Source organism: Sapajus apella, unplaced genomic scaffold, assembly GCF_009761245.1.
Source record: "Sapajus apella isolate SASKATOON/1434 unplaced genomic scaffold, GSC_monkey_1.0 scaffold1, whole genome shotgun sequence".
Classification (NCBI taxonomy): Eukaryota; Metazoa; Chordata; class Mammalia; order Primates; family Cebidae; genus Sapajus; species Sapajus apella.
Window position 1 is genome coordinate 60,101,868 of NW_022436941.1, and position 72,089 is coordinate 60,173,956.

Here is a 72,089-nt window from a genome sequence, read left to right on the forward strand (position 1 = left end):
TTAAACCACCTGGAGTTAATTTTAGTGTAAGGTGTGAGGAAGGAGTCCAGTTTCTGCTTTCTGCACATGGCTAGCCAGTTCTCCCAACACCATTTATTAAACAGGGACTCCTTTCCCCATTGCTTATTTTGTTCAGGTTTGTCAAAGATCGGATGGTTGTAGATATGTTGTGTTGCCTCTGAGGCCTCTGTTCTGTTCCATTGGTCTATATCTCTGTTTTGGTACCAGTACCATGCTGTTTTGATTACTGTAGGCTTGTAATATAGTTTGAAGTCTGGTAGTGTGATGCCTCCTGCTCTGTTCTTGCTTAGAATTGACTTGGCTATGCAGGTTCTCTTTTGGTTCCATATGAAGTTTAAGGTGGTTTTTTCCAGTTCTGTGAAGAAGGTCATTGGTAGCTTGATGGGGGTAGCGTTGAATCTGTAAATTACTTTGGGCAGTATGGTCATTTTCACAATATTGATTCTTCCTAACCATGAACATGGAATGTTTCTCCATCTGTTTGTGTCCTCTCATTTCGTTGAGCAGTGGCTTGTACTTCTCCTTGAAGAGGTCCTTTATGTTCCTTGTTAGTTGTATTCCCAGGTATTTTATTCTCTTTGTATCAATTGTGAATGGCAGTTCATTCTTGATTTGGCTTTCTTTAAGTCTGTTATTGGTGTATAGGAATGCTTGTGATTTTTGAACATTGATTTTGTATCCTGAGACTTTGCTGAAGTTGTAAGTTGTTTATCAGTTTCAGGAGACTTTGGGCTGAGACAATGGGGTCTTCTAGATATACAATCATGTCGTCTGCAAATAGAGACAGTTTGACTTCCTCCTTTCCTATTTGAATACCCTTTATTTCTTTTTATTGCCTGATTGCTCTGGCTAGAACTTCCAGTACTATATTGAATAGGAGTGGTGAGAGAGGGCATCCTTGTCTAGTGCCAGATTTCAAAGGGAATGCTTCCAGTTTTTGCCCATTCAGTATGATATTGGCTGTTGGTTTGTCATAAATAGCTTTTATTATTTTGACATATGTTCCGTTAATACCTAGTTTATTGAGGGTTTTTAGCATAAAGTGCTGTTGAATTTTGTCAAAGGCCTTCTCTGCATCAATTGAGATAATCATGTGGTTTTTGTCTTTGGTTCTGTTTATGTGGTGAATTACATTTATGGACTTGCGTATGTTGAACCAGCCTTGCATCCCTGGGATGAATCCTACTTGATCATGGTGGATAAGATTTTTGATGTGCTGTTGCAATTGGCTTGCCAGTATTTTATTGAAGATTTTTACATCTATGTTCATCATGGATATTGGCCTGAAGTTTTCTTTTCTTGTTGAGTCTGTGCCGGGTTTTGGTATCAGGATGATGTTGGTCTCATAAAATGATTTGGGAGGGATTTCCTCTTTTTGGATTATTTGGAATAGTTTCAGAAGGAATGGTACCAGCTCCTCTTTTTATGTCTGGTAGAATTCGGCTGTGAACCTGTCTGGACCTGGGCTCTTTTTGGGTGGTAGGCTCTTAATTGCTGCTTCAACTTCAGACCTTGTTATTGGTCTATTCAGGGTTTCGACTTCTTCCTGGTTTATGCTTGGGAGGAGGCAAGTGTCCAGGAATTTATCCATTTCTTCAAGGTTTACTAGTTTATGTGCATAGAGTTGTTTGTAATAATCTCTGATGATGGTTTGAATTTCTGTGAAATCTGTGGTGATATCCCCTTTATCGTTTTTTATTGCGTCAATTTGGTTATTTTCTCTTTTCTTTTTTATTAATCTGCTTGTGGTCTATTTTGTTGATCTTTTCGAAAAACCAGCTCCTGGAGAGGAAATTTAAACTCTTATGTCAGACTGACTTCCATGTTCTTTCCTCAGTCAGCTGCCCACTGCTATCACACCAGAGGAAGACAGGGCTGACTGCTGTTTTCAGGGCCAGTGATCCACATTCCCCCTTGTGTGGTTGGAATCTTCTGACTAAGTGATGTGCTCACAGGACAACCCTGCTCTGGCTTTAATGAACACACATTTCACTTTCAAAAGGTGGCTTTTTAGCCTTGGAAGAGGGGACCCTTCATTTACATTCACTTTTTTTTCAACATACACAAGTGACAGCATTTGCTCTAGAATCCAGCTGGACTTTAGTTGACACAGAATACAATGTGGCTGCGAGAACAGCAAATAGAAAAGACAAAGCAGAAAATACACAGTTCTATCTAATTCATAATTAAGTGACAGAAGGGCAAGTCATTAAATGAATCACAAAACATTTCAGCTTGATGGAAGAATTCTTTTTCTGGTGCCCATACTTTTTGAATTCCCACTCTCTGTTGTCCAACATACACAGCTGTTGTGTTTTGAGCCAGCGAGAGAGGCAGTGGAAGCGAAAACATGGTTACAGGCTCCCCGTGCAACCGTACACGCTTCTGAAGTGGCAGACGCTTGGTTAGCTTGACATTCTATGCAAAGTTCCATGCTGTGGTTCCTGCAGATGGCACAGTTATCAACTACAAATCCCAGGCCCAGAGCGCTACTGCATTCCTCTTTTTTACTTCAAAGCACTGCTGTTGGTATTGCTTGGGGTATCCACATCCATTGCCACTGCCATTTTGGACTGGTTTGTTTTGTTTGTCTGTTTGAAAATAAGCTATAAGCACAGGACACTTGACCCTTAAATACTTCTGCAGCCATCTCCTAGATGAAGGACATCTCTTGTATAACTGCAATATCCTTATCTCAACTAAGAAAAGTAACGATAATTCCATAATGCCATTTAATATACAGTCTGCATTCTAGTTTCTTAAGTGACTCCCAAATATCTTTTATGACTTAAAAAAATCCAGAAGTCAATGAAGGGCATGCCTTACATTTGATTGTGTGCCTCTATAGTTTCTTTTAATTTGTAAGTTACCTGCCGTGTGTGTGTGTGTGTGTGTGTGTGTGTGTGTGTGTGTGTGTATGACTTTTTTTGAAGAATCCAGGCTTTACAGAATGTTCTATATTCTGTTCTATAGCCTTGATTTGATCAGTTATTTCTCATGATTAGATTTAGGTTAAATATTTTTAGCAATAATACTTCACAGTTGATGTTGCTTCTTGTGGATTTGTAGTTCCAAATTCATGCTACTATATTTGAGCCAGTGAGAAATGGAAGTGGAAAGCATGACCAAAAAAAAAAAAAAAAAAAATCAGAGAGAACTGGTAGTGCTTCCAGGCAATTTAAGTAAAAGAAAATCCTTTCTGAAGGACACCAACTTTAACCAGTTCTCAAAAAATCCCACAGACAACATTCTAAAGAATATGAACTCCTCTCCTAACACACAAAGACAAAGCACACTAGGCTTTTAGCATAAAGGCACACCAAGTAAGAGCCAGAGGAAACTGCCGACAACCAACATCACACTTTCACAGTCTTGTAGATATTAGAAACGTCAGAAGTAAATTATACAGTATATTTAATATGCTTTAAGAAATAAAACAGACATCTGAAAATAAGGACAAGAAATAAAAACCATTAAAAAAATAAGTATATTTGGGCTGGACGTGGTGGCTCACACCTGCAATCCTAGCACTCTGAGAGGCCGAGATGGGCAGATCACCTAAGGTCAGGAGTTTGAGGCCTCCCTGACCAACATGGTGAAACCTCATCTCTACTAAAAATATAAAAATTATCCAGGCATGGTGGCAGGGGCCTCTAATCTTAGCTACTTGGGAGGCTGAGGCAGGAGAATCAATTGAATCTAGGAGGCAGAGGTTGCAGTGAGCCGAGATCATGCCATTGTACTCCAGCCTGGGTGACAAGAACAAAATTGCATCTAAAAAAAGAAAAAGAAAAGTGTATTTGAACTAGAACTTCTATAAATGGAAAATATAATTTAAATTAAAATCAATGTATGAATTAAACAGCAGACTGGACACAGAGATAATTAGTGAAGTATAAGATAAATCTAAAGAAATCATATAAAATACACTACAGAGAAATGAGATTTCAAAATACAGTAAGTTAAGAGAAAAGAGTTTTTGAAAAAGTCCATATATCTAACTGGAGCTCTGGAAAAACATAGCAGAAAGAATGGAAAAGAGACAACATTCCAAGGAAAAATGGCTGAGAGTTTTTCAGAATTGCTGGAATATGCTAAGCCAAATCACAAGCAGATAAATACAAATAAAATAATTCCTTGGCACATTATAGTGGAAGTTCAGAACACCAAGGACAAAGAGAGAATTTATCTTAAAAGTAACCAAAGATGAAAAAAAAATTACCTCAAAGGAATAAAAATTAGAGGTATATCGGTGTTTCCAACAGCATTAATGGAAGCCAGAATATTACTTTCAATATGTCAAAGAAAAAAAAGATCAATCCAAAATCTCAAAATTAGCAAAAAGACTGTTTAAGAATAAGGGTAAAATAAAAGACATTTAAGACAAACAAAATTGAGTATAGATCCTTACAAAAGAAAATTCTGAAGGATATACTTGAGGCTCTCAGAAAAGGAATCCAAATTGAAAGCATGAAACGCAAGAAGAAATGGGGAGCAAAGACATTTATAAATAAATACATTTAAACATTGCCATATAAAGCAATGATGATGATAATAATGTTTGACCTGTGGAACTGAAAAGCAAAATAGAACTAAAACACTTAACTAAATAACACAATAAAGTGGCATGGGAAGCAATTCCATATAGTCTTACAATCCTCTTGTATTTTTCAGGAACAGATAAAAAGACTTAAACTTAGATTTTATTAAATATTAAAATATTTAGATTAACCTCAAATGAATAGACAGAAAATGTATTATTAAAAATTAGTAGACGGAAGAAATTGAACAAAGAACAAAATTCCTTCAAAAAACACACATTTTGTTGGGTTGCATGTTGTTAAGACTATATTGTGGTATTGTGTCATCCATATGAGGTTTTCTTATATAAAGATATAAATAAAACATTGTTTTCAGATTTGAGTGCCAAGAAAAAGCTTTCTTCGAGAGATTTTCTTTATGGTATTATTTTGTACCTATTATAATTTCATTTATGCTTTTGCCACCAGGAAGCCCAGCTTGAACACCGGCCTCCATTTTAATAATTATGTAGGAACTAGCATTCTATATATGTTTCTAATTCCTCCTCCCATCTTTGTCATCAACATATATTCCTTATTTTTCTTGATCCTGATTTTTTAAATATTGTTTCTTATCATCTGTCTTACATGCTTTGGAAAAAATTAAGTAGGAATGCAAATACAATTGAATGGATCGATAAAAATAAAATGATTAAAGCAAATAGACTGAAATCTGGGAAGCAGAAACTCTTTTGCTCTTTTGTTTCTTCACTAGTGTTGGCACAGGGAGTGTGGTATAGGTTAATCTATCCCTTTAGAATCAGTTCATCCAAGGTTAGAATTATAAGCAGTTTGTCCATGCTTGAGGATTTTGGTAGCTGCAGGCAGTGCAAATCACTAACAGGACAAGCAAAATCTATTATGAAAAGTAGGAATAAAAATGTATTATCTTATACTCCATTACCTCACTAATCAATTTTTAGGGCCAGCAGTACTGTAATCCCAAACACAATAATATGTGTATATTATTTGTTCATCATTTTTGAAGAACTCAGTTTGGTCTCTCAAACAGAAACTGTCGTCAGTAAACAACCTGTCCTTTCATATAATGAAACAGTTGAATTTGTTACAAGATTTTGTCTCACTGGATTCATTTTGTGCTAAAAATAATATCCTTTTGCAGACCAATTCCACTCAAAAACATCAGTGAAACACATAAAAAGAACACAGAAAATAAAAATGAAATGAAATAAAACATGATGACATTTCAACACTACAGTGTAAGTGTTACATGGCAGGAAGGCAACAATGGGGTGACCCCAAGAATTAGGCTATGAAGGGACATAGCCCTTTGCCAGCTGAGCACATATAATGGGTCAAAACAGTATACAGTCACATCCTCTAGAGAAAAGAAACTTGACTTTAATGTCTTGATTAAAGACATCAGCACATTTAAGGCAAGACCATGTCAATCAAAAAGGGAACTGGTCACTGAGGTTTGGAAATGGGTGAGACAGGAAGAGTCAGGGAGGCAAAGTTTGGCAGTGGACGCATAATTACTGTCCAGGGAAGGGTCTTTCTGGTCCCAAAGACAGCCCTTCTGGTCCAAGAGGCAGATAGAACCACATGGTGGAAATGGATGCATCAGGTAATTACAGGCTGACCCCATTAAACATCACCTTGCTGCCTGCCAAGCAACTTTCTGTTAAACTGGCTTCCTTGCAGTTTGTCTAAGAATGTACTTGCCAGGCTGATGCTAATGCTCACCTCGTAAATGACACCTTGTCTTTTAATGACAACACTGGCAGTGTGCTTATTATTCTTCAGCCTCTTTCAGGCACTCACAAGAGTTTCTGCATCTCTGAGACTGAAGCCCTGACCCTGGTCTCTGGTGCCTTCATCAAGGAAAGGAACGCCCGCCTAGGGAGCCAGCATGTCAGTCTTCCCTGCGACAGCTGGCCTTCCCAGGGACCTTCTCCATGAATGCTGACAACCAACAATCATTTTACTAATGATGAGGATGATGTTGTTCTAGTGAAACAGTATTATCAGGAGGTTTCTTATCAGAGAGGGAAATGTTCCAGAAGGCACGGGGATGGGCTCCAGATCATGGACTTATCCCTCCTATTATACAGGTCATAGGGATACTGGCAATACTGGCAATCTCACCCCCTCAAAGGTGAGACAGGCTTCAGCACTTGAGAGGGTGTCCTCTTACCTCCCCAGGTACTTGTAGGCCTTTATAGAGGGTCTCCCACTGTGACCAGGCCACGCAAGCCCTGCAAGAGCATACTCACCTTGGCTAAACCTGATACCTGGATCATCTAGGGAAAGTCCACACCTGAGATGCTCAGCCCCTACTTAGCTCTTGCTGCCACCAACTCATACTAAAGAAACCAAAACTTTCCCATCCCCTAATTGGATATTTATTTCAATGCCAAAAGGAAAAGTATGATAGGGTTACACCTTTTTTTCCTGCTTCATCTCTTCTCATCTAAATTTGGAAAATGTTCTAAGGTTGAGTACTGAATGTTAATTATTTTAGAAGATGTAAAGTTTCCACTAAAAGATTTCTTACCAGAATGGTGACATTTCCAAGTTTTTGAGAGTCACCACATTTCAACTGGCAAAGAGTGTTAGTGAGACCTTGGCTTCATCTGAATCTGGTAGTGATGAAATAAAATTATCAAAGAAAAGGCCTCAGTTATTGAGTGCTACTCTTTTTTCTTCTTTCTACACATAATAAGGTTCAAAGAGATTGATAGACTCAGATTAACACCTGATTCTCCAGACCACTGGTCCAGTGCTCTTTCCACTTTCTCACTGAAATACAGGGCTGTAAATGAAGCTCTTAGTTTTATGCTTATGGTGACCCCAGATAACAGAAATGTACTCCATAGTTCCTTGGCTATTTTCCTCACTATTGTCCAATTCAAAGTCTCTTCTTCACATTTTTCATATGCTAAATGTCTGTATCTTGGGCTATAACCCACACATGGTCATAAATAAATACCAGCAGCTACTCCATGGTATCAGACATTTTCTCCTTCTCTCCCCGCAAGGACTGGCTAGTACCACATCCTTGGGCTCGAGTACCACTCTTGCTGGGCCTAAGAGACATCTGAACTCCCTAACACCTCAATAAGTCTGAGAATGTTAATGCTTCCAAGGGTCCTACTGTATCCACAGAGCATCATTCTGCTTGTTCCAGAGATCCCACCACATCTGCGAAGGACCACTGTCATGGCTGCTGGAATTATCAGCACCTCTGTCGGGAACCAGAGCTGTGTCTACTGCGTACCACTGGCATATCAGCATGGTCATATCTGTTGGAGGCCACTGTCACATCCATTGAGTACTACCCCTGATACTTTGGACACTGTGAGATTCCAAAGCTGGGCAGCATTTGAAGCAAAGTTTGAGACGTTGTCTCTTTCCTGGTTAGATGGGACATATGTATTGTAGGAAGTGGTGGTAGTGTCAAGACAACACTGTGTTGTACCCCAAAGCCTTAAGGAGTTTTTACTGAAACAGTTCTTTTCACAATTTACTTACAATCCCACCTCTATATGGGACTCGTTGATGAACTACAGGGAAGCTGGGCAAGGAGACGTAGCCTAGAACTGGGCTCCAAGCTGTGTTTGAAATCTCTCCTTCCGGGGTTTTGTTACTGGATCAGATTAACTTTCTTCTTACCTTAGGGTAAATTTCCTCCACAGAGGCTTACTTATGGGGTACCTACTATTAGAAGTCATTTATCAGTGCTTATTTCATTCTAGGCCTTATGCCAAGAACGAATTATACATCATTTAATTCTCACAACAGCCTTATGAAACTGTTATTGTGTCCCTATTTTACAAATGAGGAGATGAAGAGTTAGAGGGGATACAGACTCTGCCAGGACCACACAGCTAATAAATGGCAGATCTGGGGTTTAAACCCAGACCTGTGGAATACCGGAGCCTGCTTTCTCAACCCCATGCTACGTGGCTTGGTGCAAATATTGGCCCTTGGCCCTGCTGACATGCAGCTGGGAAGTCTCCTGCGTTCTAGCACTGAACTTCTGGGAGATGATGGGGATGAGAGCAGACGGGAGAGGAGAGAGGGTGTCTAGCAGAGTCAAGTGCTGCATAGGAGAGTCCCAAGACGGGGCCCAGTGGGACCTCGTGCGACAGCCCCTGTCAGTAGGGGTAGAGATTTTCAAACATACTTTGAAGATAGAACGCCACTACTTAAGTAGAGTGAAATTTCCTGAGTTGTGAATCTGGATCTTAGTTCCAGCATACTTTGCAGATGGTATGAGCCTTTCTCATTAGGCATATTTCAGGTGTTCGCTGTGGGGACACAGTGGGGACATTCACTGTCTCAAGTGATGGACACTCGTGGCCAGGAAGCCAAGGCAAAGAGAGCCCAGGTAATCACAGTCTTGGAGGGACCTGTGGAAGTAAGAAGCCCTGAGGCTTGATAAGCTTCTTAACTTCAGCCTGTAGCTGAAATTTATCTCTGGGGAAGAGACCCAGGACACCTCTAGGAGCTCATCAGTCATTCCAGAAGTCAGATATTTTATGGTCCCTACTACTCCCTCTGCTTGGGTTTCCAGAATTTTAATATGTTTTTCCTGTTGCACAGTACACACCATATACCCCTCTCTCTGTCCACAAGAGGAGGATCACATTGGTTGGTTCAATAAACTGCACTATCTCATACAGTGTCACTACCAGTCAGAGTTTTCTTATAGGCTACTGATATCCTAATGTTCATCCTACAGATGGTGGCTGCTTTATGTTAGTTTCCAATCCCTGGTTCAATCAGTGACAGAGGCTGGTCTGGCTGTTTTGTTCAGAAAGAGGGTAGCAAGCCCTTAAGCATTTCTTGGTCTTCTTCATTTTTATTTTTAAATTGTATTTATTAACTTTTATTTTAGGTTCAGGGGTACACATGCAGGTTTGTTATATACAGGTAAATAGCGTGTCATGGGGGTTTGGTGCACAGATTATTTCGTCATTCAGGTAATACGCATACTTTGGTCTCCTTCCTTTAGACAGAACATTATTATGTTGAAAATTCAAGAAACACTAACAGAAGGTGATACATTTAATAGTACTATCTTGGGTCAATACAATTACTATTTGAGTTTCTTTTTCTTTTTTTGGAAGAAATGGAATCATTTCTCAGTATATTTTATCCTTTACCTTAAGTGACTTTTTCCGATATGTAGCAGGTCTTAGGAAGAAAAGCATCTAAATGTCAGTTGTCCTTGTGACTTGGGGTATGGGGGTGCAGGTTGAAAGTGTGTTCTTAGGAGCCCCTTCCTGCAGAGCTCTGGGGAGTTATCCCTGGCTCATTCTGAAGCCTACCTAAGTTTGGTACAGCCCTCACTATTCAAAATATATTACTGGATATGAGCAGATTCTCAGTTGTTCTTACCCCATTTTTAGCTCTCTTTCTGCCTTTATGTTTGGTGGGTTGCTTCCCTCAATGGGAAGTGGTTTTTGATTTAAAACAGTCAATAAGCTGAACAACTTCAAACAATGATTTTCCTTCCCTCTTGTGATTGCTCTCCAGTATCCCTTCTCCTTTCTTCCTTTATTGCTAGCTAGGCACAGGGCTTCCTAGCTAGAGGCTATATTTCCCAGCCATGGTGGCCATTCTAGACATTCTAGATAATGAGGGGTGAATGGAAGTGGTTTACCCTTTTATTAGTCTGTTCTCATGCTGCTGATAAAGACATACCTGAGACTGGGCAATTTACAAAAGAAAGAGGTTTAATGGACTTGCAGTTCCATATGGCTGGGGAGGCCTCACAATCCTGGCAGAAGGCAGGAGCAGCAAGTCACATCTTACACAGATGGCAGTAGGCAAAAAGAAACCTTGTGCAGGGAAACTCCCCTTTTAAAACTGTCAGATCTCATGAGACTTATTCATTATCATGAGAACAGCATAGACCTGCCCCCATGATTTAATTACCTCCCACCAGATCCCTCCCACAACATGTGGGAATTCAAGACGAGATTTGGGTGGGGACACAGCCAGACCATATCAATGCTATTTCCAGGTCACATCCTGTCCCAGACATTCTACTGTGCTGCCATCTGTCCACCTGGAAGGCTATTGGCTGACAGTCCCCTTTGAGAATTACCTCAGCTAAGAAGAGTCATCTCATTCAAGGTCATATCCCTTTCCTGAAGCGGCTTGCAGCCAATAACTGGTCTCATCCCAGCTCTGAGGGACCAGCTCAGCTTCAATGCTCCATTATTAGTTGGGTCAAGACCTTGTTGTGACTGTACTGCAGCCTAACTTTTCCATCTTCCCAGTTCTGCATCCTTCCTTTCCTCTAGTGAGTGTTAACCCACAGAGCACCCCCTAATGAAATTCCTGTACACTAATCTTCATCTCAGAGTCTGTTTTCTGGGGGACCAGCCCTGAAACACAAATTTAAAAGAAAGCTATTTGCTGGTCTCTCTCTTCTGTGGAGAGAGGTTAGTGGTGAGTGAGCTTTGACCATGTGAATGAGGAGAATGCCTTAAAGAGTAACAAGATAGAAAGTACTTGGGTCAAAGTACCTTACTTAGATGGCCTCATGGATCAAACTTCCCACAAACTCTGGACCACTGACCACTGCATACTTCTACCTTGGTAGGTGAGAGAATTATCAACTTTGATCTCATTTGAGCCACTCCATTTTTTTGATCCCTAACTTAGAGCAGCTTAGCCTATACCCCAAGAGTTGGGGAAAGTGTAGTCTGCTCCAATCAGATAATTTAGGACCTTGTAGACTGCAGTAAGGATTCTGGACTTTGTTTTAAGGGTAACGGGTTTTTGCTGTATCTCTAGGCATTGTTTATTATGTTTATCCAAAGAATAAACTATAGGCCAGAACTGAGTTGCTTTATCAGTGCAGTGGTCCAATCATGGTTTATAGCAGTCTTAAACTTCTAGGCTCAAGCAATCCTCCTGCTTCAGCCTCTTGAGTAGCTGGGACTACAGGTACACCCAGCTAAATTTTTTGTATGTAGAGCAGGGACACGGGTAGAGACAGGGTCTCACTATGTTGCCTGGGGTGGTCTTGAACTCCTGGCTTCAAGCAATCCTCCTGCTTCCTCCTCCCAAAGTGCTGGGATTACAGGCTTGAGCCACTGACCACGGCTGCTTTAACAAAACTTAGGACATTTGGCTCCAAAATTTAGTTAGAATGACTCAAAAGAATTTTTTTGCATTATCCTGATAAAATATAAAATTGTAGATGTCAATTAATAAAGGCAGAATAAGAAGTTCATGTATTCTCTTTGGAAACTTGTTTGAATCACTGTTTTTTTGTTTTTCTTCATTGGAAGTAGATTTGATTTTTCATTCCAATCTGGCAATCAAGAAGAGTTTGAGTGGAAAATAGGATTATGCTGAAAATTCTTTGGAGGAAGGAATGCTTAGTGACTCTCACTATATAACCAAAGAGCAGTAATTAGAGCCACGAAGACTCTAAAGGCTAATTCCTTAAAAACTTCCCCATAATATGTGTAATCACGTTACTTTCTTGGTTTAGACAGCAAACTAAATTCATATGTTTTCTTGGGTAAAATAGAAAGAACAACACTTTAGCAAAATTCCCTGTCGAATTATTTTCTGAAAATCACACAGTAAACAGGTTTCCTATTCTGATTCTCAATGCAACTCCTGGCAATTTGTTTTTTGGACACACACATATAATTATTCAGCTAGGTGGTCTAGGTTGGAATTTCAGTTATTGCTATCCAAATAAAACACTCCTTTTCCAGAAATCAGCAGCCTCTGTACTAACTGTTCTTTCAAAGCCTTGGATGAAGTCTATATTGGGAGCCTGAGCCATGTCATGAGTGTTTTCTACTGCCTTTTCCTCTCAAAGCTGCTGGAGCAAACAGAGCTGCAGACATAGGGCCTCAGATTGCAAAATAATCCCACATCTACCAGATCTCTAGTTCCTCAACCATTTCCCATCAGTCCTCCACTGGTGCTTCTCCCAAGATACTTTAAAGACTGCATAAAATATGGCTTTCCTCTTCTTTCTTCAAGATCAGGACAAGCTGGTTTTCTACAAATATATTAATACATATACTGTACTTATAAATAAGCTTCTTCCCTCAGAAAAGGGGTCCTCATTCAGGGATGGTTTGTAACCCTCTCCCCACCAGACATCTTGCAATGTCTAGACATTTTTGGTTGTTACAACTAGGGTATGCTAGTGGCATCTGGTGGTAGAGGCCAGGGATGCTGTTAAAGATTGAACGACGTACAAGAGAGCCCCTCACAACAGAGAATTATCTGGCCCAAAATCAATAGTGTCAATGTTGAGGAACCCTGCCTCTATGACATTTCAAATTGTACTGAAGTATTTTCCAAATTAATTGGCTATCATATGTACTTTTGATCTTATTCAGGGGCAGTGTTTGGAAGCAAATTTTGTCCCTTAGATTATAGTTGCCATACTTAACAAATAAAAATATGGGAAGCCAGGTTACGTTTGAAATTTTTACTTAGAAGAAAAAATTATCTGTTATTCATATGAAATTCAAATGTAAGCGAGCATTCTCATATTTTATCTGGCAACCCTGCCTTAGAGGGAGACATTTACCTTAGTTTCTCACTGGTAGACCCATATTTATATGTTAATTTAAGCCACTAATTGTAGCTGAAAACTGCTTACTGTTTTTCAACATTAATATAGTGCATAAACAAACTAATTATCTTTCAGAAAGACAATGTTACCATGAACACAGCCCTAAAGTACCATAAGTTTCTTCTTTGAAAATTATACCAATTTGATTTTCACTGAAACAGATATGATGTGTTAATAAACTTTTTAATGCTTTTATGCTCTGCTAGAAGTTGTCCACATTTGTCCCAGATCCAGGCCCAGTTTGTTGTAAGATCTTACTCCAAATATACAAATCAGTGTCTTTCATTCTCTTTTCTTATAAGAGCATCTATTGCCTTATTTACTCTCAAAATAAAACCGACTAATTACTATTTGAGAAGAATCTGAATGATTGATATTGGCAATCTCAGACAAAATCCAACATGCCATCCACATCACTAGAAGAAAAGTGACAATATGCCCCAAACGATGATATTTCAGAGCACTGTGTGGTATGTGTATGGGCCCAGGGGTAGGGGTCAGAAGCCCTGCCTTCTGGTTGAGGTTCTGCCATTGGCTCACACCTAGCGTTTCACTGATTCTCTAGGGTTCAGTTTTATTCACAATTTCCATCCCTGAGGCAGGTGGACCCCAAGAAGTGCACCACTTGACAGAGCTTGAGCCTTGAGGTAGAACTTGAGTGAGAACTAGGATCTGAGCAGTAGCCACATCCTGCAGACAGGACATGAATGGTGGACAGTAGTGGGGATACCTGCTTCTTAGAGGACTGGCCATGAACACCAGCCACCTAGCTTCATGTGGCAGACGAATTCCAGGAGGCACAGGGATGCCCCTGCACGAAGCATCACTGTGCTGGCTTTGGGCAACACAAAGGCTGCCCTTTTAAGGCGTGCAGACCACAGACGGGCATGGCTGAGACACATAGGAGCTGACACAAAATAACAGAGAGTTGGAAAAAATTACTACCACAAAATTAATTTAGTTCTTTTAACCATACTATTGTACATGTCTGTGAAATTCATTATGAAAAAATAAACATAATTACTGTCTGTTAGCATTTAGTCACATTATGGCCAAGTCTGTGTCTACACATTTATGGGCTATAGAATTATGAATGAGGATGAACATTCCTAAGCTTTATCCTATTGTTCACTGGGCATCATCCACTCTTCCTTCTCTCTGATCCTTTTGAGACTTTATGTTCTTGGCCTCATATTCTTGAGTGTAAACTCTAGAAGGGAAGGAATTTTTGCCTAGTTTGTTCATTTATGCCCTCCGGGCATCTACAAGAGTGCCTGGCACATAGTTGGTGCTCAATAAATGTTTATTAAATGAATCAATAGTATATCCCTTTATTCTTTTTAAAAATTCCTTTTTATTTACATAAATATATGGGGTACAAGTGTAATTTTGTTACATGCATAAATTGCATATTGGTAAAGTCAGGGCTTTTAGAGTATCCATCACTGAAATAATATACATTGTACCCATTAAGTAATCGTTCATCATCCAGCCTGCCCCCTTTATTCTAAACCAGCTATTGAAATGGTTGAGACTCCCTCTCTGGGACATTCCCTCTTCAGACGTTTTCACTCCTGTGGGACTGCCAGCAGGGTGATGTTGAGACCCAGTGCAGGGAAGTGTCCAATCTGACAGTGAGTGGCAAGACAACCAAAGGGTAGAGGTCTAGTTCCAAAAAGAACTAGAGCAGAGATATATCAGTCCATTTTCATGCTGCTGCTAGACAAACCTGAGACTGGGTAATTTACAATAGAAAGAGGTTTAATTGGACTACTAGTTACATGTGGCTGGGGAAGCCTCACAGTCATGGTGGAAGCAAGGAGGAGGAAGTCCTATCTTACATGGATGGCAGCAGGCAAAGAGAGAATGAGGAAGACACAAAAGCGGAAACCCCTGACAAAACCATTAGATCTTGAGAGACTTATTTACGACCATGAGAACAGTATGAAGGAAACCGCCTCCGTGATTCAATGATCTCCTACCAGGTCCCTCCTACAGCATGTGGGAATTATGGGAGTACAATCCAAGATGAGATCTGGGTAGGGACACAAAGCCAAATCATATCAAGAGGGAAGCTGACCAACCTGGAGGAAGAAAACCTCCATATTTTATAACTATGAGAGTAAAATAATTTCCCAGTTCCTTTTCTGGAAATCATTACTTTTCAGGAAAACTATAATACATGCTTTACTTTAAAAACAATGCCACAAACAAAACATACTATGCACCATGTTCCAGGTTATAAATGTCTCTAACATATGTCATTTCTCCAGAGTCTCACAGTGCTTTGCCAGCCAGGGAGAAGAGGGATCAGGTCCCTTTTACACAAAACAGGACACCGAGACTCAGGGATGTTAAATGAACTGCTCAGGCCAATACATGGCAGAGCCTGCACCCCAGTTCTCTAGAATTCACATCTAGTGCTAATTCCTCTGTGCACACTCTTTTTACAAAGTTTAAGATACTTTGTGGTTTGGGTATATTAAAATACATTAGAAATGAATTAACTTATTCACAAACTTTTCAGGTCTTGTAAATTAAATTTGAAGTACACTTAATTCAGATAACTGCAAATTTGCTAATGAAATTAACCTTTAACTATACTTATTTGTATTACACATGGAAATAACAAGCTGCTAAAACCTTGAGAAATCCATAATCCATTTCTTTCTGCCGATATATGAAAAGCTGGAGAATATTATAGTAAAAATGAAGACATTTACAATGTTTTCTGAATTTTCTGTTCAGTAGCATTAAGGCACTAAAATAAACACTCATAAAAGGAGCTAAGAAAAACAATAACGAAAACCCACCCTGTCCCAAGGTTTATCAAGGGCAACTTTCCACGTGAACTTTGTTTAGTTAGGTCATCATCTGAGCTCTTATTATTCTGAATTTTATTTTATTTTATTTGTTTTGTGGCTGGGTCAGGTAGCCCACGCCTAATAATCCCAGGACTTTGGGAGGCCAAGATGGGTGGATCACCTAAGGTCAGGAGTTTGAGACAAGCTTGGGCAACATGGAGAAACCCCATCTCTACTAAAAATACAAAAATTAGCCAGGCATGGTGGCGGGTGCCTGTAATCCCAGCTACTCAGGAGGCTGAGGCAGGAGACACACTTGAACCCAGGAGGTGGAGGTTGCAGTGAGCCAAGACTGTGCCACTGCACTTCACCCCGGGTGACAGAGCAAGACTTTGTCTCAAAAAATAAAATTAAAAAATAAATAAACAAATAAATTGTTTTTTTATTCTTTCATTTGCTATGTGTAAGTGAAAAGTGAAAGTTATACATGGTAAGTGAAAGAATAAAAAACTATTTGAAATTTAGAATAATAAGAGCTAAATAATACTAAAAGTTGTGGCTTTGCCCCAGTGGGTAAACACTTCTTTAATCTTTCATTTATTTGTTCACTTCCAGTCTTTTCTGAATTTCTAAATCAAACCCGTAGGCCACAGTGGCGGGAAGACTATTGCAGATGGGGCTAGCTACCCTAGTGTCCTGCAAAGGTCTGAGTGTGTGGGATCCAGATTGCATCTCCAGAATGAACACAGAGAGATGTTTCATGTCACCAACATGTGGAAGCGCCTACCTGAAAGGCAGAATCCTGACTTTCCTAGGCCAGTCAGACGTGGTGCTGGTCCCATTCACAGAATCTGAACAATATTGTTTACATACATTCATCATCCCTCTAACATGGAGAATCTAAAATGTTCCATTTTCTCCATTTTGGGGGAAAAACCCAACACCCTAAGTCAACCCTGAATGACACTTGAAAAAACCTGGCTTCCAGTTTCAGCTCAGTTATGGTGGCTGGGTTCCCTGCAAAAGCTATGGTCACATGTGGAAACTGGGGAATCTGACTGGATTTTCCAAGCTCTTTTAGCTGTAATGCTTAGTTCCCTTTATCTTCACCTCTCTGGCCCTGAATCACGCAGGCCACATTAGGAGCCTCCCAAGTATGAATGACCCTCCCTCCTACTTCCTAACACCTCCTCCCTGTGCTGAGCTGCACTTTTAGCTTTTAAAGAAACAGACTTGTAGAAGAATCTTTAAACCCCAGGATACATGAAGAGCTTCTCCAGAACCTCTCAACAAGCTGCTTTTGATGATAAATGCCAGATGCTATAGAGAACGATTAACTATGCAGACAACTTGTGTGTAAATTATACAGTAACACAAGAAAGGGGTCTGCAGGGATATAGGATTTCATTTTGAATTTGGCAAAGGTATCTGCTTCTGTCCCCAAAGGGGAGTAATTTAGAGCTGCTTTAGGTTCATTCATACCTACATACTCATTGTTTTTTTCTTTTCTTCTTGAGGGAATTGCAATTGCTCTTTTTTTCTTTTTTTTTTCTGCTGGAAGAACTGCTTTATGATGGCTGAAGCTATTCTGTGGCTGGGTTGTAGAGATGAGAATACCATGGCAGCTGCTTGAGTCATTTGGTGAGAAATGGGTAGAGAACTATTCAATCAGGGCAAGAATTAATAGGGCAAACAGCATGGTGTGATCTTTAACCTAACCCTTCCAAAAGTTCACTAGGTTCACAACCATTCCTTCTCTTTTGCTCTCTCTCTCCCTGCTTATTTATCCTCTTCCTCTCATCCTCCGCTCATCTGATCTCTTTCTTGCTCCCTCTCTTGTTTCCCAAAATATTGCCTGAACTTCCAATTCACTTTTAAAAGTTTATGAACTGTTTGTAGTATTTAGGCATTTATAAAGCTATAAGGAATAACTCAAGAAACATTAGTTCCTACTACTCAACTAATGTTTGCAGTATTGAAGCTGCAAATGACTGAAGGCTCTTCTATACCCCTCTTCTGATAATATCGATTCCCCTAATCCCTCTCCATCCCGGAGTTAACCACAATACTCTACTTGCCACACACTCACCTGTAACAGACCATAATATGGAATTTTAAGAAAGTACGATTGTTCTTATGAAAAAAATTATATTCCCTGTTTGGTTAAGAATCAGGGAATTTGTTAAACTTTTAAAGAGAAAGACAATTTTTTTTTCTTTCAAATGAACTTTCATTGAAATAACAGTTCCTCTACCTACCTCTTGCTGTAGGGGGTATGTACTAAGTAAGCTTCCCAGCACCATCAGTGCTATTTTGTTCAGAAGTCTTTTTCTGATTCTGTGTAAATTTTAGGCTCTTTTATTTTGTTCTTAGGTTTTCTTTTTTTTTTTTTTTGGACTTCTGGAATTTCCTCAGCTATCCAGTGGTTTCTCTACTATCTCCAATTACAGGACTCACCACAGTGAAATTTACTGCCTGGACAATTTCTTCTTGAATATGAAATGTTCTCTCTCTCTGCACTCTGCTCTGCACCAAGTGATTATAGCTGACTTTGTCTGTACCCTTTCTATTTAAAAGATCTGATGAAAAAGCATGAACATCGTTCACATTAGGATAGAGCAAGGGGTCACTGAGAGGGGACTTCCCAGCTTTTCTGAGGCAGCATGACTATTATACAAGGCAAAGGTCTTTGGTCTCCTGTTTCTTTTTGGGACATGCTAATGGGTTAGGGGCAGGACAGTCATCCTTAGTGAGTGGGTCTCCCCTGACATCCATTGAGGATATGTCAATCTCCAATGCTAGGACTGGGAGAAACCTCTGCTTTCATCAGGCCCAGCAGATGTGTCTTGGCAGAGGTGCCCTTGAGGCAGTCTGGCTTTGGATTCACATTTTTGTCTGGCAGCTACTGAAGGTAATGGTTGGATGCCCCAAGAACAAACGCCTGTTGTGGAGTACCCATCAGTGTAACCCCAGTATTGGACGCTGGTCAGTTTGCCATTTCACTATTAATGATAGTTAACAAAAACAGAGTACATGGTATGGTATAAAATATGAGACTAGAAAATATCTAATCATTAGACTCAAAGTTCAAATTGAAAACAGAGATATTACACTGGCTTTTTCCAAACAATGCTTTTAAGTATTTTCTAAGTAGTATTCTTTTTTTTTCTCATAACTTATTTACATCGTTGGTAAATGGTTAATTTGAAGAATGTCTATTAAGTGAATGGGGTTTAATGTAAAAATCATTGCTTTGGAGACAGAACTGGGTAAACATCCTCATGTAATCACTTTTTGAAACAAGATACTTACCCTTGGTGCCTCCAACTCCAAATTCGTAGTGTGGCTAGAAAGGCCTCTGCCTGTGTTTGTAGTCTTATTTCTCATCATTATCCACCACTCACTTTCCCCTCCTGAAATGCTGAATTACCTGTAGTTCTCAGACCACAATATACTACTGCTCTATTTCATGTCTTTACTTCAGCTGCTTTCTGTCTGGAACATCTCCCCTGGTACACCTCCTCCAGGAGTGCTTTCCTGACACTGTTTCATCCCCAAGCCCTCTGCAGATGGGTGAATGATCCCTCTTCTATAACCTCATAACCCTTAATTGATCCCCAACAGCACTCACCACACAGAGTGGACGTTACTGTGTTTATCTCCCCATATATGCCATTCAGTAACAACAGCTACATTGATTGATCTTGGTATCACTGGTGCCAGCATTTAGTAAACTCAATAAATATTAGTTGGATTGAGAGGTTTGTATCTGCAAAACAAGTATAATACTATGCCTTTAGTTATTGTGAGGAAGAATTCAATAAATGCCACTGCTAGTTCTGTTACCCAAACTTTTCCTAAAATATTTCTACAACATGGCAACAAACATGTAGTATGTGCAAAGAAAAGATATATTGACAGTCACCCTAGATGTCATTTTTGTACTCATACTATTTTCTGGAGAAAAGTATGTTCAACAAAATTGTAACTATATTTGCCAATTTTAAGATGTTATTTGGCTTATGAAATCCAAATAAAGAGAAGATGCTCATGGACAAGGTGAGAAGTTTTATTCAGTCAACCAGTCTCCCTTAATTTTTATAAGTTGTTGACCATGTCCATAGGTACAAGTTATCCTGAAGAATAAATCTAAAACTATGCTGTTTTAAAAACAGGCCCAAATGTACAATGAAGACATCTGCATATAAAAAAAATCAGAGAAAAGAGAGAGAATCTTTTCTTTAGAATAGAGACCCTCTGGAAATGTCTCCTTTGGCCTCAGGAAGCTTCTACGACAATTCCTGCCTGTGACCCTTCCTCCCCTCACCAGCGCACACGCATATGCTTTCTTGGAAGCCTCATTCCTGGGTATTCATAGAGTCACTGTTCCACACTGGAAATACACCTCTCTGGACTTGATTTGTTCACTCTCCTCCTATCCTTTTGGTTTTCAGTGCTATGGTTAACCTTGAATGAAAGTTGCAGGTCACTTGATTATCCATGCCAACAAACAGAAAAAAAGGCATATAAATTATACTTATTCACAATAGCCTTATTGTCCCATCCCTAGGATGGAAATGAGAGCTGGGGAGTAGAAGGCTGTGGTGGCCATAACAGAGGGCATGACATATTGGGAAGCCAAAAGACAGAAATGCCTTGTAGTCAGGGGTCAGCAAAAGGAGGAAGTTACTGAGTAGACGTGGTAGAAGGAAATGCAATGGAAAGACAGGAAACCACCGTAAAAAGTGGTGGGCTTTGTGGTAAAAAGAAGAGGCTAACTTTGAGACATTTGAAACTGAAGAAGCAATGGAAGTTCTATTCTTTTAATAACTGAATATGTTTTGTGTCCATCAACTATAAGCATCTATTATGTGCCTACTAAAAGCTGTGGGGGATATAAGAGTTAGTCCCTGCATTTGAAGTAGAAAATGAGTGTGCAGCTTTATGCAGGGGCAATCATGGTGTAAGTACAGGAATAAAAATTAATAATAATTTACAAGTATTTACATACTGAAACATTTTATCAGTAAGTTAACAAATATGCCATTCTCCCATATACCATATACCTACTCAGTATGCTTCCTGGGTTGATTTTAATGTTGCCTCAGCACCTTGATGAATAGGGGAAGCAAGACACTCCCAAAAGCTATGAGCAATACTCAGCTGTAAACACCATTTTAGATTCATTGGACCCTGTTCTTTCTTCTTCCAAAGTCACTTCCATTACTCAAAATGTACACTAATTTCTTTTGGCCTGCTTAGATGGCATTTAAAGCACTGATGTGAATGATGGTTGACATTTCAAGAGAAAGTTCCATCAACTGAGGTATCAGACCAGATATATCTCATTTTACACAACTGATATGATTGTGGATTGAGAGAATTCTTATATATGGACTATTTTTAAATGCTAGGAGAGTGTGCTGTTTAAAGCAATTTATGTATAAAGCAAAGAATCCTCCAATAATGAATCTTTCCTTAGGCAAATTTTAAGATGGCAGCATTTCACAAGACAGGATTTATTTGTTCTTCATTATCGATGGTAGCCTATTAGTCTGGAAAAGTAATATAACTCCCTATAAATTAACCAATACATACAATGACTTAAGTTCTGAAAATAACTAAGACCATTTTATATACTCATTTTTAAACATTTCAGAAAATGGGATCGTATCTATAACTTTTCAATTATTATCATAAAAAAAGGAGGCATGTGAATTTAATATTTTTGCTCCCTAGTATACTTGGCCTATAATCCAGGGGAGGAAATATGAATATATATATCTGTTTTTCCCATTTGGCGTAAACAAATAAAGCTTGATACAATTATTCCTCACAGGGATAGTATAAAAAATGAATAAGCTATAAACTCTGTCAGTGGGTTTAGAATTATAGTAATTTGTGTTATGCCATAGTCCCTTAATTTTAGTAATATGGCTGTAAGAACTATGGATTCAGCAAAAAAAAAATATATATATATATATATATATTTCAGTGCTATGGTTAACCTTGAATGAAAGTTGAAGGTCATTTAATTATCCATGCCAACAAGCAGAAAAAAAGGCATATAAATTATGCTTATTCACAATAGCCTTATTGTCCCATTCCCTAGGATGGAAATGAGAGCTATATATAGTCAAACAAACCATTTTAATATATTGCTTTTTTTTTTTCTTAAAGAAAACTTTGAAATGTATGTTCAGTCAAAATAGAGAATGTTGCATTGTTTGTAGATCATATTGAGGATTCCAGTGATTTCCAATGTTGACTGAATCCCAGTGGTATAGGGAGGTAACCCAGGCCTGAGATGATTTCCTGGAGAGCATCTTTAATCCCGGCTGTCCATCCTTATTCATTGTTACTGATTCTAGACAGCCATGTGGCCACTGAACATAGCTCAGCACCACTTCTAAGAAAACATTTAAATGGCATGGTCTTGCTGATGAAAAGATGTTTGAAATACAAAGTTCCATGAAGGAAGATGGTCCACATTTTTAGTTGCCATCTGGTTGAATGTTCTGGATATTTCATATGCCCATTTTTTGCATCACATGCCATTACATTACCTTTAATTATTTTTAAAAACATCTAGTTTCAATTAAGTATAGACTCACAGGAAGTTATAAAATAAATGTATAGGGATGTTTCCCCCAATTGTAACATCTACTGTAACTATTGTACGATATTAAAACCAGGAAAATGACATTGGTACAAACCACAGAGTTCCTTCAGATCTCACCAATTTTGGGTCTGTGTCTATGTCTGTGTCTCTATGTCTCTTTTTCCTTATAAGGTCACCGTATTAGGCCGTAATTGCACTGCTATAAAGGAATACCTGAAACTGGGTAATTTATGAAGAAAAGAGGTTTAATTGGCTCACAGTTCCACAGGCTGTACAGGAAACACGGCTGGGGAAGCCTCAGGAAACTTTCAATCATGGCGGAGGTGAAGGGAAAGCAGTCACGTCCTACACAGCTGGAGCAGGAGGAAGAGAGAGAAGGGGACACGTTCAAACAACCAGGACTCATGAGAATTCATTATCACGAGAGTAGCGAGGGGAGAATTCCCCCTTGATCCAATCACCTCCCACTAGGCCCCTCCTCCAACACTGGGGAGTACAATTTGACGTATGATTTGGGCAGGGACACAAATCCAAACCGTATCAGTCACCAATCAACGGATTTGGAGCCCATACTAATCCAGTATGATTTTATCTTAACTTGATTATATCTGCAAAGGCCTTATTTCCAAATAAGGTCATGTTCACAGGTACTGGGAGTTAGGATTTCAACATAAGTTTTTGACAGGGGAAATGAACTCACAACATATGGCAAGACAATGATTAGCTTTGGAAGATACTATCAAATTGTCTTGCAAAGTTTTGCATTCCTACCAGCAAAGCAATGAACGAGAGTTCCTATTGCTCCATATCCTTGCAAAGTAGTTAGTGTTGTCAGTTTTTTAAATTTCAGCCATTCTAATAGGTGTATAGTGGTATCTTTGTTGTTTTAAATTGTAATTCCCTAATGACAAATAATATTGAGCCTATTTTCTTTTCTTCAGCTAAACAATGCCAGAGTGCTTATTTTAATATGTTTATTTCCATGAATATATCTCTTTGGTGAGGTGTTTATCTCTTTTTCTTATTTTTAAATTGGGTTGTTTTCTTGTTGTTAGTTTTAAGAGTTCTTTGTATATTTTGGACCCACATTCTTTCACAGATATGTTTTGCAAATTTTTTCTCCCAGTCTGTGGCTCCTTGTCATTCTCTTAATAGGATATGTTGTATTTTTATTATTGATTGTATATATTTCTTTTCTGTTGACACTTCCTCTCTGACCCACTGATTACTTAGAAGTATGTGTTTAATTTCCAAGTTTTTGGAGATTTTACTGTTGTCTTTCTGTTATTGATTTATAGTTTAATTCTAGCACAGTCAAGTAATATATTCTGTACGATTTCGTTAAAAACTTTGGTTGAGGTTTGCTTTATGACTCACAATAGCCTACTTTGGTGAATGTTATATAGGCTCTTAAAAATAATGTACGTTCCGTTGTTGGGTGCAGCATTCTATAAATGTCTATTAGATCCTGTTGTTTAATTCGCCTATATCTTTGCTTATTTTTTGTCCAGTAGTTCTATCAATTGCTGAGTGTCAGGTATACCTATAGCTTATATGTTACAGTTATAATTATGGATTGGTGTATTTCTCCTTTCACCTCCATCAGTTTTTGCTTCATGTATTTTGAAGCACTGTTGTTTGGTCCACACATTTGGGATTAACATGTCTTCTTGTGGACTGATCCATTTATCATTATGTAGTGTCCTTCTTGTCCCTAGTAATTTTCTTTTCTCTGAAGTCTACTTGATCTGATATATATACATATATATCTCAGCATATACACATACTACTGTTTTTATTCCTGATCAATGTTTGCATAGTATAACTTTTCCACCCTTTCAGGTTCCATCTACCAGTGTCATGTTTGGAGGAAGTTTCTGATGGACAGTATATATTTGGCTTAGGTTTTTTTTTATCCAGTCTGCCGATTTCTGTCTTTTAATTGCTGTATTGAGATCAATTTTACATTTAGAATAAGTCTTGGTATTTTAGGATTTAAGCCTGCCATTTTGTTATCTGTTTTCTGTTTATTCTCAACTTCTCATTTCTCTGACTACCTCTCTACCACCACCCTAGCACTCCCCTGCTGGCCCCTTGCCTTCTTGTGGGTTACTTGGACTTAAAAAAAAAATGGATTTATTTAATATTTTTGAGGATATCACTTGTATAGTTCTCTTAGTGGTTACTCTCAGTATTAGGATATACATATATAACATCACAGTCTATTGATATATTAGGTTTTACCACTTTGAGTGAAGCCTAGAAATAAGGCTTCCATTATCTCCATTATTTACTTCCATTATAAGGTCCATATTTCCAACTAGGACCCTTTACCAACCTCATTTTTTAAGTATAATTGTCCTATTTCCTCAACAGAAATTGAGCACCATGTCAGATGATATTATCATTTTTGTTTCATATAATTCTTTTTCATACAAAAGACAGCAGGTTAACTATACTGGAGGAGCAAAATGAATCCCTATCAGTACATATCACTGCCTGATCACCTTCACATAGCTATCAAATGAATACATGAAGTAGGCTTTTTATGATTCTTTTTATGATTCTGGTAGAGGAAGCCACACAACTACACAAATTTAGCTAGCTGTCAGGATGGCTGAGCCCTCATCATGCTGAAGCCACAGAGTTCAACCTCTTTCAACTGCTGGGGCAACTCCTATGGTCCCACCCCTTTTCTGTCATCCTCAGAACCAACTTTTAAGTGATACTAAAATCCAGATTTCCAAATAAAACTTTTAACATAATTGTTAAAATATAAATTGATCTTGTTACATTCTGGGGCCTACTTCATTTCCATTTAAAAAACGGAATGAATATTTAAAGAATATCTGTTTAAAGAGGCATCTAATCATTAGCCTGCCCATAGCTCTCCCTTGATTTATCTCCTTAATACTAATTTACATTTGACCTTTACCATTGTCAGCAATGCTCCCATTTACTTTTTTTTTGGGACGGAGTTTCGCTCTTGTTACCCAGGCTGGAGTGCAATGGCGCAACCTCGGCTCACCGCAACCTCCGCCTCCTGGGTTCAAGCAATTCTCCTGCCTCAGCCTCCTGAGTAGCTGGGATTACAGGCACGCACCACCATGCCCAGCTAATTTTTTGTATTTTTAATAGAGACGGGGTTTCACCATGTTGACCAGGATGGTCTCGATCTCTTGACCTTGTGATCCACCCGCCTTGGCCTCCCAAAGTGCTAGGATTACAGGCTTGAGCCACCGTGCCCGGCCCCCATTTACTTTTTATTAACACCCAATATAGTGTCTAAATTGTTCCCTTTTTTTTTTTTTTTTGAGACAGAGTCACTCTGTCACCCAGGGTGAAGTGCAGTGGCATAATCTCAGCTCACTGCAACCTCTGCCATCTGGGTTCAAGTGGTTCTCCTGCCTCAGCCTCCTGAGTAGCTGGGATTACAGGCATGTGCCACCATGTCCAGCTAATTTTGTTTTTTGTTTTGTTTTGTTTGTTTGTGTTAGTAGAGACCATGTTTCACCATGTTGGCCAGACTGGTCTGGAACTCCTGACCTCAAGTGATTCTCAAGTGGTCTGCCTGCTTTGGCCTCCCAAAGTGTTGGGAATTACAGGTTTGAGCCACTGTGCCCAGCTGTCTTTTTAAAGCACCAATCTCTTTATCTCAGGCACTTTTGATAATGTAATAGGGAAATTTGAAGGTAACTGATTTGATCTACTCAGCATCCCATGGTTCCCCTTGAAATTTCCTCCAGTGTCAGCAGGAAAGCATGTGTCTCATTTTCAATGCCAGCCCTGCCGCTCAAGCTCCAGATCTCAGCCTCAACTCTTGGGGCAATTCCTAGCATCCCATCCTTCTCTCCAGCATCTTCAGGCTTTTACTCACTAACAGCCAATTTTGTCTTCGTATGTGTGTAGTTTCACCCTGTCATCTCTTTCAAAAACTTTCTTGAGTCTTTCACTCCTGTCCCATTTATCTTCTTCCTGTATCTGTCCTATTCCACATGCTCTTTACCTGTCCTTATTATTTATACCCTTTTCTCCAGTAATCCCTGGCCACTGGATTTCTAACAACCTCCTCTATAAAAAATGCTCAGTGGAAGGGTGTCAAGTGACCTTCCTCCAGTAATATTCAGCAGCATGTTCTCTTCATTTTCTACCATATTTTTACTTTGTTTAATACAGTTTATTGTTTACAAAATGCTTCTTCTTATAATGTCCATGTAACAATAGCTGTCTACCTCCCATCCTTGACTATGTAAGCCCACTAACATCGTATTTGGACTTTTATTTGTCTTCTTTACTTTCTCAAAACTACAAATTCCCATGCCTTCCAATTCTGGTTCTCAAGTTAGTCAATCAATACTCTCCCTGAGCAGCTTCCAGCTTATAACCAAATCTAGCATTCATTTATTCATCTTCCTATTCCTTGCCGTGGTCAGTCCCATTTCTATGCCTTCACTCATGTAGCACAGCCCACATGCAATGCCTTACCCTGTGCCAATCTAAATGCAACATACCCACCCTTCAAGATCAGCTAGCATCTTACTTCTTTCATTAGGCCTTTGCCAAGCATTGCACTACATTAAGGCCTTTGTCTAAAATCATATTAGACTTATATTCTTGATAAAATGGTACTCCGTAATAGTCTCTACTTAGTTCAATATGTGGACCTTGTTTCATCAACTGTGCCTCTTAAAACCTGAACATAAGTTTCTTCAATTACAGCTAACTGCAATCTTCTCCTCCTGGGCTCAAGTGATCCTCTCACCTCAGACTTCCAGGTAGCTGAGACTATAGGCACACACCATCATACCCAGCTAATTTTTGTGTTTTTGTTGAGAGAAGGGTTCATCATGTTGCCCACACTTGTCTTGAACTCCTGGGATCAAGTGATCCTCCTTCCAAAGTTCTAGGATTACAGGTGAACATGAGTTTTGTTTTTGTTTTTGAGATGGAGTCTTGCTCTGGCACCCAGGCTGGAGTGCAATGGTGTGATCTCTGCTCACTATAACCTCTGCCTCCTGGGTTCAAGCAATTCTCCTGTCTCAGCCACCTGAGTAGCTGGGATTATAGGTATGCACCACCATGCCTGGCTAATTTTTTTGTATTTTTAGTAGAGATGGAGTTTCACCACATTGGCCAGGCTGGTCTCGAACTCCTCACCTTGTGATCTGCCCACCTTGGCCTCCCAAAGTGCTGGGATTACAGGCGTGAGCCACCGTGCCCAGCCACGAACATGAGTTTTTATTCCCTGACAGCCTTGCGGTATGCAAGGCATACAAAAGCTACTTAATGAATTTGTTTAACGGTGTAATACTAAATAAATATTATTTACATAAGTAATAACGATAATATCATGGCATTGATATCTTCACTTTGAGTGAAATTGGGCTTTTTAATGGACTACTTAGGAGGCTACATGAGGCAATATGACACCGTGGTTAATAATATAAACTGAACCAAAACTGCCAAGTCTCAAATCCTGATTCTACCACCTACTGGCTATATGGGTACTGATGTTTTCTTCTATTTTCAAGGAGGGACACAAAGATGTTAGTTAACCTTAGGAAGGCACCTGTGTCATGGAGTTATTAAGGAGATCAAGTAAGTTATGTTAGATACTTGAAACAACTTCTAGCATTTAGATATTGCTCCATAAATGTCAGAAATTATTAAATGTTCATTACACATAAAATGATAGGGTCTCAGAGACAAAAGAACTTTTGCTTTATAAATGAACAAGCAGAGGAATCAATGTAAAATGATTGGCTCAAGTGCATATGGCTAATCAGAGGCCAAGTCAAGAACTTAGCTCTCCTGACTTGTATTCGGTGTTTGATCTTTTTTCTCCTGAAGGATTTTATATCTGAAAACAAATTACAGAATCTTCAAGTTCAAAGGAATATTTAAGACTCTACAATTTTCCCATAAGGGACCAAATACTGCACCATCACTTGTCACAAATCTTTCATCTTTCCCAACAGCACCATTTCCCAGATTCTTAACCACCCAGACAAAAAGAGCCTAACAAATCTTGCACCATGGCTCCCAAGTTAAGAAACACATGAAGGACAGGAATGGATGCCAAGGTCAGAATGCCTGAGTCCAGATGACTATCATCAAATAAAACCATTTTAATGATCATCTTTTGAAAAATAAGATTTCTTTTTTGGGAGAAAACATTGTCTGGGATACCCATTATAAAGCTGTGATTCAGGCCATCCCACACATACATGGATGTCTTGCAGATAGTATTCTTCCCGGTAGGAATCTAAAATTATGATTTTGATGAACTCTGAACAATACTCTTTAGCAGCCAGGAAAACGCACAGGAGCCAACTACCCATACCAGGCATAATTTCTGAAGGTTTCAGTTTTCTGTGCGGTTCTCTGGAACAGTATTCAGGCTGTTTGTGCAATCGGCTATGTTAGAGTTTTTAAATTCAATCTAACAGATTCAGACTCTTGGGAAGAACTGCAGCAATAAAAGATTGCTATTAACTATGCACTAATAAACCTGTATGTAAGGATTCTTTCATCAGATGCAATGGCATGCTATTGTGTCTTAATTCAACACTAAGGGAAGAGATTTAATTCTCTTTAATGCAAATGAAATCACTGTATGTAGCAGCAGCAGTATGGGAGAAGGCCAAACTGAGTAACTGTGTTATGTGTCCACTAAGAATGTTCATCTACTTCTCTCAGAAACAAGACCCAGGAAATCCACATTCTTTCTGTATGACTGTTTTAAAAGCCTCATTGTAGTATATGGACTCTGAGCTTTACAGCTTAGGAACTTTCCCTGCCTTGCCTTTGTCAGTCTATGTCTTGGCATTTTTAATGCTCAAAACAGGGAGGTTCCATTACTTGAATCTGAAAGTTGAATTACTTTCTTTATACTTAAGACTCAACAGTATCCACTGATCACACAGAGGATGCACTGTCCCTCCTTTGCATTTCTCTAGTATTTTGCTTCTATTTCTAACCCCACTCATGATTATCTGACTTGTTACACCTTGCTGTGTGTATGTCTCCTTTGTGCACTGTAAACTCCTGAGGACAGAATTCATATTTTATATATCTCTGTGTTGTTCTAGAGCCTTATAATGTCTTAGACATAGGAGCTGCTCAATAAATGTTTCGATATTTAGTTTTAATGGTACATATGTTAAGCATTTCCCAGTTACACAGTTATTAATGAACTCTCATCTCTGACTTATCTCTCATTTCTAAGAACCTTGTTTCTGACACATGTAAAAAAGACTTTAGCAGGCTGGCAGGGTAATTTAGATGACTATGTAAACAGTAAGGGAATGCCTAGCAAATATTTGTTGAATAATTTTACGAAAAGTTGTAGAGGTTTATTTTGAGTTTTAGTTGTTTAAAGAGACCCAACCATCTCCGTGGGATAAAGAAAAGTAAAGAACTCAGAGGCATGACAGGGAGGGTATCCCAGAAGGACTACTGCATCTTCTAGAAAAAAGACCCAGCACCAAAGTTCTAACTCTGAGACCCAGTCATATGCTTGGATCATAGCATTTCCAAGACCAAAATTTCCTCTTTAATAGTTTTTCTGAGAAATTGTCAGGTTTAATGTTAAGAAACATTTAGTCCGTGCTCATTAGGCCCACAGACATGACTGGCTTGATGATTTGCTGGGCCCAGTCCAAAATAAAAATAGAGCCCCCTGTTCAAAACTTAAGAATTTCAAGACAATGATGGAAGAGCATCAGCCAAATGAGGAGCCCTTTTAAGCACAGAGCCTTGTGTGACTGCACAGGTCCCACACCTCTGAAGCTAGCCCTCTTCTGTGAAAGGCAAAAGGTCTGTAGCTAGAGAGAGAAGCTATTAGGTATGCGCAAGGGGCTGCAGGAACCCAGAGATCCTACTTTTGTAAATGCATCACAGGGAAGGTGAGTTAAGCTCATTTTCGAGGTGGCAGTTGCATAGGGAAGAAAGATATTCCAGATTAAAGAAGCAGCACTGAAGGTAGGCAGAATTTACCTGACAACGTTCAGGAATAGTGTTAACTTTTAAGCAGGGTGGTGCCAGTGAACATTAGGGTGAGAACTGAGATTGAGATGGAAAGGCAGGCAGACGGCACACATATGGGAGAGGGGTTGAACAATTACTGAGTGTCTCCTTTGTGCCAAGTTCTTTCCCTCCATGTCATTTTAAACACCACAGTCTTGTAAATACTGTGTCATCCCTATTTTACAAACACGTTAATTTAGGTCTCACACAGATTGAATGTTCAAAGGTTTTGGAACACTCTAGGGATCTAATAAATATTAATATTTGAAGAATTACTGATGGGTCCGTCTGACTTAAGGTTCAGGACTCTTACCCTTTAGGCCAAGCTGCTCCTAAGAGTGCTTTTTAATTCCTCCAGTAGTTCTCTTCCCTCAATTTGCCCTTCTCTCCCTTCGCCACGCCCCCGCCTTTCCACGTGCCGGAAATTAGGCGGAAAAGTACTTCCGGGATAGTAAAGGTCGACCCCCGCAAGATGGCGGCCCCCTTGGAGCTCAGTTGCTGGGGAGGCGGCTGGGGGCTCCCATCGGTTCACAGCGAGTCCCTGGTGGTGATGGTGAGGCCGCCTCGCGGGCCAGGTCGCGGGAAGAAGGGGCGGGGCCAGAGGCGCGAGGCTGACTTGCCCCAGTTTTTCGCTGCGCTACCGGGTCCGGGAGAGCCGGGCCGCTGCACGCTGCATCTCCCTGGGCTCCCTCCCACCAACGAGTCCCAGTCTGGCCTGTGACCCCCGCCGAAGGCCAGCGGCAACGTCAAGGCTTCTCGGCTTGGGTCCGAGTTTTGTCCGCCTCACAAAGGTGTCTGGGCGGTGGAGTGAAACCCCGAAGCAGGGGGCGCGCCCTTCGTACTCCGCATCCGCAGGACCTTTTGGGGAGCAAAGCCCCCGAAAGCGGGGTAGCTGGCGCCCGTGTCCCCACTGGAGATCACGGGGAGGGATGTGGCCTCAGTATCAGTCGCCTTCTGCCTTTGGGGATGGGGCTTTGCAGTAAAGCTGCTCTGAAGATTTGCATTACGCACTCGGTCTAAAATGTTTGATTGCAAACTCTGTTTCAGGCTTATGCCAAATTTTCTGGTGCACCCTTGAAAGTCAATGTGATAGATAACACCTGGAGAGGTTCAAGAGGTATAGTGTAAACCTTTACACTCCCCTTTCTGCACTCGTTTTTTTTTCTTCTTCCATTTAAAGCTACGAGGTGTATAGCTATACAGTACATTGAAGATTTAGTTTCTTACCGTGACCTTGGCTCTGGTTGCTTATGGTTTGATCATTCTGAGTGATACCTCAAAGTGCAAGCCAAATCACTGGAAATTATGAGAAATGAAAATGTTCTCTAGAACCACTCTTTGTAAACTGCAAAAAAACTACGGCAAGCTTACTCATTTTTTCCCCTCTAAATGTGCAATTGCTATAGTTTTTAGGGTATTGGAATTTCTTCAGAGGAAATCACACTGTGTCCTTGTATATAAACTGTTTTTTGATTATAGGCGATGTACCAATTTTGACAACTGAAGACAACATTGTTTCTCAGCCAGCAAAAATACTAAACTTTTTAAGAAAACAGGTGGGTGGTTCACTTTGAAGAAGTAGATTGGTAGATTATTGATCCCTCATGTTGGGCTTTTTTTTTTTTTTTGCACACTCATTAGACAATTGGAGATACCTGGGATATGATTTAAAAATAGATTTGATAGATTTGAGAATCACTACTGCAAAGCATGAGTATCTGTGATTTGAAAGTCGTGATGAGGTAGAGTCAATTTATATTTTAATACACTTTGCTTGAATTTTATTGAAATTTGTATGTAAGTAGATTTAGCTATTTTCACTATTACACTTACTGACAGGATTGTCTATTTTGTCACATAGTTGGTACACATTTTGTGCTGGGCACAACATCTGAGTTCCCACCAACCAGCAACTATATTATTTTATTTTAAAAAAGCTCGATAATGTATCTAAATGTTTTAACAGTAGAGCATTATGTATCCAAAATGTTTAAACATGTAAAATTTTATATAAAGGCAAAAGTTATCTTGGTTTTGCCCATACTGTACTTAAAAAGAAATTGTGTCAATAAAATTTTGAACTTTTATAAATTGGAAGGTTTTTTCTTTTTTCATGGGGAGAAACACAGCCAATTGGAACTGTTTCCTTCTTGTTAAAAATATTAGTTGCATTTATTAAGTTTGTACTACATGCCATGCACTGAACTAGGTAATTTACAAGCATGAAAATAATAGTAGTTAATAAATTGTAACATTTATTGACCATATTGTGTCTGTGATGCTGTGCTAAGAACTTTATGTGCATTAAGCAATAGGTTTCACTGGGTTTGTATTTCTCTTTCCTCTATTTTAATACCACGTTTGCCACTTGTGAGGAAATATAGGAATCCTGATTTGATTAGTTTTACTGTCTTTGGGATTCTTTGACTTCTGAGTTTCTTTGTTTTTTTTTTGTTTTTTTTTTAAATAGAAATATAATGCTGATTATGAACTCTCAGCAAAACAAGGGGCAGATACATTGGCTTATATTGCTCTCCTCGAAGAGAAGCTTCTCCCTGCAGTGGTGAGTGTTCTTAAATAAAACAGGATTTTAGTGGCCTAGTTACAAATGTACATAGTCTGCTTAGAACAAAATCAATGAGAAAAGTCTTAAGAGAAAGTTTTACTTATATGTTAATCTTGATTGCTTCATATTACTGTGAAACTGGATTCTATTAGGCATTCAACTAGTATGTGAAACAACAAAGTAACAGAAAATATCATTTTGGAAATTCTTTGCGAGAGATGGATCTTTTTGCTCCAAGTATAGAATTGGATGCAATTCATTCATTCACGGAATGTTTATCAAGCACCTGCTCTGTGTCAGGCCTTGTTCTGGGTGCTTGGGATATAGCAGTCAACAAAACTCACACATTTAAAATAATCTTGTTTTATCCTGAGTCATTCTAACCGGAAAATTTGTATGAAGTCACTTTATATAAAGATTATTTATGAGAAACTCTCACATTGAGTGGTCTTTTAATAAAAGAACATCTTTGTAATGTTTTTTTCTCCTCTTTTGCAGCTTCACACATTCTGGGTTGAGAGTGACAATTACTTTACTGTGACAAAGCCATGGTTTGCTTCACAAATTCCTTTTCCTTTGAGCTTGATTCTACCTGGAAGAATGTCTAGGGGAGCACTAAACAGGATCCTCCTGACCAGAGGACAGCCTCCCCTTTACCACCTCCGAGAAGTGGAAGCACAGGTATGATATGGATTATTCTCTAAGCAAGGTCCCTCGAGAGAAAGGACAAGAGAAATAGCAGAAATGATTTTACCTAGAGATGTCAGCCTCAAAGATAGTTTTAGAGTACCTTCTCTACTTTTGAGGTGTATTTTCATCCTTATTAGATATACAGAGATGCCAAGGAGTGCCTAAATCTTCTATCAAACAGATTGGGAACATCTCAGTTTTTCTTTGGAAATACGTGAGTATTCCCCTAAAAATCATTCTGATATTTTGTGCACATATATTCAGTGAGCAGCTATTTAAAGCAAGTCCTCTTATCTCCCCAAAAGATGAGTTTTTCACTTAAAAAAAAAAAGATTTAATCGATTTTTATTATAGGAAACTTTTTCTATCAGTGATAATCTAACATTGACTTAATAGGCTGCAAATGTGAATTTAAAACATCTAAGACTGTTCCCACTCTGCCTCCAATCTATTTAACACTTGTGAGTAAAAATGAGTCTATAATGACAGTTTCATTTTCTTCTAAATAAAATAGTCTAAGCTACTCAATGAGTAAAACCTTAGTTGCATCATTTTTATGAACTAAAATGGTTAGTAAACCTTTTAAAAGACTGTTGTGTAATTCAGAATTGAGAAATTTGAAAAAAAATTTAAACACAATCTCAAGTTAATATTTTCATATGTGCTTAAAAAATCTTTAATACTTTTTTTTTGAGACAAAGTCTTGCTCTTGTCACCCAGGATGGAGTGCCAGTGGCGTGATCTTGGCTCATTGCAACCCCTGCCTCCTGGGTTCAAGCAATTCTGCTTCAGCTTCCCAAGTAGCTGGGATCATAGGTGCCCACCACACCCGGTGTTTTTATATTTTTAGTTGAGACGGGGTTTCACCATGTTGGCCAGACTTGTCTCTGAACTCCTGACCTCAAGTGATCTTCTTGCCTCTGCCTCCTAAAGTGTTGGGATTGCAGGCATGAGCTACTGCACCCAGCCTTTAGTTAATATTTTCTTACATGCTTAAAAATCCTTAATTTACTTCTAGGCCTTCTACCTTGGATGCCTATGTTTTTGGTTTTCTTGCACCTCTTTACAAAGTACGGTTTCCTAAAATTCAGCTACAAGAACATCTGAAACAGCTCTCCAACCTCTGTCGCTTTTGTGATGACATCCTGAGCAGTTATTTTAGGATTAGTCTTGGAGGTAAGCTGACTCTTCTTCAGCTAATGTTTGTTTGCATATTCTTCTATGGGTGTATAAGCAAAATCCACTAATTTTAATTTTAAAAGTTTTTGTGTTGTCTTTAAATAGTGGTTTATAGGACTTCAAGGATTTGCATTTTTTCAACTTCATTTTTATTGTCATATGTTAGTTCTTATTTAAATAGAAAAATAGATAGTTGCCCTTTTTTCTTCTGGATTTTTGCATTTCCTGCTGCTTATTCTTTAAATATTGCCGCTTTGAAATGGGTCACTTTCTTCTAAAAGGTTAAAACCACAGGTATTAAGTCTTTGCTGAAAAACAGTATTTATCCTAATGCAAATGGGCAATTACTTTAAATGATTCTTACCTGCTGCTTCTAGCATTTTCCTGCGTGAACAGATATCAGCAGCAGATTGATTTTGGTGAGGTACACTCCCATGATTCCACTACTCGAAAACTGATTGCATCAGAATGGAGGTATAGTAAATAGAGGGCACCTGTCACTTAGGATGTGCTTTGTTGAGACAGTGGGGCATTATGCTTAAGTGATTCAGATACTAAATTTCTATTGGGAGGGTTGGCTGAAATTGTCCTTTTAAGAAATGGGTTATAAAGATAGCTGGCTCAGGTGGACAGTTTATATTTAAAGGTGGGGTATGTGTTGTGTATAGGAAGGGGTTAGCAGTTGGGAGTCATGAAATTAAGTGTGTTCAACCTTGTTACTTGGGAGCAATGATTAACAAACCTGACTGTGACAGATTAAAAAAACTTGGGTCCTATTCCAGGCTTACTAAATTAGAATCTCATAGGCATCAGTCCTAAGAATTTGTATTTTTTAAGTTCTTCTAAATACTCTGGATGTCTGGTGGGCAACTTTTTGGGAGTTACTGCCTTAGAAAACTATCCAGACAGTTGTGACTGAAGACCTATTTGAAATGGGTGTGAGAAAGGAATAGCTTAAATTTGAGAAGGAAATGAGGACTGCTGTGCTTTTTTTCTTTTTTTTAAAATTATACAAATTACTGTGGCCAGTTGCAGAACACTTGGTTAGTAGTGTCTATTTAATGGACATATTTTCATCCTTTTTGCTCAGGGTTTAGTTTTGGATCATTCAAATCCCTCTCTTACTTTACCTTTAAACCCAGAATGGTTTTTCTCTTTGCCTTTTTTGGGAAGGGTGGGGCACTAGACAGGGTGGGTAGACTCAAAATTCTTTCAATCTAAACAGTTTTAAATGCTTTAAAAATTTCCTGTCTCTCTCTGATTTCTGTCCTGGCTTCTTAGGCATCTCTCCAGCTGGACAAGATATGGTAGATGCAAATCTGCAGAAACTCACACAACTTGTAAATAAGGAATCCAACTTGATTGAAAAGGTCAAGTCTACTTCAATCATTTTATCATAGTTTAGCATTTTCCTTTCTGTAGCTAATAATGTCATTTGGGTCACGCATTAACCGTACCCTTTTAGGTTTTTAAACAGTTTATTTTTCAGAAAACTATTTGAATATGCTTTTACTAAAGTTGTATGTAACATAGTGTTTTGAAGCCAATAGTTGCCCTATTGCGTTGGGAAAAGATCAGATAAAAGGATATTGGGTTTACTTTTGCCACACAATTAGTATCCTTTAAGCTGGGAAATCCAAAAGATTTGCTTTAAAAAAACAAAGCAAAAACACTTCTTGCTTGCGTGTCTGCCTCTCTGTCTCTTAAGTTAATGTTTCTTGAGATTGTAAGCACTGGGCTTATCCTTTCTTATGAACAGCACCATGATGTCCTTTTCTTTTTTCCACATGAAAGTTTTATTTTTTCTCCTTCTTGTTCTTATGTACTCTAGATGCATTCTATAGTTTTTCACCAGTGTAGATATTTTGGCACTTTGGGGTATTCTTTCATGAGAGAGAGAGATTGAAGAACTGGATAGGGGAGAGAGCCAACAAAGGAAATTTCAAGTGTGATTCTAGTTGGAAAAATACAAGAGGTTACATATTTTTCCCCCAGAAACTGATAAACTTGCTTTTTTTTTTCCCCCTGTACAAGTAAGTAATACTTATTATTTTACAAACTCAGGGCAATTAGGCCTAATGACACTGGCTAAGAGTTTTTGAGGTCCAGCACTGTGTTTCTTGAGCTTGATGTGGGTTACCTCATTTAGAACTGATCCAGTTTTTCTGGATTAGATTAGATTTAAAGAATTTATCTTTCTTTTTGCCTAATTTCCTAGCTTTCTTTGGTCTACACAGTCTCAGCTTAAAAAAGCTGGTCTTTTTCGATTGGAATACAGGTCATTTTCATTGAGGCAAAGAAGTATAGTTGAAAGAATAATAGTTTTGGAATCAGAAGACCTGGGTTCAAGTTTCAGCTTTCATACTAGCATGTGATCTGGGGCAAATCACTTAACCTTATGGAGTCTCGTTTTGCTTCTTATCTGTACAAGAGGGAAGATCTGTGTCTGCCTTTTCTTCACAGTGTGTCAGGAAGATCAAATAAGATATTGTAAATAAACATAGTTTTCAAACTGGAGCTTAGTGTAACAGTACTGCTTTTACGCTTTCTATCAGAAGACCTCTTTAAGTTATGCTATAGTTGAGTTCAGTAGAATATTTATTTTGTGGAATTACTACAATTCTGTGAAGGTATGTGAGGGTAACAGGGATGAGGCACATTGCTTTTTACAGAAACTGAGTCAGCTGGTATTTGAGGTATGACATTTAGAATTCTTGAGATTATTTGCAAGAAAAAGGTTTGTCTTAGCAGCCCAAGAAACATATGGTTCTGTACTCCTCTAGGCTATAGTTTGGATGGGGAGGCCACAGTCCATATAAGCAATGCCACAGCATTAGTCAGATGTATCTTTTGTACTTTCTGCAGATGGATGACAATCTTCGCCAAAGCCCTCAGCTTCCTCCTCGGAAACTGCCAACACTTAAACTGACTCCAGCAGAAGAAGAAAATAATTCCTTCCAACGGCTTTCACCCTGACAGTACTCATGCTTTGTGGCCAAAGCCAAACGATTGTTGCAGTAATCTCTTACACCTAGTGTGTGAAGGCAAAAGCAAGCTTAGGTATTAAGGAAGACTCTAAACCAAAAGGAACTTTCTATGACATCTATTTTTATTATTAATATTATTATTAAGAAGCTTGTATTCTAGCTTGGCAGTGCATTTTAAATAACATCAGTTAATGCTAAATGAACTTGGTGGGTGGGGGGAAGAAAAACATATTGTACTGTATACAAAAAAACTGCCTTATTCATGGCAGATTTTTGCCTTTGGTTCACATGTTGCTGACCAAAAGCTACAATTCTGTTCTCAATGTGCACTCCTAATTTATTTGAGTTAATTTATTCAGTTTATTAACTTAGTTTTCTTAGATCAGGCTGAATACCTAATATGTGGCTCTTTGGCTGAGGCTTTTTACTTCTGTTTAGAAATTTGATGCCTATTTTAGGAACCAGAAAAAGATAAATTGCTTCAGTAGAAGAGACCATATTTAACTTTAAAAAGTGATAAGGAATGTGCTTTTTAATTACGCTCTCACAAGTCTAATCTTTTGGGGGTTTAGTAGCACTTAGATAAATATTAGAGGTGGTTACATATAATAACATCTGATAATATGCACTTCAGTATAACATTGGTCTTTGCTGATGTGTTCAATATGGGTTAAGATGGGTTCTTTTAGTTTTCTTGGGCAAATGTGACAGTTTTAGACTTATGTCTTTGTAGTAAATCTTTAGTTGTCTTTCTTGTGTTAATTCCAGGAGAGCTGAACGTAGTGGTCATCGTTACTATGCTAAGCTGTAACATGTTTCTGAAATTGCTCAATTGCTAGACACTATTCAGGAGGAGCCCATAGCCAGGGTAGTAGAAATACTGTGCATCTGGTCCAAGTTCTCTAATCTTGGCCCAGGCTAATATTTTTCATAAGATGCATATCATGTAGTCAAAAGCTTTCTGACAACTAATTATTTTCCGTATGTCATATGTTTCACCTACAGTTGAAGAATACAAAGGAACAATCAGAAATTGCAGCTTTTAAAGAATATTTTCTATTTATTGGTTGCTGAACTGTTAAAAGACGTGCTGGGGTAATTTTACTTATAATAGAAACTTGCTTATTTTAGTGGTTGAGATGCTTCTGTTGTCCTAAAACCACTTCTGAGGTTTTTAAAATACAGAACTATGTTTTGGATTAATGTCTTAAAAGATTACTATGGTGCTTAGCCAATCTTATCAAGTCCTGCAGAAGCCCATATGTTAAGAAAATGAGCTTTGTAGTCAAAAAACTCATCTAATTTAAGCTGAGTAGAGCTCAGCTGTGTTTGACCCACATCCTTTCAATTTGTTCTGTATTTAGGTAGCTATTTATACAGGACTCCTTAAGTCATTGTAAATATTTTTTCTTGAAAAGTTTAACCAAATGAGAAATAAGGTAGTCTTCAAAACGTTGGTCATCTGTTTGGATGTATTTAGGGAAAGTACCTCATGAGATGCACATTACTTCTACAACGGTGTGTGTGTGTGCGTGTGTATGTGTGTGTTTCAGTCATCTTCAAAGGCAGATTATTAGATTCCAGCAGCCTGAAATCTAAATAGTTTATATTGGAAATCATGACTTGGAGACTTTATTGTTCTCTAGGATGGATGTATATTGGAGAAGGGTGGTTAGCACGTTCATTAGACATCTGTTTATGCTTTGATCAGAGCCAGTCATTTTTAATTATGATTTATATCAGACCCTCCAAAAGTATTTGAGGTATATTACAGTTATAATGTACATTACATGTATATTACAAGTATATTACATGTAAACAGAACAATTATTTAAAATTTTTAAATTTTAAGGAATTTTAAAAAATTAAAAGTTTAAATTAAAAATTTGTAGAGGATAGAACTATGTCAGCACTGACAGATTCTAAAATTAAGTGATAAATTTAACTCCAAGTTTCTCCATGGGCAAAGTCAAAAGATAATGCTAGGTTATGTCAGTTTTTCTTTTAATATAACCACTGATGTCCATTAGGAAGAAAAATGTGTTTCAAGTTTTACAAGAACAGGGAGCCCATGTTCTTCTGATATGTAGACTTTGATAAAGAAGCATACTGTAATGTTTCATGAATCAAAATTTTAATCAGAGGAGGTCATTTTAGAATAACAAGTATTTGTCTTTTTTAGTAGAGGGAATGATTGTCAATATGATTTATTTGCTTTTGTGTCATCCCTACTTCAAACTGTCGTTAGCCTTACATTCTCACTGTGGTCCATGATACTTCCAGATTGCCTTTCCTAAGATACAACATGTGATTTTAGTGAGAGTTTATATGTTGGGTTACTTAGTTGAGCTATTTGTGTACAAGCAGATGAGATGACAGGAAGCTGTAACTGAGCACAAAGTAATTGAGGGACCAGCCACACAATATAGGAAGCTCTTAGAAAAGAATGTTTTTTCAGACTGAACAGACCACTTCTGACCAGGCTGTCATGATAGGTTGTGGATAAAGTCTGAGTTTGCTGGGATAAATGGTCTACAGCCTTAAACAGAATACTGTGAGCCAATGTCTTTTGGAAGTGATGGTGGAGGATAACATGATTAAAGGGAATATGCTTGTGTTTATTTTTGTTGGTAGTATATGATTAGAAAAACTTGCCAGATAATTCCCATGAGATGAAGATCTTCCATGAACAAACTGCCATCAATCATCCTTAAGACTAGACTTTTTAAAGTAACATTAAAGAAGCTGTAAAGAACATTGAAGGTGATCATTCCTTCAAAACTGTGTTTTAACCACACAGAAGGTGGGCATTAACAAACCAAATTTCGACTCAAGTCTGTTTATATTATTTTGGGGGTACTGGAAAGCTGGAGATTTTATAAAAGCAAGCATTTTTATTTTCATTTATAATTTGTATTCATTCAATATTGCTAGATATAGTAACATGAAGGAATGGGGAAGCTTATTTCAGTCAGAGAAAAATTTTCATAAGTCTGTAAAAATGGAAAAACTATTGCAAGAAGCAGAAATAGGTAACAGGGATAGTATCTTAGAAAACCTATTGGTTAAGGTAGCTTCATGTGATAAAAGTGGGATTTGAACTTGGTAGTGTTTCCTCAGAACCTCCTCCAAAAGTATGTATTTACCAGTACTGTTACATCTTTCTGACGGTTTTTTTTAATCAACTGTTCAAAACTTTAATCCTTTTAAAACCTAGATATAGGCCGGGCGCAGTGGCTCACGCCTGTAATCCCAGCACTTTGGGAGGCCGAGGCGGGTGGATCACGAGGTCGAGAGATCGAGACCATCCTGGTCAACATAGTGAAACCCCGTCTCTACTAAAAATACAAAAAAAAAAAAATCAGCTGGGCATGGCGGCGCATGCCTGTAATCCCAGCTACTAAGGAGGCTGAGGCAGGAGAATTGCCTGAACCCAGGAGGCGGAGGTTGCGGTGAGCCAAGATCGCGCCATTGCACTCCAGCCTGGGCAACAAGAGCGAAACCCCGTCTCAAAAAAAAAAAAAAAAAACACCTAGATATAAATGCTTACATGTAAAGACAGGAAGCTAAGCAATGGGTACCTGGGATCTCTCTCAACTATTTTTATAACTTCTAGTGAGTCTAATTATTCAAAATAAAAATGTTTTTAAAGTAAATTCATAGATTAAATGCATCACTATATAAACTATGATTTAAAATTTAATTTTCTAAACATAGTATTCAACTTCATTGAATAAATATAGGATAGAAATTAAATACAATTTTTATTTCATTCTTAAGAAAAAACTCGTGTTTGTAACAAATGATATCTAAAGATCTATTTTGCCTTACCAGAAAATAAAATAAATAAATAAATAAATAAATAAAACCAAAAAGTCCTTTTCCCTAGGATGTCAAAAATGCTGTGATTTTAAGTATCTGATTATATTTTTCTCTTTCTATGGTAGCAGGATTTACTTCTGAGGATAAAATATTTTGAAAAAGTTCTGTCCCTTGACGTGGTAGTTCTCCTGTGCCTTGTACAGGTTCTCTCTCCAGATGTACAGTGTGACAAGATGCTCACTTTTAATGAAGAAGGTGTAGCTTTTCGTTTTAAGCTGTAATTGTCCTTGTCTTGATTTGGTTATTTTTATAATTGCAATTTTGAGCAACAGAGATAATTTGGGTGGCAATGACGATCTTTTGTATATGTTCTTGATATAAAGAAGTATTTTTTGCTGCCATTCAGCTTTGTAGAATTTATGTTTACTTTTCAATGTTTCCATATTTTTAAATCAGATTTTAAGAAAATTTGTTATTTTGAAATTAAAGGTCAGTAATCCCATTATCCTCAAACTTGAAGTTTCATTAGATGTTCAAAATGCTAATTTTCGCAGAGATACAAGGATAAATTTTTTTTTTTTAAGGGTTTGCAAAATAATTTGGCTCCCAGACTCTTGGGGTGTAGTGTTAGCTAGGAGCCCAGGTTACCTGCCCTGGAATTAAATTGTGATTGAAGTTGAGAGGTACTCTAGGAATTTAAAAGGACACAAAATTATTTTTTTTCCAGCCTAGTGTGCCATGAATTTCAGATAAGAATTAACACTCTTTTTTTTTTTAAAAAGACATCACTTTTGTTGCTCAGGCTGGAGTGCAGTGACACAATCTCAGCTCACTGTACCTCTGCCTCCTGGGTTCAAGCGATTCTCCTGCTTCAGCCTCCCAAGTAGCTAGGATTACAGGTGCCTGCCACCACACCCAGCTAATTTTTTGTATTTTTAGTAGAGACAGGGTTTCACTATGTTGGCCAGGCTGGTCTCAAACTCCTGACCTCAGGTGACCTACCCACCTTGGCCTCCCAAAGTGCTGGGATTACAGGCGTAAGCTACCTTGCCCAGCAAGAATTAACATTCTTAAACAAAGGTATCAGAAAGGGTAACTCGATTTGAAGGTTTGTGAATAGAAAGGGAAATGTGATAGAAGATTATTTAGAACAAAATAAATAGACAACAAAATAACAAGACAGGAAAATAAGTCTTTGTATCCTTATTATTAATCATTTGAAATTATGCTATAATATTTTTAAAAAATAATCTTTTTGGTTCTGGGAGCAGCAGTTCCTAAAGGAGTGTTTTTTCAGAATATATTGTTAGGTAAATAGAGGGTTCAATGGCCAAGTAAGTTTGGGAAACAGTGGGTTAGACAAAGTTGAGTTACTGTTGGCCTTTCAGAACCTTTAATATGCCAATGTGCATTTTCAGTCTCCAAGAAGCACTTCTGTTTTATACATCATTTCCCTAATTTATATGGAGTTTTTGGTTTTGTTTTTTTGAGAAGGAGCCTTGCTCTTGTCACTCAGGCTGGAGTGCAATGGTACGATCTCAGCTCACTGCAACCTCTCCCTCCTGGGTTCAAGTGATTCTCCTGCCTCAACTTTCCAAGGAAGTGAGATTACAGGCGCCCACCACTACACCCAGCTAATTTTTGTAACATGGGGTTTCACCGTGTTGGCCAGGCTGGTTTTGAACCCCTGACTTCAGGTGATCTGCCCACCTTGGCCTCCCACAAGGCCGCGTGAATTCCAGCGTAATTCATGCTGGAATTACAGGCGTGAGCCACTGCACCCAGCCAGAATTTTTTAAAAGTAGGTATCTTGTGGAATTTGTATTCTAAGAGATACACTTAAGGAAATGCTGCCCTAGAGTGTTTTTGCTAGTTTATGTTCATTGCAAAGGTTTCTTATTGTTGGGTGCCCCTCTAGCCAGTGGTAGTAAAATGGGAAGAGGCAGGTCAAGACTCACTTGGACTATGGCGTTGAGAGAGGGATGGCTATGGGCATAGATATGTGGTTATTTAGGCATTTGTGAGGCCCCTGGTTATTCCATCCCTTTCCTTAGAATCTCAGTTGGCCTGGAACAGCTGTACAGGGGTCTAAACTGGTGGTTTCAGAGGACTAACCAGTTCCTAAGCATCCATGAGGCAGAGGGAACCAACTTGTATTTCCAGAACAATTTTCCAGACCTTGCCTGGCTGTGCTTTAAAAGTGCCAAAAAGGCAATGGGTGTTTATGACACTAAAGTCACATACAAGCTAGTATAATACATACATCATAGAAAGCTTATAGTTGCTTCAGTGACAAAGCAAAGGAAGTTTAATATTTTCAAGTTTTGTTCATTACCAAAGACAGTCTAAGGTTCATAGTTTTCACTAAATTCTAAGCAGATTCTATATCCAAAAACATTTAAACCTCACTAGGCCTCCAAACTGGAGAGGGTTAACTAAATATGCTTCACTTCAGAGTCTAAAACCAGATTACTAATCATGTGTAAGGAAGCATTTTGTTTTTGCAATGTGTACAACTGCATATATGGAACGCCGTTTTGAATGTGTATATGAAAGAAGGCTCTCCTGTGGGTTTTGAGTTGTGGTATAATGGTGACATGTAGCCACATGAAAGGTAGTTGGATCTTTGTTCTGATTCTTCAGTCTTCCGCTCACAAATTCAGAGAAATGTCTTTTAATCATTTCGTTTACATATCCCAGATCCTTGGAGATCATGAAAAATAGCTTGCCAGTGTTTGCATCAGCCCTCAGCAAGTCATGAACCATAGAGAAGGTCATGGGGCCATTCGTTCTTTGGACTATTGGTTACTTCTGCAGTACTGGCTTCCTTCTCTCTAATTGAAGGAGTAGTGTACTCAAGATCTTAAGTTAAATGCATAAAAATGAGTTTTACTTCTTTTCTGACTTCATTTTTAATTTTGTGAAACGGGAAATCATGTTTTCCCGTTTTTCTATTCCTTTTGAAGTGGGAATTTGAGGTGCTTGTAATGTCACGTTAGTGTCTGAACAATTGACAGTAAAGAAAAGGAATATATGTATGCAGTATGCATATGAGTTTTGTCCCACCAAGCCTATCTTTGAATGGCAAACATTTTAAAACATCTGTTCTAGTTGCACAACTACTATAGCTTCATTATAAACAATTTTAAAGTAAGCAATGTTGGCCATAATTTCAATATTCTAGCCTTGCCGAGTGTGACTATATTTTATTCAGAGACTGTATAAATACACTAAAGTGGTGATGGTGATCAATATTGTAAAGAATTTATTCTGATAAATCAGAAACTGCATAATGTCAAAATTGATATTTTCTCAATAAAATCTCAAATCGCCTGACTGCTTATTAATTCTTGATTTAATGCTATTTATTCCTTGAGATAAATCTTTTCATTGGGAATAATTTTTTGGTGGTTGAATGTAGTTGTTCAGGGCTGGGACTGAGCTATATACATTTTAAAAATGTCCATTTTTTTTTTTTTTTTTTTTTTGAGACAGAGGTTTGCTCTTGTCACCCAGGCTGGAGTACAATGGCATGATCTTGGCTCACTGCAACCTCCACCTTCTGGGTTCAAGCAGTTCTCCTGCCTCAGCGTCCCAAGTAACTGGGATTACAGGCACCGACCACCATACCTGGCTAGTCTTTTTTTTTTTTGTATTCTTTTAGTAGAGATGGGGTTTCACCATGAGGGCCAGGCTGGTCTCGAACTCCTGACCTTAGGTGATCTACCCACCTCGGCCTCCCAAATTGCTGGGGTTATAGGGAGCCACCATGCTCGACCAAAAAATGTCCATTCTTTCTGTTACACGTTGAGACCACTTGTGCTCTTGCCACTGCAGGCTAAGGGAGGTTAGAGGCTTGCTCTCTAGGCGCTGGTTTGTGTAGGACCTCAGATGCTCACACAACTTTTCAGGGCTATAGTTTTCTCATCCCTTCAGCTCTGTAAGTTTCTTGTAAATTATACCTTTTGCTCATCCAGACAGACCAGTGATAGTCCATTGTAACTGAATGGAAGATTTAACTGAGAAAAGTAATGTAATTTTAGTTGGAGGGAAGATACTCAGGTTTTTTTACTGCTTTGTTTATGGGGCAAAGTATATGGTTATAGAGAACCCTGTTAATTATAGCTCTAAGTTAGATAAGGGCAAGTGTCTGAGAGAATGGGTGTCTTCGCTAGTAGAATTTTTCAAATTGAAGTGTAATTTACATATAGTAAAATGCATAGGCCTTCCAAGTAGAACTGTGCAGGTATGTAAGCATTTTTCTCACATGAGAAGCCAGCTACATCTTTGTTGATACTTCTGTCCTCAAAGAATACAAATCTTAATTACTTACGCACTTTGGGTTCCAAGTGAAAGCCCTTGGATGGATTGAGGTGGTGAGTAATGATCTTCCTGCAAGAGATCAGAAAAGAGGACTTGCTGTTGTGGAATAATGGAATTCTTTTGTGGAGAGACAGCTATTTAGAGTCACAAAGCTGAGAACCATATGACAAAGAACTTCAGAAATTTTGGTTCTTAATTGCTCATCTCAGGGGCTTGACTTTCGTCTGAGACTATTTGGGGAGCTCAAAAACTCCTGGATGTCCATACTGATCTCCTTCAGCGGATGGTAGGCTACAACACAGGATGCTCTCTTTCCTTTTCTGCAAACAGCAGCTATTGCTGGCAAAACTCTTTTAAGTTTTGCCATGTTGGGATCTTGTCTTCAGTAAGTCTCCATAGCAGAAAGATCACTAAGTGCTGCACATTATGCTTGAGACAAACGTAAGAAAACAAAAAGGAAATGGTGGTGAAGAGATGTCAGGTTTTATCTTAATCAAGATCATCCTGTAGTTAAGTTCCTAGAACAAAGGAAAAATTGGTCTCTTCTTGACCAGACAAGGGCTTCAGTAGAAAGAATGAGAAACCATGGTCCCTCTCTCCAGGTATATGAGTCAGCCTCCTGGAATGCTTTAGACATCTGTGATTAAGAAACGAAGACAGCTGTGCATCATCAAAGACAGTTCTAATTTCCAGTGCAGCCAACTCAAGGCTCCAAAAATTGTGCTTTTCCAAGTAGAAGTTATTATATTTAATCTGCGTTTTGAGTGAGTGGAAAGAACAGGGAAATTTTAACATGTATAAATACAATTAGGATTGGTTACCCAGATCCTGGTTTGGCTGGAGAAGGTAGTCCACTCACAAATTCAAATTTTGAAGAAGCTAAGACATCTTTTGGTGTAGAAGAAAGCATGACACTTTGCAAATATCACAATTAAGACCAAACAGATTTCAGCTTTTTTTTAAATGCAGGAAGCACGCTGACTTATTTGAAGACTCATATTGTGCCCCTTCTGATATGTGTTGTCCTAGTTTTCTCCATGAAGGGAGAAATTGCGTCTTTCATCTAATGAACATGATTTACGTTTTCTGTTGCATATGACGTCCAATTCACAGGGTTGACTACTGCTAAAATGGTTTAGAAAAAGTTGGGGAGTGGGGAGTGTATATAGCAGATGTAGAAATTAAGAGGAAAAAGCCCAAAACAAAGGAAAAAATAAGGAACACCCACAGCCTAATAGAAATTTAAGCAAATTTAATCCTATCTCTGGATTTGGAGCCTTGCAAACCACGTTCATGCCAAGATTGACATCCATCACTCAGTGTACTTAAAATACTTAAAATAGTTTGCTTATAAAGTGATGTCCCAGTGATGACTGCTGTGTGGAAGTGTGGAGATGCCCGCATGTCTAAATCATCATATTTCAGCCACCTAATCTCTCAGGGAAGAGGCTGCTGTGGAGGTCTTGAGTGCCTGAGATTTCCAGGCACTCATTTATTTGGGGAGAATTAAAGAGAAGATTACAAAGACTGCCCTGAAGGAGCTAAAAATATGAGAGAGATGCACATAATTTAAATGCAGTACAATTGATTTGGCATTCATGTAGTTTTTGTCTTCTATCCCAAAGAGACAGCTGAGAGATACCTTCCCAAAACATAGGAGGCAAAAGGAAATGCAGACTCAGTTTTCAGTTCAGATCTTGCAAGACTCTGACCTCCTGTGGTAGAGGTGCACAGCTTGGGAACATGTGGAATCAGTGATTAGTTTTATTGGTTCATTTACAGTTGGGGAAGCTGAATCAAATTTAAAAGGGATCAAAAACCAATCAAGTGCTTAAAAGAGAGGGAATTGAATACAGGAACTGGCTGTATAGATGAAAGGAACAATCCTCCACCCCACTCCCCACCACCAAATCCCTGCCTTTGTGGGCTTATAAGAAGGGCAGCAAGGAGGCCAGTGTGGCTGAAATGGGGCCAGAGAGACAAGGAGTAGAGAAAGATGAGATCAGAGGGTGAGCTATGGCCCATCGGAGGGCAGTTCTCAATTGCCCACCCTTGGGATGTGTTTGGAAATGTATGGTGGCAGTTCTGTTGTCACAGTGAAGCGCTGAAGACATTTAAGCTGGCCAGGGCTAACAAAGCCCTGCTCAACAAAGAATTGTTCAAACCCAAATACCAATGTTTGCTGTTGAGAGAAGCTGAAGACCTCATAAGCCCTTGTCAGGTTTCACAGAACAAAAGCAGATGATGAAAATCGTGATGTCCTGCCAGCAAGCAGGCTTTGAAAAAAAGAAAGGGTTGCTTAATGCAGAAAGAGTGCCAGCTTAGAGATTTTAGAACAGCAAGCCATTTTGGTGGGAGAAATTAATCTTATGATAAAAAGCCTAGACACTAGAAAGATCAGCAAGGAATTACTCTAGATAGGATACAATTGGGGTTATGGAGGTGAACAAGTAGGTTGTAAAAAGACAATGGATTTTGGACTTAGAAAGCGAGACTTAATATACCAGATGTGTGGTTCTGAGCAAGTTACCTGACTCTTACTCTGCATTGCTGTTTATTGCAATACAGTTGAATAACCAGATCTGAATGTATGATCATTTTTATGTTTGGGTTTCTAAAATTGTTGAAATTTAGAAGATACCAGTAGAAAGAACTCCATCCCATCTTTTATGAATAACCCCTGTTAACATGTTACCTAGTCTTCCAGTCTTTTCTCCATGCTCACACACACATAATCCTGTATATATTGTCATCTGATGGTATCTACTATTCTGTAATACGCTTTTTTCATTTAATATTTGGTAAATGTTTCTAGGTTTTTACATATTCTGTATGATTTTGCGTGGCTATGTACAATTTCATTGGATGGACGTAACATCATTTATTTCTTTCCCCTTGTGATGGACAATAAGGTGAGGTCCTCTTGTAATGGTCCTTGTTACATATTGTTATGTAACAGGAAGATTATGCTCCTTTATATTCCCTGCAGGCCTATGCAGAAGAGCCTGTATTACTGCAACCTCAACAGTGTAGAGTATTATTTTTCTTTTTCCCATCTTGATAGGTAAAACATAGCACTTCATTTACTTAATAAACCAGCTACTTAATAGCTAGTAGAGTTCCATATGTCTATTGTCCATTTGTATTTCTTCTGTCAACTGTCTAGTCATATTCTGCATCGCAGGCAAATTACTTCTCGAAACTCCTGTTTTCTCACCTATCAGGTGGGATTTCTATGGGGCTAAAAGGAAGTATACACATTGCAGGTCCAGAATATGGAAGGTACTCAACAGTAGTATTTACGAAACTTCATGTTTTTTCTTGGATTAACAGCTCCAGAGGATGGAGACTCTCTTCTTTATTGTACCCTAGCACTGAGCACAGTGCTTGGAACATAGAAAGGACGCAAAAAGTTTTGAGGAAGGAAGAATAGGTGAGATTTGGAAATATTTTGAGTATATCAGGAAAAGGGGTGAGAAAAGTTGAAGCCAAGATCCAGTGAATCACCAGTGAGAAAACTGGCGGGCTCCTCAGATGCTTACTAATATTAATGTGGAAGAATTTGAATCTTTAATATGAGGAAAAAATTTCTTACAGACAGATGTAGCTAAAGGGTATTAAACACCTATGTCCAAGGCTGTAGCCAGCCTTGAAAAGTTGGGTAATTATTACTTTTGTGAGCAAAGTATTTTAAGTATACTAGGAAAGGCCACTAGTAAAGGGATTAATATAATTAAGTTTTTGTAAAATGAATAACTTTTTTTTTTTTTTTTTTTTGAGACAGGGTCTTGCTCTGTTGCCCAGGCTGGACTGCAGTAGCGAGATCTCGACTCACTGTAACCCCCACCTCCCGGATTCAAGCAATTCTTGTGCCTCAGCCTCTCGAGTAGCTGGGACCACAGGCATGAGCCACCATACCCTTTTGTATTTTTAGTAAAGATGGGATTTCACCATGTTGGCCTGGCTGGTCTAGAACTTCTGGCCTCAAGTGATCCACCCTCCTCGGCCTCCCAAAGTTCTGGGATTACAGGCATGAGCTACCTCACCCAGCCTGTGAATAATTTTTAAAAATCCTGATTTTCACATATTAGATTTGCCTACATTGGGAGTACATGTGCAATAATAATATAATATAAAAATGATATATAATATAAATATAAATATAAAGTAACCCAGAGAATTGGTGCCTTAAATGGAGAGGAGAGGATTGGTGTCAGGTCTTGTTTCATTCAACATGTCCTAAGATCGTGAGGGAACAATCAGTGGTTTGTTAATGAGATTTGCAGATGGCTTTAAATTGAGAGGTATTGTAAACAGCAGGAGTGACTGAGAAATGATACAAGAGAATCTGGAAAGGTTAGGAACATGGACAGGAAATCAAATGATTCAGCCTGGAGTAATGCAAGCCAATCTGACATCTGGGGCCAAATAAGAAAAAAATACAGATACGCTATGAAAGAGGCAAATATGGAAAACAGTCATCTCAAAGGAGGTTGGAAGGATGGGTACTAGAGGAAAACGAGAGACACAGGAAGAAGGATGTCAAATGCCCACTATGCGCCTAGTATTTATCATGTTGATTTCTTTTTGACCAAGGTTAAACAATTCAGTGCCGTGAAAGAAATGAGTTTTTTGAGGATTAATTATGCACAAGAGCTCAGGTACTGAGTGAAATAAAAACTCAACCTGCCTCTAGTTGATCCTAGTGTTGTAGAGTGTTTTCAGTGTAGAACGCATTGTGGAAGTGGCCCGGGGTCTCTAGAAGAGCTCCAGAGGGAGATATCACTAGCCACGTATCTGCCTGGGCATTTCTCATTCCGTGGCTATTTCTTAGAACTCTTGGAGCAGCCTCCACCAGGCTATCCTAGGTGCCAGCAGCACGATTGGGAGCTCACAAAACCTTTGGCAAGTTAGCCCATTTGTCCACCTTAGGCAAAAATAAGACATGTGCCCTATAATCTGTTCCTGCCAGTCATGCCCCTGTTCCTCGCTCCTCTGGGACATTCATGTCAGCCTCGAGTAGCATAGAGCTCCCAACCTAGCTCTTTGCCTGGGTTTCCCAGTATACCTTATCCATCTCTCTTGCTATAAAGTTTTGGCAATCATTTGTATTTCCTCGAGATATCAATGAGCTAAATCTGGTTTAATAGCAGCATTGGCTTAATTTACAATCTGCGATATTTTTTAAAATGGAATCACTAGTTCTCATTATTTTTTTAGTTTTAAGGCCTTGAGAAATTGGATCACAGTAAAGATTCCATGGGGATAAGAAGGAAGAAGACACAATTACTCTAGGGAGGATAAACCCCGAGCAGAGACCCAATTGACCGTACCCATTCCCCGTCCTGAGGAGAGGACCAGAGCACTGGGATGAAAAGTGTTGAAGGAGTGAGTGAGAAAGGAAATGGATCAAAGACATCTAACTTGTGTTCCAGTTCAAGCTTGTAAGGTATGTTAACGGCTCAGATTGGAAGCCCGAAGCTGATTACATTTGCCTTATAGTAGGAGCCTCTTGTGGCTGAAGCCTAAGACAATCCATCCATTAATTCAAGCACTATTTACTGAGTGCCTCCTATGTTCCAGGCACTGTTCTTGGTGCTCAGGATACATCAGTGAACAAAACAAAGACCTCTACCTTTGGAATACTTACACTCCAGCAGGAAAGACAGTTAATAATGAACCTAATAAACAAGCAGATTGAATCACATAGTAGGAAGTGATATGTGCTCTGGAAATGAAAAAAGTAAAGCAGGGCAAGGAGGTCAGGAGCCCTGGGGCTGGGACAAGTGACAGTATAAAATAAGGCAGGATAGGTGGCATTGGGAAGATGACACTTGAACAAAGTCTTAAAAGAAGTGTGGGGCTGGCCTCTAGTATCCAACAGCATTCAAGGCGGAGGGCACAGGTAGAGCTTGTCTGGCATGTCTGAGAACGAGCAAGGACGCCAGTGGTCGGGAGCAGAGTGAGCAGGGGAGAGCACAAAAGACGAGGTTGAAACTTAGGGGAGAGAGCAGACCAGGCAGGAGCTTGAAGGCATTTGCAAGGCTTTGGCTTTCACTCTGTGCTATTGCAGTTTTTGAGTAAAGAAGTAATGCCACTAATTGCTTTTTAAGGATTACTTGAGCTATGGTGCTGAGGCTAGACAAGGACATATAAGCAGGAAGAGAAGCTGGGAGTATATTGCAGTGACTTTGAGCCAAGAGATGGTGGATCAGGATGGTAGCAGTGGAAAGGTAGGAAGACAGTAGATTCTGGGTGTACCTTACAGACACAATCAACAAGATTAGATGTGGGTTGTAAGAGAAAGACAGAAAGATGACTTCAAGGTTTTTGGCATGATCCCTGGCTTAATCAAGTTGCCATCAACAGAGATAAGGAAGGCTGTAAGTAGCACAGTTTTCAAAGGGAGATTAGGAGTTCCATTTTTGACACATTGAGTTTGAGATGTCTATTGAACATCCAAGTGGAAATGTTGAGTAAGGTTGGAGACCAGGAGGTACCAATTGAAGAGTCGTCAGGGTAAAGGTGTTATTTAAAACCACGAGAGTGGATGAGACCGTCAAGGTTTAAGTTACAGAGAAGAGGACTAGGAACTGAGCCCTGGGGCATTCTGAACACTAAGAGACCGTGGAGAACACCAGCAAGGAAGGCTAAGCCCAATGAGGTAGGAAAAAATGGAAATAATGTGTTATTCTTGATGCCAAATGAAGAATGTGTGTCAAGGAAGAGGTAGTAATTGGCTGCAATAAACCCAGTTGATGGATTATGTTAAATGAGGACTGACACTTGACCATTGGATTTAGCAAAATGGAGGTCATTGGTGACCTTGACAAGCAGTTTTGATGGAATGGTGCAGGCATAAGTCTAATAGGAGTAGGTTCAAGAGAGACTGGGAAGAAAGAAATTTGGAAGAGGGAAGAGAAAAAAATGATGAATATGATAATTATAAACAGCATAAGAAGGCTGGGGAAGATATCTAGAGGTAAAAATGCCTTCCCCTGGGTCCTCGAGCTCACATCAAGGAGGCAGCCATTTATTTATTTATGTATAGCTGGAAAGCAAATTAATGTGCAGCAGCAGTGTTAAGCTAGGTCACTGGGAAATCTTCCCCATTAACAGAAATCCACATGGGGTTTAACAGGGTTTGTTGAGGGACTTCTTATTTATTACAAAAGGATTGCTGTTTGAAACATGAGCTTTCTCTCACAATGATGAGCTAAATTATTTTATAAATAGGGTCTAGCATATTAATACTTTTATACTTAGTTAAGCCAGATGATGTGGAGACCCAGGTCAATCACTGGGATATTTTCTTCTTTATGGAGGATTTTACTTCTGTGCTTTAGGTAATAGAATTTTCATTTTCTCTACTCTGGCCTGGGGCCCGGAGTGCATATGAAGTAAGTCTGCATCTTTATTTTCCACTTGAGCTAGTTAATGACTGCGTGCATTCATCAGGAGACAGGATGAGAACATATTTGAAAATTAAAGTGTTATCCCTACAGAAGGCATTGAGGGTGCTGATGGATTAGGGAAAATGTAATGTTTTAAAGGCACAGAATAGTCTGAACAAAAGCAGAGGCCATGATGGCGTCATCCTCTCTCTTACCCTCTCTAACTAGTCAATCACCTCATCCTGTCTGCTTCTTGCTGTGGTCATTACTTGAATCGGAACCAGTGGCCTCCACATAGCCCTAGTTTGTCTTTTCTTTGTCTTTGTCTTGCCTTTTCTTTCCCAGATGACTGTTACAGATGCACCATTGGCCTCTCAGCTTCTGGATTTGCCTCTTTGCAATGCATTTTCTACTTTGTTCAACAGAGATATTTCTCACATATGAAATAATCATGCCTCACTGTTGCTTAGTACTTTGAATGGCTCCTTACTGTTACCAAGTTCAAACTCCTATGACAGCTTATAAGACATTTCATCACCTGGTTCTAGTTTGTGCCCCACCTTCTGTCTTCACCATTGAAGATTCAGCATGAAACTACTCATATCCCCAAGTACTCCAGACTTTCTTTTAAATCTTGGGATGAAGAGATTCCAGTGAGGGATAGCAGAAGCCACAAAATCAATGTAACAGGGATAAACAGAAAATTAGAGTTTTAAGCTCCATTAAAATAGAAATGCAGGGATGTCCTTTGTTTTAATATTCCTTTATTCAAAGTATACCAGATGTTTCCATTTCCACTTGTGTAATGCATGTGTATAACAGCACTGCACATAAACCAGTAGTGGGCCCCTCCTTCTCTACTTGGCTTCTCTACTCACGCTTCGCTCACTCTACATGCCCTTTCTTGCTTGTCTTTTCCATTCCCTGGGCTTCAAATGTTGCCTGTATTTGGAAGTCTTACGGGTTGACATCTCCAGCCCAGGCATGTCTTCTGAGATCAGACTCCTACCCAAGGAGAAATGTCTAAGAGGTCTGAGGAATCTCAAACCTGTATAAAGCTAAACTCTGATCTTCACTCTGTCAAACTCTCTTTTTCTGCTAGCCTTTCCCATCTCAATAAATGTCACCTGTATTGCTCCATTGCTCAAGCCAGAAGCATGGAAACTTACCTCTCTTTTACAATTTTTTAAGTAAACCGACATGCAGGCATTGTTTGAAATGTTTTATGCATGTTAACTTGTTTAATCTTCACAACAAATCTTCAAGGTAGCTACTATTATCACCCACTTTTTAGATGAGAAAACCAAGGCACAATGAAGTTAATTTGCGGAAAGTCACATAGCTTACTAATGGAACTGGGATTTAAATTCAGACAATCTAGCGTCAGAGTTCATGTGCTTAACCTCTACCCTAGCTTAGGCACTGCCCTTTAATTCACCCTACATAGAAACCACCAAAGTGTAATCAGTTCTGCCCCCAAAATCTCCTGAATTCATCAACAGTCATAGGCATCATAATCTTTTGCTGAGACTATCATAATAACTCCACGGGGATCTCCAGTTCCATCCTTGTCTTCCCCCGACTCTCCACTCCCAGTCATTTTTCCCAGAAAAGCCAGATCTTAACTTCGATGTAATTTTTCTCCCACTGGGAATCCTTCCTTGGCTCTTATAACTGAATCACATCCCCCCAGTTATTTTCCTCATAGCACCCCATTGTCTTCTTTCATATTAAGTTTTCTAATTTAAAATGGTACATCTGTGTTTTATTTTTATTTTATTTTATTTATTTTCTGAGACAGAGTTTCACTCTTCTTGCCCAGGCTGGAGTGCAATGGTACAATCTTGGCTCACTGCAACCTCTGCCTCCTGGTTTCAGGTGATTCTCCTGCCTCAGCCTCCTGAGTAGCTGGGATTACAGGCATGTGCAACCATGCCTGGCTAATTTTTGCATTTTTAGTAGAGATGGGGTTTCACCATGTTGGCCAGGCTGGTCTTGAACTCCTGACCTCAGTTGATTCACCTGCCTCAGCCTCCCAAAGTGCAGAGATTACAGGTGTGAGTCACCACGCCCAGCCCTGTGTTTTATATTTTTTAATGTAAGCACCATAACAGCAATGATTTTATTTTGTTTTCTGCTATCTACCCAATCCCCAGCACAGAGCTTCAAACATAGTAGGTACTTAGTAATATTTGTGAACAGTTGGATGAATGAGTCTGTAATAATAAGTAAAAAGTGACTAATCATTTTTATTTTATGTGTTAAAATAAAGGTACAGTTATACTTCTTTATAATGAACTAATGAAAGGTGGCTTATGAATTAATGAAAAATATGCAACATACGATTTTTTTAAAAAATAAAATGCAGTTTTATTGTTTCAATGAAGAAGATTGTATAATTCGGGTATGCATGCCACCCATTGCTTCTAACCCCACACTCCTTCCTAAGAGATTCCATCCATACTCTCACTCTCCTCGCTCAGCTCATTGGACCAGGGATGGAAACTGACACAAGCTGGGCAAATTAGATTCTCCCTGTGCAGAATTTAGAACTGGGAAACTGAGAAACAGATCTTTAAAGTAACTGCATTCATCTGTCAAATGTTTTTTGAGAATCTATAATGAGCTGATCACTGGGGATATGATAAGCAAGACACATCTCTTCTTGAAGGTTTTTACAATCATCTGAGAAAACTGATGAGAAGAGCTGCTGCTGCAATTCAGTGTTAAGTGCTGTGATACAGGAATTATAGGATATAAGTACTATAGGAGCACATAGGAGAGGTCCCTTATTCGATCTTGGGAAGGCAGAGAAAGCTTCCCAGGGGAGGTGATAACTTCGCTGGAAGAAAGCTTTACAGATCCAGGAGAGAGTGGAGGTGAGGGGGATAGCATTCTAAGCAGATGGAACAGAAAATGCAAACAGTGCATTCAGTCTGGAATGCGAGGGTTATGCTGAGGGTGGAATGTGGTCTCCATCATGAAGGCCCTTGTCAGCCTAAGCAAACTATGGGCTTTACCTTGAGGGCAATGAGAGTCCTGAACAAGGTTTTTGTTTGTTTGTTTGTTTTAGACAGGCTCACTCTGTCACCCAGGCTGGAGTGCAATGGCACGATCTCGGCTCACTGCAACCTCCACCTCCCAGGTTCAAGCAATTCTCCTGCCTCAGCCTCCCAAGTAGCTGGGATTACAGGCACCTCCCACCATGCCAGGCTTTCTTTTTTTTTTTTTTTTTTTTATTTTTAGTAGAGATGGGGTTTTGCCACATTGGTCAGGCTAGCCTTGGAATCCTGACCTCGGTGATCCATCCATCTTAGCCTCCCAAAGTGCTGGGATTACAGGCGTGAGCCACTTCTGGCCCTGAACAAGGTTTTTAGCAGAGGAGTGACATGTCAAGATTTGTATTCTAGAGATTTGTGGTCTTAGGAGAAAGGTGTTAGAAGCAGGTGGATCAGTTAAGAGATTGCTATAGAAATTTGGACAAGAAAGGATGATGGGAGGAATAAGCTGGTGACAGTGGGAAGAGACAGAGTGGATGGTTAATGATATTTAGGATGATGAGGGGAAGGGAGAGAGGGATTAAGCATCATTTCCAGGTTTAAGGCTTAGACTAGCAATAGATAGTGAAGTCACCCACTGAGACAGGATATACATGAGAGAGCTCAAAGAAGAGATTGAGGGTGGAGACATAGATGTGAGCATTATCTGCATAGAATTAATTCAGATCTTTGGGTGAGCTTGTGGAGTAAGTAAAGAAGAGATTTATGGATGGAACCCTAAGTAGCTCCACCTTTGAAGTAGCTGGATGAGGAAGAAGAGCCCACAAAAGTGTTTGAGAAGATGCACCCAGAGAGCCCATTGGAAATGGAAGAGTGATGCCACAGAAACCAACGGTAGAAAGCCTTTCTAGAAAGTTCTAACCAATGTCAGTGCTCTAACAAAACAAGCACAACTTCAAATGTAATTAACTTCTTGTGAATATCTAACAAACATGAATATTTCTCTTAAGTAAACATTATTCTCAATAATCTTATTCACAGCCTCCATTTGCTTGTCTCAAGAATGCTTTGAAAATTCTCTAAGAGTGAAGTCTGAATTCATGAAGGTTTTCCAAGTTCGGTTTTCAAATGTTATTACATGTTGGTTCGTGAAGTGCATTTGAATGTCAGAGTTGAGAATGTGGAAAAAAGTAGACATAAGGAAATTTATTTTAAAAATGTTTTTCAACTTTAAGGAAAGCATCTAACAACCCACTAAGTTTAGCATTTCATGTGTGTTTATGACCTGTCAAAAACTGCCAGAAATTTACTTGTGAGCAAAAAGTAAAAGATGTTGCCTGTTTGTCATCTCTCAGTGTCCAACTTCTGAAAGCCACTTTGTAACCCAAAAAGAACTTTCCTTCATCAGTGGACATATGTCAAAGAAGAGAAACATGAGTAATAGGATCCAGGCCATGTAATGTTCATTAAACAATTAGATGCTGGTGCCAGTGTGTCATCACTTTTTTCCATTTTTTTTTCAACAGTTTGAGTGTTTCTAAGAGGCTTGCATGGACGTGGATCTGGTACTTTCATCAGAATTTTAGTGTATTTTCAGTATTGGTAACATCTCCCCTCTCCTACTTACACTTTGCAACAGACTGTCCTGGGTCTGATTTGTGCTCTTTCTTCTGAATGTTTAGTCAATTTAATAGACACAATGGACATATTCTGGAAAAAAAAAATGCTAGGTTTCTCGGCAGAGTCATTTTAAAGATTAGGTGTTGTTTAAAAACAAAGCCATGCCATCCATCACAATTACAAGGCAGGAAATACAATGCTCTACAATATTTAATTAGAGCTTTTTTAAAGGACTCTTGTTTTCTCAGCTTTACAAGCACCATAAACTTCTCTGAAGATGACTTTGCAGATCCCTCTGAAGCTTAAGGTCCTGGAAAAACTGAACAATGTTTACCGAATGCTTTTCATTTAAAACTGTTTTGTTGAATCATTATTGAAATGGAAAAGAAAGCATAATACGAAGCATTCGTGGTGAAGGCTACCTACTCCCGGGTCCAGGACAGAAGGCCTGAATCTAGCCAAATGCCTGGGACAGGGTGTGAGCACAGGTTCTCTTCTCCCCTTCTGGGTGATCACAAAGGGTGCAAGGGCATGTGACAGAGGGCATGAATGTCAGTCCCTCCACAAACACAAGATTTAAGAATTTTCTTTTGTTTTCTATGACAACTTAATTTCTAATGCCACGCTCTTATTTCTTCTGGCTGGCAGAAAAAAATAAAAAATAAACAGAAAATGCATAACCCCAGTCTTCCCAGGAGACGCTTGCCCATGGTTATTAATGCCAGTGTTTCTAGAGCTTATGCAGTGCCAAGGCCTCTGGGGTGGGGCCCACCTGGTCCTTACTTCTCTGACTACGGAGTTTATCCCTGAGATAGCCTTGCCCTGGCCTGGCCAGCCTGATCCCTTGGGCCTAGTCACTCTGTGCTGTGGCTCCCAGGTACCCAAGCTTCTCTGCTGAGGCCGCCTTTGGATCATGCTGACATCACTTTCTCAGGAAGTAGGGTTTGATTCTGTGCTCCTGGAGCCCCATCTGTCACTTCTGTCTCTCTGTCACTTCTGCCTTCACCTCCTGCTAACCAAATTGGATCTCTATTTGGGGAAATTACTTCTTTCTTTCCATGTTTCTTCAGGATAATCTTTTATTTTTTATTGTTTATTTTTTTTTTTCATTGAATCCTCTTCTGCTAAGGGCTTAGGCTTTCGTTTCCAAAGCTTAGAAGGAAAGTCTTTGCTTTGTGCCTTGCTGCAAACCTCCTGTGAGGCCTGAGCACAGAGTCAGCAATTATCTGCTCGAGTGGGAGGCAGGGGGTAGGGGCTGGTGCAGGAGGGCAGGAGAAAAAACAGGGATAAAATGGATAAAATCACAATAGCTAGCTAGCTCAAAATATTATCCAGCCAATACTCTGCACACATACACCTCCCCTGACTTCCCCTGGGATTTGGACACCCAGTGTCTGTGAGGAAATGCCCCTTCGCTCCCTCGAGCCACATTTCCTGGTTCTGTGGGCCTAGGAGTCTGTGGATTTTCATATACAGACACGTATACCATGGAGCCCTGGGAGAGAAACTTCCCTTTAACTGAGAAAGAATAAGGAGCCCTGGAGAGTCACTCAGCTGCTGGATCAAAATAAAAAGCCAGATGTCTGAGCACAGCCCTCAGCTATGTGAACTGTTCTGATCAGCACCCCTGGTGCTTACAGGCACTGGATGGAAGGAGTATAGGGAAAAACAGAACAAACTGTAACCCCAGAGTGGGCCCAGGGAAGGCCGCTGCTGGCCTGCATCTTCCCACCCCCATCATCCACACACAAAATGAAATAAACAAAAGAGCAGGGCACAGAAGGTCAAGTTCTTTCCCCTCCAGCCAGAGAGAGACCTGGGATGAGCAGGGACATCAAAGGCTTGTAAGCAGCTAAAGAAGGGAGGAGAGATGACGCAAGGCCTATTAGAGGTCACAGGTGGTGTAGCGCCATCCCAGAGCTTTAGCAGGTTGGCAGGAGCTCCAGACAGCATCACATAGGTGATCAGGAGGCCAGCAGAGCGGGCCAGGGAAGTGCAAGCGATCGCATGAGTCATGGTGCTGCAACTTCCTGCCATTGCCACTTGGGTATTCCCAGAGATACAGAAGACAGGCTGAGGGAAGAAGTCCTGTCATCGTGTAGGTGGGGAACAGGCTAAGAGTGGCTCTTATTTTAGCAGAATTAGGACAAGCTGTTAAAGAACCTTGACAAGGATCTGTAAGCTAAACGGAGGCAAGGCAGTTACAGAGCTCTACATCCACATCCATATCTCTACATCGTATTGTAATCCATGCCCCATAGTGGAATATGATGAGCTTTTTGCCAAGGTGAACCCAGGTTTAAATTCCACACCTGATATTTCCTAGTTAAGAAGTTTCTTTAGCAAATTACACGATCTTGCTATGCCTCTTTCTCTCGTCTGTAAATGAGCATGACAATTTTTATAAAGTATCTGGTATATTACCTGCCACATAATAAGCACCAAATAATGAGAATTTCTGTTGTTGTTATTAGTATTATCATATTATTATCTGATTCCTTAATTTCACAAAGATCAGGGCAGGAACCTCATATGAAAAACCTCTTTGAGTTTTTGCTTTTAAGAGTCTACATTGTACCAGATAAGAGAAGAGAGAATATTTTCAAATATACAATGGATGACCTCTGAGAGCCCTTGGACAAGTGGTCATTCTTTGTTCACTCATCAAAGTCACACACTTAGGTTGCCATCATTTCTCAGGGGTATTAGGACAGTCTGCAAAAATGGTGGCATTTGCTGAACTTAAGCAGTGAACAGCTGTGCTGGGCTAGAAATAGCTTTTCAAATGATGAATTCCTTTGCCAAGTCAAAGGCACAGCTCACAGTGAGCTTGGAACCACAGAAACATATAATAGAGAGGTCTCCTTTTGGGCGTGACACCCAGCAATCTTTCACCTTCAAAACAGGGAGATGGCCAATTTCTAGAGCACATTCTTTGGCCTGTTTTGGAACAAAGACACAAGGAAAGATTCAGGGAAAAGAGAACCTTCATAATTTATTAAGGTGACACAGGTTCATCAAATCAAAATCCCAGCAGGAACTGTAAGTTATGAAACTTACAAAGCTTCTGGCTCCTACCTCCTCCGTTGCCTGTTGTCAAGAGCATTTTGGACATAATAGCCAAATCTGTGTCCCCAAAACCTAGGCCAGCTAAGGAAAGCAATGTATTTGGTGGAAAAGCCATAAAAATAAAGACATCCTAATAAAGTGCTTGGACGATTCTCACTCCATTTTGACCAAAAATGGGAGCTATGGAAAGATCCTGTCACTATGATCTACTCACCATAAAATCATAAATCACAGAACGCTGGCAATGCGAGGACCTCAAAGGTGTAGCTCTTCCCCTCTCTCTTGCCCAAAGCCTTTAAGCTAATGTGTGGCACCTACAGAACCAGAACCAGGGCTCTTAACTCCCAGCCAGAACCCTTACCACAACTTAGGCACATGTCCCAGAGGTGGTAGGATCACACATTTTCAGAAAGTGCTCTAAGCTCATTAATGAAAAGTTGCCATTTAAACATCAATATTTGCATCTGGAGATTAGGAATGAGGGTAACAATGCACTTCGAGGCCAAAGGGACCAGGAGGCCAAAGGAATATAGGCTGCCTCCAACTTCTGATCAGACTGTGCTCACAATTCACCTCCAAATCATTTGCTTGGAAATCACATTACACTTCCAGGCAGAAATGATAGTATAAATGGCGGTTCAAATTCCAAGGTCAGTTTAGAGAAGCTTATTGAACATACAACTTTGCCTGAAGTACCTTACTATTCCTAACATTCCAATTGCAACAAACCACCATTTGTAACTCTTTCATTCAAAGGAAGACAAATTCCAGGCCCCAAAGGCACTCAGAAAGCAGCGACAAAGCTTCTTCCTCAAGTGGCCAGTTTCCCTTGCAGTTTCTGGATTCCAGGGTCTTGGAATCAGGGGAATGAGCAGAAACTCTGGGATTTACTACTGCTCTACTCTGCTGCCTCTAAACCCAGCCCTTGGATTGCACTGGTCACTGGCAATGGTCTCATTGGTCTAAAGTGAAATACAACATGTGAGTCTAGTTCAGAAAGTTTTTCACAAAGCAAAGTGTCTTCAATTTAAAGAACCACCCTTTATTCTGGAGATAATTTTCTCACTTTTTGGTGTTGATAAGATAAAAACTGTAGATGAATTAAATTTAAAAGAGTTTAATTGAGCAATGAATGATTCATGAATTAGGCAGCCCCCAAAATCACAGCAGATTCACAGAGACTCCCGCACAGCCCCGTGGTGGAACAAGATGTATAGACAAAAAAGGGGAAATGAGGTACAGAAATCCAAAGTGAGGTACAGAATGGCGGGATCGGTTGCAGCTCAGCGTTTGCTTTATTTGAACAGTTTGAACATAAGCAGTGAATGGTTGAAGTATGGCTGCTGGGACTGGCCAATACTTAGCTATTGTTACAGGCCCATACTCCTGAGATAGGTTTTCAGTCTTGTCTACCTATTAAGCTAGGTTGCAGTTCATCCATGAGGACTCAAATATAGAAGTACAGAGTCCTTCTCAGGCCATATTTAGTTCACTTTAACAGTGATGAATTGTCTTTTTGGAAATGGATTGTAGTAAATGCTATTTGTTTTCTTAGTATTTTCTTGGAAAAAAAAATAGCATAGTGCTAGCTGGGTGCGGTGGCTCACGCCTGTAATCCTAACACTTGGGAGGCCAAGGCATGCGGATCATGAGGCTGGGGAGGCCAGGGGAACTGAGGAAGCAGATGGGAATTGAAGGTCCCTATCGTTTTTAGTTCAGGCTGCTGTAACAGATTACCATAGACGGGGTGGCTATAACAGCAGAAATGTATTTCTCACAGTGTTGGAGGCTGGGAAATCCAAGATCAAGGTGCTGGCAGATCTGGTGTCTGCTGAGGACCCACTTCTGGGTTGACAGAGGCTGTCTCTGTATCTTCCCATGGTAAAGAGCAGAGGGATCTCTCAGGGATCCTTTTGTGACAGCACTAATCCCATTCATGAGGTCTCCACCCTCATGACCTAATTAACTCCCAGAGGTCTAATCTGCTAATATCATCACATTGGGGGTTAGGATTTCAACATAGGAATTTTGGGGGGACACAAACATTCAGTCTAAGATACTTGTCTTTTTAGCATTGGTGCATGTAAGCATATGGCTCGCTTATGAATTAGATGTCCCAAAGGAGAAAGTGACTGGAATTGTTAACTTTCTCTAATGATTTAGAAGACAAATTCTGGGTAAGCCAAGAATACCCCTCTTAGAGTTTATTAGTTGGGTCTAATAAGATATGTAGGCGACTTCGGGTAGAGACTAACAATTCTGTTGGGAACTACCATCTCCTGAGGTATAGGTAGGCGTTGTAGGGGTCAACTAAGCAAATCAAAACTAACAACCAATTTACAAGGAAATTTTCAACCTATTTAACAACACGATCTTTAAAATAATGCTTAACTATAAATTAGCATTAAAAATGCAAATGCTTTTGAGACAGATTTGGGTAGATCTTATTTAGCATTCTTGATTGTGTTATTCTGGTCTTGAAAGTAAAAAGTAAAAGAAAGAAAATGAACCCATGTTCACCTTTTGTTAGTCACCGCCTCCTTTCTGTGCTCCTGGAAATCTCTTAAATGCCTTCAATCAGCCAGGCGTGGTGGCCCATGCCTGTAATCCCAGCACTTTGGGAGGCCGAGGCAAGTGGATCACCTGAGGTCAGGAGATTGAGACCAGCCTGGCCAACATGGCAAAACCCTGTCTCTACTAAAAATACAAAAATTAGCCAGGCATGGTGGCATGTGCCTGTAATCCCAACTACGAGGAGGGCTGAGGCAGGAGGATTGCTTGAACCTGGGAGGTGGAGGTTGCAGTGAGCCGAGATCGTGCCACTGCACTCCAGTCTGGGCAGCAGAGCAAGATTCCATCTCAAAGAAAAAAAAAAATTTCTTCGGTCCCCATTCTCTCATGGGTGCTGCCTTCATCCAGGCCTTCCTCTCCTCCCAGTCAAAGCATGGTTTTCAGACTTCTTTTTTAAAAATTACAGCATACTTTCTTCAAAGAAAATCTATATGAAACTCCAGATTATAAATAAAAGAGAGCTGCTTTAGTTGGAGAAGGGCTGGGGGCTGGATTCCTGCTGGCTCACCCCCAGCCTCCCTCATTCATTCATTCATTCGATACATATTAATTGAAGCCCTAGCCTATGAACTTAGCTTTCTGATTGGGTCTCCTGGCTCCAGTCATATGTCTTTATAATCTACTGTCCATTATGATAATAGACACAATGTTCTCAGACTCAGCTCTGATCTGATCACTACCCTTTTCAGGAACATCTAATCGTCTTCTTGTCTTCTCATTGGCACTCTCCCTCCTTAGGCCCTTCAAAGTTTGGATCCAGCCTACATTTCCCATCTTCCCTTCTGGTGCCACAATCTGTCCCCATGAGACCGTCCCCAACACACAATAGACATTCATGTTCGCTTGCCTTTGGTCATGCTGCTGTCTGCCTGGACTGCCCTACTTCCTCCTTTCCACTGTGCTATTTTATTGTTTTTTTGTGTGTGGCTACTCCCTCCTCAGTTAAGCTTCCTCTGGCTACTGCAGTCCCTCTCCCTCAAACTCTGTATCAATTGTTAGATGCCATGTGTCTGGCTACCCAGCTGTTGCTCAAAGTTAGCATCCTATTTTTACTCATCTTGATATCTCCAGGATCAATGTCATCAATGTGTGGTTGATTAGGAATAGCAAGTGGATTGTATTTCACAGGCCAATTCCTATGGACTGGTAGTAGTTGCCTGGAATGCTATCTTGAAAAAGACACTGTCTGATCTAGATTCAGTGGGAAAGTAACTGATTGACTAGCAGTGTCGGCCACAGGAGTGTGCGAGTGAAGACGTGCTTTGCTATGTGTCTGTCCTCCTGGCAGCAAATGTACAATAATGTTTTGCTGGTGAATACATGAGTGAATACTTTCTTTAAAATTATGAAATTTAGGCTTTAATAGTTCAATCTTTTCCTTCAGTCTAGTGAGCTTTTGCTGGTTCAATTTCCATAAGTGACATGGGTATTTAACCTTGAGCTCAAATCAATGTTCTGGCAAATGTGGGTGGACCTCGAGCTGGGAGGCAGCCCTGGGTGGCATCACTTTGATGAGGTAGTCTGCAGGAGGGTTTCTGATGTTGGCCCCTGGGCAGGTTGGAGAGCTGATGTGGGATGCCGAAGAGAGAGAATAGAAAAGGGACTGTACAATGGTGACCCTATGATGTCAGCTGCATTTTATGTGCTGAAGGAGTCATTTTTATGAAAGGGTCAGTGAGACATGAGGGTACAGGTGGCGCTACTTTAGTACAAGAAGTAGAGTGAGACAGAGTCAGGGCATGGGCCAATCACTGCTCAGTGCTGTGATGGGCCCCCGGGTCCTGGTGGAATGTATATGACCGTGCCCCCCTGGTAGAGTGGGGCCTGGAGTGAGATGCCCAGTGAGAGATGATGGGCTCCTGGCAGGCATGGTAGTCACACCAGGAGTAGAAAAGGACTTGTTTGGGAGCATGAGTGAGTCACCTCTGGGGAATGTCAGTATCAGTTGTGGGACACTCATTGGAGGCAAGTCAGGAATGGATAAAAGCCTGTGTAATCCAAGTTAGTACTAGTGCCTTCACACCCTTTATTCCTGCATTCTGATGAGATCTTAGGCATGACTTGGGTCAAAAGCTTTAAGGAAAACAGTTCCCGAGGAAGACATTTATTTAGAAGTCGTTGTCAGGACTACCGCATACCCTTCCATCGCCTTTCTCAGTGAATTGAATTGATGTCATACAGAAAATGTTCTGTATCAGGGAATTTTGACTAGAATAGCTAATTAGGGAATCAGATTTAAGTAACAGAGAATTGAAGCCCTGGCTGGTTCATATACCCAAGGCCTCTGCTGTGGAGTCAGCAGATGGATGTTTTTCGGGCAGTTTGCTCCTGTGCTTATTTTGCTGTATGGGGAAGGGGTGAGGATGAGAGGATCGTCTTACAGTGGTGATTTCTGGAATGGCATATGGTTTGGGGTTCCTTGGGGGAAGAGAGTGGCCTATATGCAAATCTTAAGTCAGATGTGGCCCCTGGCATCTGCCACGTCACCCAGCTGAGAACTGCTTGACATTTGCAGTAATGAAAACTTCATCCTGGACTGCTTAGAGTGGGACTAGTCTTGTCCAACTGGCAAGATAGCCCTGTATTAAAAATGTTAAAGCCCCGATTCTTGGGGTCCTCCCTGACTTTAAGACCCACATAATCAGGGCCCTCCTAGCCACCCAGTGGGGCAGCGCACAGGCTTCCTCCATTAGTTTGTCATCGGCAGAAATTCAGCTCCGCTCAGGTTGTTAAACCCAGATCACGAACCATCTGTTCCTCGTGTTTTCCCAGGTTGCAGACTTAATCCAGGGAAGGAGTGTTTTGCAAACTCTGCAGCTATTAGTTTCCCTGCTGATCACACTTCAGGGTTGCGGGATGTTTTTCAAATGGTAAACTCTCCTTAAGCTGGAGTCATTGAAAATGTATGATATCAGCAGTGTTCAGAGGAAACGTATTCCAGCTGACCAAGCAAAAAGGCCTCTGGAAATCTCTTTGCCTCTGCTCTGTGATCCCATTGTCCTAGTCTCCCTTCACAAAGAAAGAATTTAACCTTCAAGAAGGATAGTCTGGAAATGATCTCTGTCCCTTATCAGCGACTTCACCAGATGCTGTCCTTGCCCCCTCTACTTGCTCAACAGCAGGGGATGCATTTTTTACATGCATCTAAGGGTGCCAAGGAGGGTCCTGGACACTTTCGGTGTAAACAGAGAAGAGGCAGGACCGGTCCCCCTCCTTCCAGGCAGGGAGAGCTGCCTCAGGATGCCCAGATCATAGGTCTCCTTTACCCAGATGCCTTCTGACACCCTAGGAGAGGTTCCTGAAGGCTTTCTGGGGCTGTGCTAGGGAGGAAATTTGATCACAAACTTCCTCATGACTAAGGAGGTTGAACTGTTTATGTATTTATTGGGTATTTGGGCATTACCTTCTTCATGTTGCTTGTTAAGATCTGCCTGTTTTTCTATTGTGTGTTTTTCAGATAGCTCATCTTGAACAGGGCTGGACAACCGTAGCCTGCTGGTTGGCTGCCTATTTGGGTAAATAATACTTTATTGGAACATGCCCATTAGCTTACGTATTGTCTGTGGCTTCTTTCTCTGCTACTAGGGCAGGGTCAAGTATTGCGACAGAGGCTGTATGGTCTAAAATATTTACCATCTGGCCTTTTACAGAAGAAGTTTGCTGTCCCCTGCCTCAATGGTCCAACTCTCTCTAGTGATAAAGCAACATAACTTACATCCACAAGAAGATAGCACTCCATACACCCAGCAGATTGTCATAGAGCATAAGATGAGAAGAGAGAGACACACAAGCATATTCCCTGCAGGATTGTTTGTCAGAATTTAAAAAGCAGGCAATTTTCACTAGGAAAAAACACTACACATTTTTCTATATACATACACTGGAATACTTTTTAAAGATTTAACATGGTTATAAGGTTTTAAAACATAAAGTTGAGCAAAAAAGAAAAGCAAGCTGCAGAGTGATACAAACAATAATAGCACAGTGTTTATATAAATTTTGAAAATATGCAAACTTAATCCACTATATTGAGATTAAGGATACACAATGAGCTAGACCACACCACAAAGGCTGGTCCAGGCTGGCTCTGGAGGGCTGGCTGGGATGACTCCCACATTGGTTTACTGCTAGAGCCGTGTGGAGATGAGAGGGGGGAAGTCATCTTGCTTGGACCTCCCTTGCTCCTCAGGGATGCATGCACAAAGCTCTGTGGTCCCTTCCTCATGGGGTGAAGAAACCCCTGGAAATAGGGTCCCTTACCTGTGGGCTCACTGGCTTTCATTCATTGGCCAGGGGCCAAGGTGTTGTCATACAGGGATTTCTTGCTATACCACAGTTGTAAACACCCACATTTTATTTATTTGCTGAAGCATTATAACTGCCCAACTGGTTCACCTTGCCCACTGCCTACATAGAACTGATTTAACAAGACAGGGGAATTGCAATGGAGAAAGAGTAATTCACACAGAGCCAGCTGTGTGGGAGACCAGGGTTTTATTATACTCAAATCAGTCTTCCCAAGCATTAAAGGGTCAGAGTTTTTAAAGATAATTTGGTGGATATGGGCTTGGGAAGTGAGGAATACTGATTGGTCAGGTTGGAAATGGAATCATAGGGGGTCAAAATTAGGTTTTCTTGAACCGTTCCTGGGTGTGATAGCATAACTGATTACCAGTCTGTTTGGTGTCAGCTGATCCACCGAGCCTGGGGTGGGCAAAATATCTCAAGCACTGATCTTAGATTTTACAATGGTGATATTATCCCCAGGAGCAATTTGGGGAGGTTCAAGCTCTTGGAGCCAGAGGCTGTGTGACCCCTAAATTGTAATTTCTAATCTTCTAGCTAATTTGTTAGTCCTGCAAAGGCAGACTGGTCCCCAGGCAATAGGGGGTCTTTTCGGGAAAGGACTATTATCAATTTTGTTTTAGAGCCAAACCATGAACTGAATTTCTTCACAGAGTTAGGCCTATGCCCAGGAATGAAGAAGGACAGCTTGAAGGTTAGAAGCAAGATGGGTTAGGTCTGATTTCTTTCACTGTCAATATTTCCTCAGTTATAATTTTGCAGAGATGGTTTCAGCATCAGTTCTCTTCAAGATTCCAGTTCAATAGGGCTGACCATGTATAGGATAATACATGTTCAATAAGTAAGTAAATATTAAATTCAGAAAAGTTGTTATCTTTGGGAAGAAGAGAGAAGAAGGGGATCAAAAAGACATCCCAATGGGCAACTATTGCACATATAACATTTCATTTCTTTAAAACATGACACAAATGTGACAAAATGTTATGCTTTAAGTTGGGAGCAGGCAATGAGTAAGTCTATAGGGCAGAAGGAAGCTGGTGGGTAGAGGAGAACCAGGGTTTCTTGGTGGAAAATGAGAAAAATCTTTTTGGGGAAGAGAATGATGGGAGCTAGCACTCAATCTAGGTTGACATATCTACTGTTCACTATTCAACAAATATTTGTTGAATGGAAAAATTCAACACGTTTTTATGGAGCATTACGTGCCAGGCACTATGGGTGGGACACAGGGCTGATAAAGACCTTTTGTTTGTGCCTTTAAGGTACTTACAAACCCCTGAAAGAGAGTTTATACCAGCAACAAATGACCATGCAAATTAGAATGGAGACACTAGCGCAACGCAAGCATTAGCAAAGTACTGTGTGGAGGACCAGCGGGAGAGACCGTGAACCTGGGGGGAGCACCAGAGGAGAGACCACAAACATGGGGAGCACCAGGGGAGAGACCACAAACATGGGGAGCACCAGGGGAGAGACCACAAACATGGGGAGCACCAGGGAGAGACCACAAACATGGGGAGCACCAGGGAGAGACCACAAACATGGGGAGCACCAGGGACCACAAACATGGGGAGCACCAGGGAGAGACCACAAACATGGGAAGCACCAGGGAGAGACCACAAATATGGGGGGAGGAGGATGGGATCAGAGGATTATTTAAGCAAGAAGTGTGGACTCAGCTCATGAGTCAGGAAAGACTCTGTAAAGGAGGAGATCAGGAAAGGGTTCAACCCAGGGAATCCTGAGGGGGTTGAGCTAAGCACAGCCTGGGTGAAAAGGACATGTGCTGAGGGAGGACAGAAAGCAGAGCTGGGGAGAGACAGAGAGAGAGAGAGAGAGAGAGAGAGAGAAAGAGCACGCGCGCAGCAGCATCACAGATGGAAGGGGTTGAGAAGGCTTTGTCTACCTTTCCAGCTTTGACTTCCTTCCACAGGCATGGAAAGCCACTAAACGCTGGGAAGCCTGGGGAGGGCAGTGTGAATGGCCCACCAATTACATGCCAACATGGGAGTGGGGAGGGAATAAGAAAGAATGGGAGGCAGGGAGGCCTGGGAGAAGGCTGTTGAAACATGTCCAGGTGACAAAGGGTGCATGCCTCTGCTCAGAGGGTGGCTCTGGAAATGGAGAGATGGGGATACAAATGAGGACCCATAGAGGTAAGAGAAGTCGGGTGTCACCATCACCCTGAAGACCTCACTCCTGGAAGGGGCCAGCCTTATGGCAGCTGGACTTCTACACAGCTATCAACAGCAGAGGTCCAGGCCCAGGTTTGTCTCTGGCTATGAACAGTAAGACAGCATTTCCCCTGTGCTGTGACCCCTCTCATCTTCCCTTGGAGTCTGGTGTGGAGCTGTTTTCTCAGTAAGTGCTCAGTAACCCAGGTTCAAAGAGCAGCAGGAAGAAAATGGATTATATCAGAGACACTGAAGATTCTCCTTAGCTTTCAGCACTTGAGATGAAGAGACAAACTTCCAGAGCTGTGGGGCCATCATCGCCCAGTGTCAGAGCGGCAGAGCTCCTCTGTCTGAACCTTGCCTTGAATACCAGAGACACATGGGCAGCCCTGGTGAAGCAGGAGGACTCCCAGAAAGAGAGAGACTGGGGTGGGGTCTGGGCTTTCTCGCTCTGGTCCCTTCTGCTGTGTGACTCCAGGCAAGACCCATGCTGGCCCTCCAGTTTTCTCATGGAGTGAAGGGGTGGAATCAGAGAAATCCTTTGTTAAAATGCTTTGGTTGCAAGCAGCAAAAATGGATATTTATAAACTCAAGCCAAAAAAAAAAAAAAAAAGAAATTGATGATAGATTCCTATAATATCTAGTACTTCACAGAATTGAAAGGAAGACTGGAGAACTGGGTTTGAAAAAGGACCAGAGGGGCCAGGAGCGGTGGCTCACGTCTGTAATCCCAGCTCTTTGGGAGACCGAGGTGGGCAGATCACCTGAGGTTAGGAGTTTGAGACCAGCCTGGGCAACATGGTGAAACCCCATCTCTACTAAAAATACAAAAAAATTAGCCAGATATGGTGGTGGACACCTGTAATCCCAGCTACTTGGGAGGCTGAGGCAGAAGAATTGCTTGAATCTAGGAGGCAGAGGTTGCAGTGAGCCAAGATTGTGCCATTGCACTCCAGCCTGGGCGATAAGAGTGAAACTTCGTCTCAAAAATTAAAAAAAAAAAAAAAAAAGAGAAGAAAAGAAAAAGGACCAGAACGAGGACAGCATCAAGGTCCAGCTGACAGGATTTAATCTGTGGTCTGTTGGGGGACAGTGGTGGGTGCCTCTGGAAGGAATGAGCTCCCACTGCCTCCCCACTCCTAGTTCTCATCATACTAACATTCCCAATCTAACTGGTCTAGCCTGCGTCACATGTGCCACCCCTTGGGGAAGGTAGATAAGGGCTCACTAGCTGACACTGCTTTTTCCCAGCCACACACAATGGGAAGAAAGTGGTTCCCTAAGAAAACTGGGAATTGCAACCCCAAGAAGATAAAATAGATGCTGACTGGCCAAAGTGCTTTTTAAGTTGGAGGTTTCTATGGAGTTCTAAAGTCCAGTAACCTCTAGCATGCCGTGGGCTGTGGGCCATGATGGCATCTCATCATTGTGGACCACAGACCGTTCCCTGGCTCTGGTGGGGTGGAGGGGTGGACAGGAGAGGGGCTAGAGGAGGAATGGCCACAGCTTAAGAGATTCTGGGGGGATCTTCCTTGCCTCTACTGAGGGCACCTTCCTTGAATCAAGGGCTGCAGCCTCCCCAGAGGCATTGTGAAATTGCTCGCTGGATCTTTTTTCTTCCAAGGTGAGAGGATTAGAGGTCACTCCGAAAGCTTTCCTTGGAGTCCCTGCACCTGACAGCCTATACAAAGCTTGATGGGGAAAGGGGCCAAGGAGCTAATATTTTCAGAGGACTCTGGGGGAGG

At 40.2% G+C, this 72,089-nt stretch overlaps 1 protein-coding gene, 1 long non-coding RNA gene and 1 pseudogene across 4 annotated transcripts; 1 reads left to right on the top strand and 2 right to left on the bottom strand.

Annotated features, from left to right (window-relative positions):
* Positions 1-2,148: 2,148 nt before the first annotated feature.
* LOC116562022 lies at positions 2,149-3,417 on the bottom strand (annotated as a pseudogene).
* A 27,668-nt stretch (positions 3,418-31,085) lies between these two features.
* On the top strand, positions 31,086-40,258 carry MTX3 (metaxin 3). 3 transcript variants are annotated; one of them, XM_032277290.1, is made up of 10 exons: positions 31,086-31,198; positions 31,693-31,762; positions 32,125-32,201; positions 33,116-33,208; positions 33,710-33,892; positions 34,039-34,115; positions 34,920-35,077; positions 35,458-35,554; positions 36,362-36,450; positions 37,946-38,081. In XM_032277290.1, exons 1-9 carry the CDS (start codon positions 31,118-31,120, stop codon positions 36,426-36,428), a joined length of 903 nt encoding a protein of 300 aa, XP_032133181.1. In that variant the 5' UTR covers positions 31,086-31,117; the 3' UTR covers positions 36,429-36,450; positions 37,946-38,081. The 3 variants fall into 3 exon arrangements, with proteins under 3 accessions (XP_032133181.1, XP_032133180.1, XP_032133186.1); XM_032277289.1 differs by lacking the exon at positions 35,458-35,554 and having other exon boundaries at positions 37,946-40,258; XM_032277295.1 differs by lacking the exons at positions 35,458-35,554; positions 36,362-36,450 and having other exon boundaries at positions 37,946-40,258.
* A 980-nt stretch (positions 40,259-41,238) lies between these two features.
* On the bottom strand, positions 41,239-42,664 carry LOC116551237. Its single transcript, XR_004268788.1, has 2 exons — positions 41,600-42,664; positions 41,239-41,280 (listed from the first exon to the last, which is right to left on the bottom strand). It is a non-coding gene; the product is annotated as an uncharacterized LOC116551237 (long non-coding RNA).
* Between the last annotated feature and the right edge of the window lie 29,425 nt (positions 42,665-72,089).

Coding starts and splice junctions, on each gene's coding strand:
- MTX3 (XM_032277289.1), top strand. CDS start 31,118: ATGGCGGCCCCCTTGGAGCTCAGTTGCTGGGGAGGCGGCTGGGGGCTC. Junction 32,202..33,115: donor TAAACTTTTTAAGAAAACAG/GTGGGTGGTTCA, acceptor TTTTTTAAATAG/AAATATAATGCTGATTATGA. Junction 34,116..34,919: donor CAGTTTTTCTTTGGAAATAC/GTGAGTATTCCC, acceptor ATTTACTTCTAG/GCCTTCTACCTTGGATGCCT.